This window comes from Strigops habroptila, chromosome 1 (assembly GCF_004027225.2).
Source record: "Strigops habroptila isolate Jane chromosome 1, bStrHab1.2.pri, whole genome shotgun sequence".
NCBI lineage: Eukaryota > Metazoa > Chordata > Aves > Psittaciformes > Psittacidae > Strigops > Strigops habroptila.
Window position 1 is genome coordinate 83,495,664 of NC_044277.2, and position 72,089 is coordinate 83,567,752.

General features: G+C 44.0%; 1 protein-coding gene across 7 annotated transcripts; it reads right to left on the reverse strand.

Annotated features, from left to right (window-relative positions):
• Nucleotides 1-3,993: 3,993 nt before the first annotated feature.
• Nucleotides 3,994-50,463, reverse strand: RNF152 (ring finger protein 152). Of its 7 annotated transcripts, none has more exons than XM_030500204.1 (3): nucleotides 50,117-50,463; nucleotides 37,504-37,584; nucleotides 3,994-9,638 (listed from the first exon to the last, which is right to left on the reverse strand). In XM_030500204.1, the coding sequence occupies exon 3, from the start codon at nucleotides 9,438-9,440 to the stop codon at nucleotides 8,829-8,831; it is 612 nt and encodes a 203-aa protein (XP_030356064.1). In that variant the 5' UTR covers nucleotides 9,441-9,638; nucleotides 37,504-37,584; nucleotides 50,117-50,463; the 3' UTR covers nucleotides 3,994-8,828. The 7 variants fall into 7 exon arrangements, with proteins under 7 accessions (XP_030356064.1, XP_030356057.1, XP_030356074.1 ...); XM_030500197.1 differs by lacking the exon at nucleotides 50,117-50,463 and adding an exon at nucleotides 49,623-49,986; XM_030500214.1 differs by lacking the exon at nucleotides 50,117-50,463 and adding an exon at nucleotides 49,759-49,880.
• Nucleotides 50,464-72,089: the final 21,626 nt, after the last annotated feature.

A 72,089-nucleotide genomic window follows, 5' to 3' on the forward strand; every position in this document is an offset into this window, starting at 1 on the left:
ATAATGGGTAGCCAGGAAAGGTCTACATTTGTGATGACTTAGAAAACTGACGGAATCTTACAGAAAGGTTCTTATGTTTCTTTTAAATCTTTAAAGTCATATCTACAGCAGAGAAACTGTAGGACCCCACTCTCTAACCAGTGATGTTAGTTGAACCATTCCAGCAAGGAGAGTACTCTCATTGAGTCCCTGTGGAGCCATTGTTTCAACAGAGATCTGTGGTGGGTCACATTCATGCTTCACCTGGTTCAATATCTGCCTCAGGACATCTCCTCTTTGGTCACCAAGCAAGCAAAGCAAGGGTGGACTGTGCCGGGGATGATTTAACCAAACTCCCATCTTCCTTTGGCAAAAGTCAGGCCACTGACCCAATCAAGGATTTAACAATCTCTTAAGGAGATGGATAATTTGCTCACAAAATCGCTAAGTAACTCCTTATCAAAGGCTGCTTGCTTTAGATCCATAAAATGAGGGCTGCCACTGCATATAGGAAATATGACAGAGATCCTCAGAGGCCGGGCCAGCTAACGGCTTTAAATGAGGCATAAGACTCAGGTTTGATCTTGGAGAACTGACAGTCTCAACTAATTCCACATATAGTGCTCTGTGTGCTCGACATCCAGGAAGTCCAGGCTCTGCATATTTCAGCAGGCATTTTAAACTCAGTAAGCAGCACGTGACATTTCATTAAGATTTTGGTGCTATTGCAGTTTTCAGCTGTTAGGAGGTTTATGAGGTATTACGAAACAGAAGCACTTACACACATTTTGAAACTCAGCAGACCTAATCCAAGGCATGAATATGGATTTTCTTCTGCCTTATCTCCCTGCCTCACTAAAAGCAGTAGAATCACAAAATTAATGTTACTGATACACAAAAAAAGAAGAAAAAAAGAAAAAAAAAAAAGCTGTTAATGAATTATCTTATCTTAAAAGTCAAATTGTGCAAATAATTTCTAGGCTCCAAGTTGTTTTGTCTTGCGTTGCTGTTACTTTTTTTAAAAAAAAAAAATTAGGCCTATAGTAAAGAAACAATAATCCAATATACTCATTTAGAGAGAACCTATGGTAATAACAGCAGGCAGAGAGATATTGCAAATAAGACTCTGCATGGAGTCCTGGAGATGTTCCTGTTTCTGAGGTGACTTGTTACCCTTTCCATCACTGGAAATGCAGTAGAAATTTGCAGTCACTTATATATACAAAGGTAAGTTTCTCCTTGCAAATTTGCAGGGCAACAGGATGGCCAAACAATGGAGGAAACAGCAGATAGCACGCTCGTAAGGAAGCGGTACAAACTGCTTTTTAGACTTCTTCTTGTAAAGGACGAAAGAAAGAACCCAAACCCAAAGATGTCAGGCATCAGCAATAATATCAGAGTATCTAGGGTATTAAAAAATATCCCCATTTATCCACTACTCCTGACAACATTTCTCTCTATCCCAGGGGTTTGCTGGAGCACGCTTGTTCTGCCTGGATGGCTGCCAGAAGACATTCAGTGTTGCAGTTCTTTGTTTATCACAAAACCACGCTCCTTGCTGGTAACATTTTACAGCTCTTATCACACTGTTCAATCCAGCTACAACTGTCCAAATCTTGTCTTCTCTAAACCAGAGGAGGTCAGAAAGGAAAAGAAAGAGCACTCTATGTATCCATTGCAGCTAGCCAGTTTAGCAAATATAATTATTAAGCAGGGATTCAGTTTTATCAACCTGTAGGTTTAGCAAATCCCCCAGCATTTCAGCACAGCAGGAAAGAAACCATTAGAATTCAACTTATTTCTCCTGAGTTTTTTAAATCATCTTTGCTCTGGATTCCTAAAGTGGGTTTTGGTGTGGGTTTGAACTGCAAGCTTTTTTGGGTTTTATTTTTCCCTACCAAGATTTAAGAATTTTTAGCTATGTACGATGAGCAATTAAAAACAGGAGTTATAGAAATACAGGTTTCTACACTCCAGTGCTTGAAAACAGCTGCCTTGGGGTATAACAGAGCCTGTCTTAGTCAATATGCTTTCAAATTTCAAAATAAAACCTTCTCAAAAGCAAAGCTTATTTCTTTAAATGTTCTTTAAGAATTGTGCAGACTAGCCAGCTCTCAAAAAAACCCACCTAAGTGTGAAGTCCACCTCTATTCAAGAAGGTATTTAATCTTGTCCGACCGAATCCCTTCAGCTTCCTTAGATTTAATGCTTTAGTGCTTTCTCCGCATATTTTCGTGAATTATGTCCCAAATATTGCGAGACATCCCTTAAGCAAATCTTTGAAAACATCTGTGACCATTATTCCAAATAATTTAAGTAAGAAATTATTCATTTGCAGTTCGATCAGCAAAGTGGCTACACTTGGGAACTGAGCTCCCTTTTACCCTCAGAGTCAGCCACACACCTCTACTACATGACACCCTGCTTTGAAAGTACTGTAAAACCCCAGTGATTCAGACCTCATCAGTGCACACAGGCACTACAGGGCAATGCTTCCAAAACTGATCAGGGCAGTGACAACACAAACGTATTTTGTAATTCTCAAGATGGTAGGCAGGTAAATAACCTTCACATGAAACTCAGGCTTCTTTTTTATTTGCTCCATCTGAAAACCAAGCCAGAAAGCTATAGACTCCTAATCTAATCCTATATCTTTTGAGTGCAATAGCAGTGTCAAATAGTCACTTCTTTATTCAGCTTTTCAGATCTAATAGGTTCAATACATCCTGTCTTTAGTTGTTTGGCATTCATTAAATGTCGTCAGCTTCATTATTTGACTTGGGACGTAGCCACCTGCTTTTTGTACATTCAGTCAACACACATGCAGATAAAACAAGTTTTTACTTTAAACAATGTGATGCATCTGCACATACCGAGAATTCAAGGCTTTGCTTTTTTATCCCAACTTCTTCCCACTGAATTCCTGTTCAGCTTGTGTGTCAGAGTCCTGAGCTTGTGATGATTCAGCACCCTAAAAAATTTCTGCACACCCATCAAATTTTTCTGTTAGCTAGAAAGAAGCACTTCTGAAACAGGCTGCTTCCCAGCTCAAAGGTGTTGAAGGAAAAGCAAGATCTGGAGTTTCACTGCCATCCTTGAGATCCAATTTGACAGAAATGACATATGCAGGCCACTGCAAAACATGCCCAGTAGATGTTTTTGCACACACAGATCTCAATTTCCAGGCTGCTGCCTAATTGTTTGCTCATTTCGAGGTGTCCTTCTCCTTCTGCACCCTTTGTTCACTCTTTCAAACCAGATCAGGCCAAGTCTGTATGTTGTTGCCTTTAAGATTTCAGGAATGCTTTATGCAGCTCTGTTTTGAAAGACCTCCGCTTGAACTTACAGACCTCTGATAAACTAAAAGACATCTGTCTGCTCCCCTTTGGGTGGATATCCCAGCCTGGAGGCATAGAGAAATGATGTGGCTCCTCATTTGAACCCCAGACAAGATGTCGTGAGTTCCGTCCAACAGCAGTACGAGTCAGTTTGCAGCAGACAGCACAGAGGGGGCTACAGCTCATCCCACATGAAATCCAAATAGCGATACCTAGGCTTCACGCTACTAAGCTATCTCAGCACCTCATCATCCCAGGGCCATACAGTACATGACCATACTGAGGTGTAAGAGCCTAAGGCCCTTTTACTAATCCTCTTGGCCTCTCCCTACTATTTGTGAGTATGTGCTATGTGCATGCCCTCCCCAAGCATGGAAACATGTTCCTGTGCTCATAACTGTAGGCATTCCATGCATGCCCATGAGTCCCCTTTCATCCCCATGCTAAGGTGCTTCAGTGTGACATAGATGAGGAGAGTGAAAAGAGATTCGTGTAGATATATAGGAGTCTGTGGGATGGATAGGGGGAATATGAAATATTTTCTTCTGGCTATGGATCTTACCTAATCCCTATGAATTGCCTTTGCATGTTCAAGAACATGCTTAGCACAAACATTACAGGAATTATTAAGAACTAAAATTAAAATGTAATGAAGCATAAGGAAATACTTGAAAAATGCATTTTCTGAACATTTATTAAGCATTAAATTTCACTGAACTTGGAAGGTAATTTTTTCATAAGAGATGCTTGGGGCAACTTAAGAAACGACTGTGAAATCATTCAACTTGAGGATGAAGCAAGCAGCTTCGCTTGTTGACACGAGCACACAAGAGGTAAAGTGACAAAGAGAAAGAACACAACAGCCCAAGCTGTCAGGCCTACAGACAGTGTACAGCACCAGAAAGGTCACCAACATGCCGTAAATCCATTGCAGCATTTCCAGACAATGCTGTCCTACCAAAGCTCTTGCACGAAAATCTTTACCTTCAGGGCAGGCAGATTCTTCAGCAGCCTCCCAGATGATGCTGGGACTCATTTGCTGTAATGTACCTTCTTCCCTCCCTCCCCCTCTGCCTATAGAAAAAGCCTGGAAAAAACAAATCTCAAGCCAAGCTTTCTGTGCAACTTGAATAAGGAAGCATTTCAATTCTAATATTTACTTCAGATGCGTTCACTTGACAAGTGAATGTCTCCTGCAGTACTCACACAAGTGACTCATGCCAGCAGGGCACATTGCCTGGGGGCAATTTAGCTGTGGATGATGGGTACAGTCCCTCTCTATGATTGGGAAAAGGCAACATCCTCTGTGACATGGCATTTCTGTGAAAAGATCCAGGGAACATAGAGGCTTGGACACAGCAGACTAATGCCTGAAGCTTTTGATACAAGGACACCCACAGAAGAGCTCAAACCATGTATGAATTATTTGGGTTTGGTTTAGCCCTGTTGTAAATGTAAAAAAACCAGTGCAACATCAGCCACCTCTACTCCAGAAAAGCATCTGCGGTATTGCAAAAGGGTTGGCTGCCCAGGGCTCCAGCAATAACAACATGACTGGGAAGGTGGGCTCAAGGGGAAAAGGAAGCTGGTGTGCCAGTCTGTACAATACATACTTAAGGCCAAGAATCCCTCACCTCCATAAGTGAAAAGTTTACTTATAACTTCTAAGTCACCTGTTTAAAACAGAAAAAAAAGAGAAAAGAAGTTTTGTGGCTCAGTTGTCATCAGCTATAACTGTATTCTAAAGTAACTGAAAGAGGAACAACCTTTTACTATTTACCACAACCCACACTTAATACTTTGCCTTACAAGTGTTCTTTTGAAGATGTTTCCATTTTTAGTTGATGGCAAAGTAACAGAGGTACCATAATTCACTTCATATCATTCTTTTCCTGCTAATGTTTTATTCAGACTGAGCTTCATTAATAAAGATGAAACTTTGAACTCATGATTGCTCCATGTTTACAAAACATCCAATCTCCTTTACATCTTGGTTAAGCATGAACAATCACGGAACACAAGATTTCCTAAAAAAATCCCACATACCAAAATTGCATATTTTGAATTTTTAAAATTCACTAAACAAAATTTCACAGAGTGAACCCTAAAGTCTGTTTGCCAGCAAAGCACAAGCCAAAAATGGAAGTTGGGGCCCTCTAGAAAATAAAATGAAGCTGGACCCCAACACACACATTCTTCCCATTAAACAAGCAAATAAATACACATTCATACAGAGTAATTTGCTCTAAAAATGCAGGTGCTTAAGTAATTACCCACAAGTTTTAGCATAAATTTTGGTTGCTTGAATAGCACTGTGTCATAGTAAGTTTCTTTCTTTTTTTTTTATTGTGGAATTGGGCAGTGATTTCTTACTGGACACCACAGAACAAAAACTAGCCCAGAACGTGGTGATTTTGATACAAATCCAAATGCATTTTTCCATGGAGAAAAATTACAAAGATGAGGCTGTTTTTAAAAAAAAAAAAGTTAGAGGCGTATATAGCAGTATCACTTTTTTAAATGTCAGGTATTGGACCAAGGAATGGGACAGACTGCACTGCATTTTTAAAGTAGTATGACTATCGACATACTTGAGAAACATTTTAACACTGTACATTACAACAAACTATTTAGTTCACTTCTACACAAGTCAGCAATAAAGCTAGGTGATCCAACATGATATGGCAGCTGCAAATTTAAAATGATAGTCACAGTCTAATGCCAGAGCAAAAACATCTCTGGAACTCCTATTTATAAAAAGGGATGAACATACACACCATGCGTGCACACGCAGGCAAAAATCTTGAGGTTTTACTTATTGCTCTTACACAAGGCTGTGAGCAGGCAAATGTCTGGATCAGAAATTAGGTCAAACATGCATTTCAGCAGGCAAGAAAGTACAGGAAATTCATATTAATGAAACAATGTACTGTGTAAGTAATACAGGATGGTATTCTGTCCAATATAATACTTATTAATACCGGATAAACTCCAGGTCTGCCTGTTGCATAATGTGTTATGCAGAGTAGTATTTTAACCTAATTTCTGATTTTTCTTTCATACTGCACCCTCCATGTAGGAACAGAATGGGTGCTTTTCAAGACAGCTGTTCTTTGCAATGCCAGACAAACCTCAGCCTCAAGAGCTTCAGTTGGGCAGGTATGGCCAGAAGGAGGTTAACAATATCAGCACTGTATCTCCAGGACCTGCTCTTTGACTGCCTCATGGCCACAGACAACTTGGATAAGCAAACACAGAAGCCAGTGCGAAATGCATCAGTGCTGTTCTCAGAGCATTTTCCAGCTATGCTGTACGCCCTGGTACACCTGGCAATTGTTACAGGGGATAAGGCAGTAGAGGGTTGAGTCCCGTATCCGATCACTTCCTCAAGAGTCTTAGAAAGGCAAGATTTTTTTGTGAACTGGCTTTCCGTTACACAATAAGCAGCATAGTGTGGATGTCATAGAAATCTGGCTTCCTACTGGCAACATGAGACTAGCATGTTCACAATACACATTTTGGAATACCTGTTGTTCCCCACTGCAACCAAATCAACATGCTGTGGAGAGGTGTCCATGTAATTATAACTCTTGTAAGCCAAGTTCAAGGCATACTGCACATGGGCCTTGCACAGAAAAGGCATTGAATGTGTTATCTGAGGATTTTTTTTTGCTGTGCTATGCATGCCTATGACAGTAGATAAAAATCAGCACAATGGTTCCTCTCCATACACGACCCAACACACACCATAACAATTAAGCACCATATATGCTGTTTTTCAGTTGACTGAAATCAAGGAAGAAAATTGTAGTTTGGGAACAGGGAGGGGAAGAAATCCAGCGTGAAGATAGAGGTATGTTCCTGACAGGAGTCCTAGCTAGGAATGTTTATTGTGAACCAGCAACTGGATTTTGTGATATAAGCAGGAAACCACCAATGTCTACAGGGCCAACTTGAGCACTGCATGGTCAAAATTATGTTCTCTAGTGTTATAATATGGCACTGAGCAATCTCTAGTTAATTACTAGAAAGAGCAGTAGGCAAATGACAAGAGGTTACACTTCAGGGAGGTTACACTTTGTACCTGCAAAAAGCAGCAGTGCAAATCAATAGATTTTTCTGTCTTATTAAAGGTCTGTCATATGCCCCTTGATCCAACCCCTAAATCTCACACAAATTTCAGCTTTGCTAAATATCAAAATTCACACTGAGGTCTATTTTACTTATGAACTACTAAAGCTATTGGGACTGGTTAGAGCAAGGCGCTACTGCAGCAAAGGTTCAAGAATTTGGCTCTTTCCAGGAAGTGAACTGCAAATGACTGGGGTTTCATGACACTCATGAGTGGAGGAAGACAATTCCTGTGGGGTTTTTTTCAAATCTGTCCTTATGAACCCCAACATTTATAACACTGAAATGTGGGAAAAGGCTCCATTATGCTCATCTAGATATTTTGATATCAGGACAGCCACAGTGATGTAGGAGGAGAGCCCACCCAGTAGGGGGTTAGGTTGCCATGAGTTCTCCTCTCTACTATATCACAGCCTCTTACTACTTGATTGCGTATAAATGTCCTTGGTGTGTTGGGGTGGTGAGGCTCCCTTAGAGGAAATCCTCTGTCATACTGTCCATGGGTGCACAGTTGCATCTCCTAGGAAAGAGGGAGGCAAAATAGGTCTGAATGCTTTAAAAACAATTAGGAAAACCTAAGCTTTAGAAGAAGAAACAGAGCAATTTGCTATTACAACCTTTCAGGAGGAGTCCTAGGACTTCTCATGACCCATTTCTCCACTAATGGCTCCTTCAAATAAAAGATGCTGGAAGTGCCACTTCCCTGTAGTTGGAAAAAAAAAAGGGGGGGTGGAAAGAGGCAAAAAACACAAACCACAGAACAAAATGATTGCTTGCAAAACGTTTCCATTTAAAAACTATTGTACAACTCCCTAACTTGGTTTAATTAGTGTGCAGTTTAAAACATACAAAATGCCTTACCAGCTAAGTGATTTCTTGGTTTTACAAGTCTCATTCCCTCCCCCCATTAAAAAATAATGCATGTGTGGACTGGTATTGAACACCTTGTACAGAGTCACGCACCAATTCTCTTTTAATTCTACATGGAGCAGTTTTGATTTTAATCTACTGTGTTTAGAGTAGAGCTCATTCCATATACTTTACAGTATAACCAGCTACATAGATGTCTTTAATCTCATAACACGATAAAAAAAAAAAAAAAAATCACTGTAAGTTGCAGTCCCTTTGATAAATGATTATGGTGACGCATGCAGTCCTCCTCAGTACCGCTGCCGCCAGACACGGGACGTGATTTTCTCCGCACGCTGCCAAGAAGCCTGACGCCACACTAACGGGGGCTGTGGCCAGGCCGGCACACCACTGCCCCGGTGCACAGCGTTCTGCAGTCATTGGGCAAAGCTGCACTGAATTGTCTCACTCCATACCACCACCACCACCACCACCAACCCAACCCCCAAGGAACACACACTCCTCCCCGCCTCAGCCACAGGAGATCACTGTGAAGCGCTTGGAAATGCACGACATGTTGTGGAGGACGATGCCCAGCAGAAAGACTAGGACACAGGCCACCAGGATCACAGTGCAAACCCCTGACCAGGTGGAGCTTTTCACAACACCTCTCCGGTCCGGCTCCTCTGTTCCCCCCTCAGTGGGAAGGCTGCCCTGAAGTGGCTGCTGCTCTGCCGGGATGGTCACCACCGCCAGGGACTTCTGCTGGCTGCCAGGCAGGAGGCGGCAGCCAATGTCTCCAGGCAGTAGTGCCCTCTCCTTGGAGAGGGGCAATGGCAGCATGTAGCACCCATTGCTGGGGAGTTTGATGAAGACAGGGGTGTGCTCAGAGGTGTGGGGGATTGCAATGACAGCGATCACCTCGGGATCATCGGGCAGCTGCGACACAGAATACCCTGGCGGCAGCTTGGTGATCCCACGGCACCAAGGGCAACGCAGGTCCTTCTGGCTGGTCCTCATCTGCTGCAGGCACACGGAGCAGCATGTGTGCTTGCAGTCCAGCAGCTTGGGCCGCCGGCGCGGGCTGTAGTAGTTGAAGCAAATCTGGCACTCCAGCAGAGAGTCCTGGGACAGGGTCTCCATGGTGGCTGGCACAGGGCAGCACAGCGCGCCTCACGACAAGTCTCACCCTGGCGCCCTACAGCCAAGGAGAGGCTCCTGCCTTCCCACTGCTTCTCCTCAGGGCAGCGCCTGCGTTCCTGCTGCTGCTTCTTCTCAGGGCAGTGCCAGGCAGTGGCTATGGAGAGGGCAGGAAAACCTCCAGCCTGAACCTTTCAGTACCTGAGACAAACAGAAAAACATGAAGGAACAGGTTACTTACAGGAATCAGCAGGAGTAAGAGTACAGTTAAGGGGGAATGAAAACTAGCGCTAACCTTGTAATCTAGAAACAAATTTGTCACCCTGAGCAAGGTAGCACCTTCCCACTGGCTTCACCTAACTGCCCAGCGGCAAACCTTCAGGTCAGCCATCACTAGGTCTCCCTTTGCATCTATAAAATCCTTACCAGTCCACCACTCACAGTTACATTTACACCCATAACAGTTCACTAAGCAGGTCCTTCAGCATCTACCTCCTGTTATATTTTCAGGACCTGCACCTTAACTATTGTTCTCATTTAATCCTTTAAACCTCTGAGGATTTTTAGCTATTTGGCTCAACCACTAAGTCTGCATGAAAGATTGGGAATGAAAAAAATGTGTTGAAATGGATGCATTCCCAGAGGGTCCTGAGCTTATTCCTGTGCATGAATGAGGAACCAAGTAACTATACTGAAACACCCACATTTGCACATAGTGAAAAGGAAGGGCATAATTTCAGTCAAAGTAATTGCTCGCCTGGTTACACAAGCAGCTTGTTCAACATGGCCCTTCTCACTGATGAAAGCTTCATCCAAGACCAAAGGCTCTCTTTAGACCCAGAACCACCAAATGTCATGGACAACAATCTGTTAATGCACTGAATTAAAGGCAAATTGTTACTAACCTTGTTCTAAACTATTCACTATAAAAGAATTCTTTGCATTTTCCCACTTAACGCTTACAGCTATGCAAAAAATGGCAGCTGTGTTTATTTTCACAGCGAGTTGTTTAGCTTTGTTTGATTTTGGTCACTCCAACATGTGATAAAGATGAATGGGTAACATTTTTACAACTTTTTACATTGCCTGCCTTGCTGTGTTTGAAGAAATATCAGCCTGACTTTGCATCCAGACAATACAATAAACACAAAATATTTGCATGGTGACCTTTGATCTTCTCTTATTGCAACGTTATTCCCAAAGTAGAGTTAACACCTGAGGACCGTAGCTGTCAGAACCCTCCTTCCTTTCTATACAATTATTTTTTGCTCTTCCCTCTGATTCATAGCAACTAGGTTGCGACATGCTAACTGATGGGTGACATCAGTACAACAGAAATAACATAGTTCAGGAAGAAAATGCAGGCATAAATGTGCAGTTTTTAATGCAGGACAGCCCTCTGGACCACACTGTCCCACACATCCTGCTTCTGGCAGTTACTGGTATTTGAGTAAGGAAAACAAAATACACGTCATCTCTTCAGATGATAACGACTGATATCACCAACATTGGCAGAACTAGCCCTGCTGTGGATTTTGTAACAGCAGCAGATTTTGGCTCACAAGGCACTTCAACAAACACTCAGTGACAATCCTGACTCATGAGGGAGCAGGGGCTGCAGTTATGAAGGCAGGAGCTCATGAAACATGGGCAATGGCTGTAGGGGAAAACGGCACATGCCAGACACCCAAACAGCGCTTTTGGGATGCTTTGTCTGAACGCAGCACAGAGGCTACCACTGAGAGAGAGACTGACGCCAGCATGAAGCCAGCACGGGTCCATGCGGTGCCTGCTCTGCACCAGCGCAATATTACACATGGTGTTAACAGATACTCCATGTGCAGAGGGAGCCTAACACTGCCACAGAAGGCACTATGCATTCACTGCCTGCATGCAGGCCATGCTGAGGGAAAGTGGAAGAAAATGAGTAAAGTTTTATCTTCTTTATCATCTCCTTCCCATTACTATCTTCACATCCCTAAGGTACAGGAAGGCATAAATGAAGACTGGCTGAAAGGGTCATAAAATGGCTAGAGCGCAGCTGAAAGAAAAATGAGAAGTCCACAATGCTAGGCAATTCCTGGCTGAAAAACATTAAGAGACAAAGGCCAGATTAGGAATTAGGTATAGGAACTCGGGAATGAATCACTGAAGCCAACAGATCCAGGTCTCAGACACAAGCAACCCAGCAGTTCTATATTTTGTGCAGAAGTATCCACACAAAATCCTCAGTTATGCACTGCCCAAGCCAAACTTGAGACATTACAAGACACGACTTTGATCTGGTCTATCTGCAAATCTATTAAAAAAAAAAAAAAAAAAAAAGCTCCAATGCCTGCAAATTCAAAAGGAAAGGCTTACATCTAAAGACAAAGTTGAAGGACTCCTGCAGATGTAAATCAGTATGTCTGCATTGAAGTTCTGCCCTCCACATTTTGAATGTCAGTGCACTGAAGTGGTGAAGTTCTCTGTCCTCATTTAACTGTCACCTACAACCAGCTCTCTCCACTTACAATGTCAAAGGTAAACCAGTTTCTATTGATATGAACGTGATTGGAATAAAAATCATTTTTCTGACCGCCTATCCTTGTTCAAGAGTCATATACTCATGCACTATCAAGCCCCTCATCCCTGTCCCAGTGACATCCTTACAGCAGAAGATCAGTGCCTCCTCTCTGGAGACATTCAAAACCCATCTGGTTCCTGTGTAACGTGCTCTAGGTGGCCCTGCCTTGGCAGGGGGGTTGGACTAGATGATCTCCAGAGGTCCCTTACAACCCTAATGATTCTGTGATTCTGTGAGATGAGCTGAAGAATAAAACAAAAGTCATCGCCAGGCAAACAGTGGCCTAAGAGGAAAAAGCAGCAAATCCATCCTAACAAGATCTCAGCTGGCTGGAACACTAACTTATGCTGTGAAGAATTTCTCTAGGAGGTTAAAGTTTTAAAGTATTAGTGCAATCCATAGGAAGAAAAGGAAAAGAATGGAGCCAAACTAAAAAGTTAATATAGGGCTTACCACCCACATAACATACATACATTGTTCAGATACGTGGGGATACATTTGTAGAAGCTGTAAATATAGTGACAACCCCATTTTGACCTGGTGCTGAATCAAGGAAATGGTCACTTCCAACTGTGTGTCTTGAAGTTATACTTTTTTCCTTTCCTCTTCCTCCCTTCCTGCCCTCCCCAACCTGGAAAGAACAACTATAAACATCATTTCAAGTAACAAAGTTGCATTCTGCACATACCTATAGAGAATTAGGACATTTCTCACTTTCCCAAAACATCTCAAATAATGATCAGAGGTGTATTTTGACATATCAGTGGCAACAACCAGTAAGCTGAGAGGTTACTATGATTCTTTCCGAATATGTCTAAAGACAAATTAAAGGGTAGCCACAGCCATCTAACCCCTTGGCCTTTGATGACATTGCCTTGTTCAAAGGTTGGACATGTAGCTTCATGGGTGCAGTGTAACTTTATTACCAACCACACTGGAAGCCCCAGAACTCTCCTGCACTCTGCCACAGCTCAGTTTGGGGATAAAAGAAAGTCAAGCCATTATCTACGGTCCGAATTATACTGCATAATGTCTATTTGATTCATTTTGCAGTACATAGGTAGGAAGGAAAAAGCCATGGGAGCTCTCTCCGTACTCTTCTACCACTTCAATAACTATGCCAAGAAGGGCAGACCTCCTCTTGCATAGGGGACTGAATTCTCTAGTTTGTGCTCAACACTCACCCATGCAGTTGGACGTACTGAGTTATTACAGGTGAACACCTCACTTGAAGCTTACTCAGACTGGACTCTTCTCAGCACTTTTAGCATGAAGGCCAAGAAGCAGCCAGGGTGCACATGAGGGCAAGGCTCATGTCAAGCGCTAGCCAAAAATACTGTCTTATCATGTTTTGCTGTTGTCATCCATTGATGCCCAAGGGGGGCGAGGAGACTGTTGACAGGAAAAGGGGGGAAAAAAATAAGAAAAGATTGTCAGGGATATCTGTAGGACCCCACAAGAGAGACAGCATGTATGTATGTGTGGATAGGGGCATGCATGTGGAAGGGAGGGCTTGGGGACTATGACAGGGAAACTATACACACAGACAGAGGAAACTGCAATTGCAAGTAGTGACTCTGCCTGGCACAAACCTGACAGCGACTGGAAGCTCTTCAGGGCTGAGATCAAAGTGACTCAAGTGAAAATTAGCTGGGTATAAAAATCCACAAGCTCCAAACCTCAAGTGTCAGAAAGGTGCAGCAGGAGCAAAAGAAGCAAGAGACAGGCCTTGCAAAGAAGCATCAGGAGACCTCTTTGCTTCCCCCCACACCCTCTTCCCCACAATCCACAGGGTTGATGCTGGCCAGTGAGATGAGAGATTTGCAAGTGGTTACAGAGACCCAGGGAGGAACCTGCAAAGCTGATGACCCCTGCGGCAGAAGATCAAAGTACAGCCAGGTGGCTGAGAGCACAGCACAAAGGTCCTTCTTGCAGATTTGGGCTCCCCTCTGTGTGAGCCAGGAGTTTCTAACATTTGAGAAATGATCATATGACTCAAGAGTAATAAAGGTCAGGAGAACAAACCAGGTATTTCAGCTCTTTGTCAGTCACACTATCTGTTCTGCTGACACCTTGTTGAAGGCCACAATAGAGCCCCAAGCTCTCTTTTTTTGGGGTGAGCAGGAGACCAGGAATGCCAAGGCATCAGATTCCTACTCCCCAAGAAGGTGAAGGCAGAAGGGACATTTGTTGCTCTCTTGCAATTTATAGCTTCCCAGCACAACACAGGGAGGTGCTGCAAGAGATGAACGTATGAAGATTGCTGCAGGTAGTATCACACAGCTACAGACGAGAGGAAGAAGAAAGCACAAATTTGCTGCAGAGAAACGTCTGCATAGACCCTAACAGTAAAGTGGTCCCAAATGGACCAGGTCAGAAAAAAAGGCTATTTTTGGAACCCAGTGCAAAGACAGACATTTTACATCCATGACGGGAGTTGGACAACAAGTCAGAGAACAATAGTAGCAAATCCTTGCCTATTGACATAATATTTTTTTCTGTGTAAGGACAGCCCCAGTGATACCAAGCAATGGAAACCACAGCCTTGAAGGGGTGCCACCTCCACAGGAGAACTTATAACTCTCTTCACACATGCTTCCCAGCTTACTAAGGCCCAAAATTATACTAACTTGGAAGCCTCAAAAATATACTTTAATGATGCCTGTGGAATTTAATACAATTCATGGAAAATTAAACATCATATCATACTTTTAAAGACTGGCTTCAGGGCATACTGATGTAGTTAGCTGATCACTGAAACACCACCTCAAAAACTTTGCACAGACTTATGCATGTACTTAGGCATGCTCTACTTGCTGTACAGCAAGGTTAATAACAGGCTTTCAGCAAGGCAGTGTATCGATGATACTTCACCTTTCTCAAGGAAGGTTCATTACGTAAACTCCCCAAACGCATTAAGAATTCTCTGACAATATTACTGAGTATGTACGATTTATGATGAAGGAATATCCATTCATTTCAGGTGCCCTTAGGCTGGAAAGGAGATGGGGGTGACAGGGGAGTACTGCTCTCAATAGGGGAACTAGTTGCAAGAATCATCTACCCACAGATATGGAAGGAAATATGTGCTAGAGTTGTTTCAAACTGATAGTGAGGAGGAAGGAACATATTTAATATTTGGGAGCATTTCTGCTACAATATTCAGCATTTGTGTATATTTTCAACAAATCCACGTTTGGACAAAACACACTGGGGCTGCTGTAAATGTCCAGGACATACTACCTGATTTCCCCTGAATATCCTTCACTATATGATCCTATTTATTTTTAGGCTGTTCTGTAGCACTAATTACCATAGTAACTGAGAATATCACAAAGATTAATTAATTTATTCATCACAACACCCTTGTTAAGAGAGAAGTATTATCATTATATCCTTTCATCATGTAAGAAAAGAAGTGCTGAGAGACAAAGCAGTTGGTCCAAGGTCATGCAAGCACCACCCAGATTGCCTCAAAGCTCCTAGACAACTTCATCGCAGCTTCACTTTTCACCTCTTGAGCCATCGGGCAAAGGTGACAGATTCTAGGCAGATTCTTTTTTGCAAGAGAGAATCAACAAAGCTCACAAAACTATCCATTTCTCCCCATGTCTTCCAGCTGGCAGCATCTCCATGGTATGCCTGAGATCTTTTGTGGCTTTCATTGAACATATGAGCTTTTCCACAGACCATGAAAATTACGAGAGCCTGTGATCCAGAAACTGATGTCTCTCTATAGACACAGTTCATCCACCATGTAGATTACAACCAAGAGACTACATGCATTTTGAACAACATAAAGCTAACAGTAAGACAACAAAGTTAATCCATTCTTCTCTCCAGAATTACCCATTTTCCAGGCACCTGCTTTTACACCAGGCAGCCTACATCCTTTCTATTTAGTTATTCACAATTGCACAGAAATATTGCAGAACAAAAGTGTTTTAATTTGGCTAAATCCTTAGCCAGTGCAAGCTGGCGCTGTTCCTTTAGCTTTAGGCCAGCCCTTGCCAAGATGTGAATCAGGTGTACACATTCGTGGATGCATAAAGCCATAGAAAAATAAAGCTGAGTGAAACTGTGATATATGAGCCTACAACGTTCTATGAACCAGTGCCAGGGGGTACGTGCTGATGGAGAGAGAACCTGCTCTGGATGATCCCAATGGCGCAGATCAAACAGGACAGCAGTTGTCCTGCCTCTCTGGTGGCTGATCTGAATGAACAGAGGTGGATCATGAGAAAGACGCCTAGCTGCAAGATATCATCCCAGAGCATTTTCCTTAGAAATTGTCACCAGACAACCCTAGCAAAAAGAGACAGAGGCAGAAAGGTCACCCACAGGAATGTAACTAGATGTAGAAGTTTATGGGTTTGAAGTAAAAACATATCAGGTAAAAACACCAACCTTTGGTGTTTATAGAAAACAGAGAGAAACTCACATGCTGCTCACTGTTCCATCTCATGTTACCAGCTGTGCTGCTCCCTCCTTTTATCTGCAAACTTTGACACGTCCACATTCCCTCACTCCAAAGACCTTATTTTGGTCAAATATGACCAAGGTAAGTCATCAAACCTGCACTTTGTTCCAACAGCAAACACTACTAATCACCTGCAACATGCCAGGTCAGCAAATGACGGGTACAATTTCTTACTGCTGAGTCAAAACAGGATATCTACGCTCACCAGACAGTTTCACAGGAGGTGCTTTACCAGAGAGAAATACTATTTGAAATCAAAATATTCCACAGAAATATGTCCATTTCAGACAGGCAGAGACAGAAAGCAGACAGTTTTCCTGCCCACCCAGCCTCTCGGCAGCACTCCATGCAGGTGGAACTGGAGCCAAGGCAGAGGGAGCCTGACCTGTTCCTCACCAGCCCAACTCTGACATGCCTGCAGGTTTTTGACAAGGTTACTTGTCGAGCTGCCCCAAAACTATGGCTCCCTAAATCTCCCAGGTTTCCTGCAGCCTGGCAGAGCACAGGGTACCCCCGGGTGCAGCTCTGTGCTGCTGGAAGGAGTGTGAAGGTAGTCATCACCACTTCTGCTGTCCCCAAGTCCCAGTGTTTCTCTTCCTGCATGAGGGGTGCACTGACACAATGAAAGACATGACCGCAGTCCTAAGACATCCCAAATCTGAAAATTTCCCAGCAGAGGACAAATTCCTCACAATTTACAAATAAAAAATACCTCCAGCACTCAAAGCATCCCAAGGGATGGTGCTCATTTCTACAGCACACTCCAAGCACTGCACTTGCAGGGCCATTAGTACTTCTTCAGTTTTGCTGGCTGCTCTTAATTATGCCTGACTTTTTCCTAAATCCCAGGGTAAGAGGAATTAAAAGACAATTTTTTTCCACTAGCAAGTGAGACCCATTTGCTATTCAAACTGGCATCAAGAGGAGTGGAGGTGGGAACGGTGGTGTGAAAAGATATCTACCCCTCACACCCTGAATAAAAGCAGCACCTGTAGTTATTTACGACCACAACATAAGGAGCAGCTGTTTAGGTGGTTGGCAAAGACAGGTTTAGAAGTTGCTTCCCTATCTTAAAATGAAGCTGAGTCACTAAGGCCAAAATCCTACGACCTTACAGGAGGAGCTATGGGTATTAAACTCACTCTCAGTAACAGCTTTTAAATGCAATGCAATACAATGCAACATCCTCTTTCTAAGAGATTTTCATTCATGGCAACATGACAGAATTCCATGGCATTCAAAATGCTGAGGGAGAGAGGCATGAAACAACTGATCACTTAAACAACAAATTCTGCTCTCCAAGAGCTTTGTGTTTCATCTGCCATTGAAGAATATGCCTGATAACTGAAGAATTAACTGAAACTTAATTAAAAGAGTCTTCCCTCCCTCCTCTAAGGATTTAGTATTTTACTTACAAAATGCACCATCAAAAAAAAAAAAAGGTAATTTTAAATAAAGCTCAAATGCAGACGTTTCTCACAGATACAGGTCAGTGGCTGATTGAGTGGGTATCACCTTGAATTAATGTATTAAGACACCAGTCTATAATTACAGGAGAGAGTGCTACAGATTTTCAAGGCCATTAAGTGGGTTTTGATAAATCTAGGTCAAAATCTACCTGCCTATGGGCCCAAACAGAGGAGGAAAGGAATCAATACTCACACGTTAATACACTGCCTATACAACGCAAAAACTGAAAACTCAATTTCAGACTTACCTCAGGAAACAGAAGTCCTTCAAATGAGAGTTTTAATTGTTGCAACTCTAGTCTGCACTCCCACCTCATACACCCCACCTGCCTAACATGCTCTGCGTTCTCTACACTCATCCAGCCTGGCTTCCTCAGGACATGATTTTGCAATCCACACCACTGAAGAGCTACCTCGACACAGCTGCCCTCAAGGGCTGTGATGGTTTGGGGTTTGTTTTGTTTGGGTGTGAAAAGGGGTTGGGTTTTTTTTTTGCTTTGGAATAAGGGTGACAAAAAAGTGCAACAGGCCTAAGGGAGGCAAAGTAATACATCCTTTTACACTGAAATAGATGGGATTAAGAAACTGAAAAATATTTTCTTAGAAGCCACACAACATTAAGTAAGGAAACTCTCTTCCTTCATAGACCATAAAGAAGTAAGGTTTGAAGGAGATTAGATGGGGCAGGGGAACCTTCTGCATTTTTTTATCTTTCTCCTGAAATCGGCTAAGTGGACAGCGCAAGGGAGTAAAGCCCCCTTTTTGTGAAGAGAAAAGGTATAACAGATGTCCTAATGCAGGAGAACAACTTCCAAGAGCTTATCTTCACAAGAGAGTGAAAGATAGCCAACTAATATACCGCCTGCTACTGAGAAGTCATCTCCTAATGCAGGCAAATCGTGATCTTCATGCACTTTTAGTCTCTGCTGAGCACAACAGATACTCCAGGTCACAGCACTGGTCGTTCTGGTTTGCAGACTACACCAAAAGGAACTGATCCAAAAGCTCCTTTCTTATTGGAAACTAATCATTCACCCTTTAACACTCCGCCAGCTAGTAATATTAATACTACCCTCACTTCCTGAATTTTGGGAACAGTCCAACTCTTACTGCAAATATGGATCACAAGCAGCTAGACCAAGCCTGAACTGCATACATATTGATGTTTTCCTATTTCATGATTTATCTCTCTGTCTTTACACCAGTAAAATCCTCCAAGAGAGATTTAGAAGGCTTTACTGGATAAATAATTTCTTCCAACGCTTTTCCAAACCACATATTTCTACCCGTGACTATGAACACTCCACAAGCTCCAGTTCAGACAAGTTATGAAGCACATGGCCTGCCATAAGCCATGGAAGTTAATGCGATGACACATGTTCTTGAGGTCAGTTATACATTTACATACTTAACATACTATCCATCAACACAAACAATACAGAATCCAGTGTCAGCAGCCGCAGGCAGATCAAGGTAATCTCTAAGTGCAGATGCCTTCACTTCTCCTGTGCCACCCTGAAAAACACAACACAACGTTCCCAAAACAGCTGCAATTAAACCAACTGGTTGCACATCAACTTATCCTACCAGCTCCACGTCATGACTTGATGTCCCAGTACCACCAGGCAAAATTTCAGACTAGTGTTGAGACACCAGGAAAGACTCTCAGCTCTCTCCTTCATACCCATGGGCATGCTCATGAGAAAAACAAGACGACTTCCATGGATGGACTTACAGAATGAAGCCTAGAACAGAGTGAGAGGCTCTGCATCAAGTCTCTCCCTCATATGAACCAGCACCATTCGCCAACAAAAGTAGCTGCACAGCTAAGCAATGCAGTGTTCTCAAGGGCAACAACCATAATTTAGGTTAGCACCATCACAACCCTCTCCAGTCAGCTTAGATAAATTACAAGTCTGGGAGACTGAGCTCAAAGCTGCAGAGCTGCTAGCATCTCTGCTCTGGCAGCCATGCTGTGATGGGGACTGCAACTGGCTGCTCAAATGCTCAGGCACAGGAAGATAAACTATTCTGGTCCATATTATGTGAAACCTACTGTTGCTTTCCTTCACAGAGATGGTATTCAATTCCAAGGGCCACTCACATTCTGTAGCTGCAAGAAGTTTATCAGACCCGCCAAGGTCTGTCTGGTTGTATTTCATTCTTTACAGTGAGTCCCAAAGTTCAGGCCAGTCATCACCCATCATACTTCAGCCAGCCAAAGTCTGGCTGCTTTCAGAACATCCTTGTGTGAAAATACCCTCCATTTGGCAGCACCCATCTAAGAGTATACAGAACTTTTGCTGTATGAAGGAGTGCAAATGCTCAGGAAGGAGTGTTACGCTATATAGAGCAAAACAATCAAAATAAAGCAAACTGCCTCACCTCCTAATTTTGCGCCTAGTTTCATAGTCCTTGTAAAGGTAGAACAAACTTAGAAAAGATAACTAGCATAATACTGCTAATGCACAAGACTTCATCACAGTCCTGATAGTATATGGCCATGGCGAGCCCTAGGTTCATGGGATTATGGACAATCAATTCAGTACTCAGTAAAAAGAAAGCTGCTAGTCCCATTTTTTCTGAAAAAAGGCCTGAAAGCATGGACTTCAGAAGCCCCAAATCGCACCCAGTTAGGTAGAACCCTAAATTTCAGTGCCTGTCTTGCAAGCCAGTCTCATGATTCCTGCATGTGATTTAGGGCTAACTGAAGAGAAGTAGTTTCGAGGTAAACAAATTCATTGGCAGTTGCAGATTAAATTAAGCAAATACTTTCTCCTTAGGCAAAAATGGTCATTTCCATTAAAATGTCAGCTCATTTCAACTTTCATTTCAATCTATTTTCTTCCAGAATAAATTTATAAAAAGGTAACACAAAGGACAAACAAAGCTTTTTGTACTGGAACAATTTTTCTTCTGATGTGGTCAGTCACTGAGTGAGCCAGAAGTATCTCTAGCTCACATCGCTCTATTGATGAATGTGGAACGCTTAAGCCTAGCAACACACCATGATATTTTTCCCCAGCAAAAATCACAACACGGGCATTTTGAACAGACAAGTCATATTTCATTATGTGACCGAAGCCTGAAGAAGACTATGTGGTTGATAGGATTGCTGGTTTTTACAGGCATTTCTTGCAAAGGAGCTAAAGGATCTTCCTTTGAAGATCCCAATGGTCTCCAGAGTATTTCATCTCCAGTACTGTGTTCAGTTTTGGGCCCCTCACTACCAAGACCCTGAGGTGCTGCAGTGTGTCCAAAGGAGAGCAATGGAGCTGGTGAAGGGTCTAGAGCACACATCCTATGAGGAGTGGCTGAGGGAACTGGGGTTTTGCCTGGAGAAAAGGAGGCTCGGAAGAGACCTTATCACTCTCTACAACTACCTGAAAGGAGGCAGTAGCGAGGTGGGGGTCGGTCTCTTCTCCCAAGTAACAAGTGATAGGACAAGAAAAAATGGCCTCAAGCTGCACCAAGGGAGGTTTAGATTGGATATTAGGAAAAATATCTTCACCGGAAGGGTTGCCAAGCACTGGAACAGGCTGCGCAGGGAAGTAGTTGAGTTGCCACCCCTGGAGGTGTTTAAAAGATGTATAGATGTGGCACTTAGGGACATGGTTTAGTGGTGGACTTGGTAGTGCTAGGTTAACAGATGGACACAATGATATTAAAGGTCTTTTCCAACCTAAATGATTCTATGATTCTATTCCATGTACCATCACACAGAATAGCAGCCAGGAACCAAAGAGGTGCCTTAGGGACAGCTAAAAGAAAGGGAGAAAGGCCCAAAGTGTATTTGTCTACTCCAGAAAGCGTTGCATTGGAAGAGATGATCTAAGAAGACATGGTGTGCATGCACACAGCTTTATGCATCTATGCAGGATTTGACCAGATTCCACTCAGTTGAGGTCTTTTTTCCAGTATTTTAGTATTATATCTGTGTGCCTTACAGTGGTGCACTGAACACAGGAAACATCAATGCACACAACCAAACAGATGCCAAAGGAACCACACTGACTTATGCCCATTGAGGATTTGGCCCACAGACAGAAAATGTTACAAAACAAATTCAAAAAAAAATACCTCTTTCGTACTGCCAAAACAAGTTTTTGACTAGCATGAAAAAAAAAAAAAAATCAGCTCTAGACTCAGATTTGCATTGTGCCACAAACTACAACATCCCTTGTTTTCCAGCCAGAAGGTTTTCAGAATTCTTTCGTTTACTTACATTATTGTTACCTTTTAGAGTTGAGGCACTGTCATCCTTACTTTGCTTAAGTGACTTCACTGTCAGGTGTCTTTCACCTTCCTGATTACTGCTTTGGTTTTTTGCTAACAACAGAAATGATCAAAATGTTTTACTAAATCAAGACATACAGAAAATAATTATTCATACTTTGCTGAATAACAGCATAGGTTGGAAAAATCATTTTCTATTCTTTAAAGCACTCCTTCATACTGTACCCTGTATATTTTAAGCAGTGAAGGCTCTGCCAGTTTCTTTCACACTCAGTTTGCAGCACACCTGCCAGAGTGAGGTCTTTGCCAATAAACAGGGTCCTTAAATGCTGTGACAATTTAAAAAATAATGTAATGATCAATATAAATAATTAGTGCTATTATTATTACTGACATCCATGCTCTTTGGTCTGAGCTCTCATCTTCTAGAGCAGCTGCCTCTAGAAAAGAGCAAGCGAAGAGAACAAGTGCCAGCAGGTGGCACTCCAAAATGTAAAGCATTAGGCACCAGGGCTTGCAGGACAAAGAAAGCCAGTTCTGCTTGGCTGTCCCACTAGCTTGCTTTAGCACCCTTCAGGAGGTTTAGTTTGGTTTAGGTAGAATGACCATCTCCACTTTCCTACTCCCAAACAGCAGGGACAAATGCCACCAATATCAACTTGTAGCACCATAAGATTATCCTGGTGCTGGATGGGATGCATCAGCAGAGTGAGCTGCACCTCGCATGGTCATTTCTAAAGGAGAGTAGAGTACCAGCACACCCAAAACGCTGAGCTCATTACTTGCTCCCTGACTGAGGGGAAAGCTCCCACAGGACAGCTGTTTTCCCATGTTGTGCATGGAGAGGTGGCAGTGTCTTGCTGCCTCCCACCACTTTCCTGCACTCCGCCAAACAAGCAGCAATACCTAATACCCAAAATAATGCTAGCCTTTATTGCTTAAAGACAGCACCAATGACTACAAACATACCCTAACTATTAGGAAACCAGTTTCCCTTCTGGTTATTTTCAGATATGCTCTACACATACATAACAGCTACAGTGTTCACCTGCAAGGTTAGGAAGCATCATTACAGACAGTTCCTTGAGGCATGTTGCATCCTCCACTGAGCCTTCTGCCTTGCCCCAACACTCATGCTCCTCCCACAGCCAAGTCAGTCAAACCAGCACTTCTTCCAGTCAAACACTGATTGTCAGGAAAGCCTCTATCTTATAGTCTTGTCAGCCAGAAGAAAGAAATACACCTCAAAGGGCTGTAGTTCACCTCGTCTTTGCAACTCTCATCCAACTGTAAGAGCAATTGCTTGCTTTGTTCTTGCTGGAAACCCTCCAATCCTTCAGTCTTCAAAATAAGGCTCTTTAAAACACTGCAACTTGTGGGGGAGATAGGAGAATCTTCCTTAAACCTAGGAAGAATGTGCTATTATCTTGGAAAATGACACTTTAAAGAAAAACTGTGGAAGCCAGTTGCTTTGTCCAGCTCCAGGCATCAAGCATAGCAGTCAACATTTCGAGAGGTAATGAATTGGCTCAGTTGACAAAGATGCAATTCCCACATCACTCTCCCCTGGAAAAGGTCAGAGTTTAAAACACTGAAGGTCATGTAACTAGGTGGAAAAAAAGCCTGCATTTTTACCAGAAGTCTTTATGAATTACCTAAAAGCTGTACAAATACAGAAAATAACCAGTCCTCTTGTAAAAACCATAAGTATTTCCTGTTTAAACTCTCCTTAAAGGCAAACCTGTACCATGGGATCCATCTGCTCAAGTGGAAATAGCAGAAATGATCTGTCAGAAAATAATTTCCTTTCCTCTCCTGTATATGTCAGTGGATCACTGGCATTTCCCCTGCCCCCGCCCCTGAATTGACCCCAAATATAAATAGACACAAAACTGGAAAAGTTTAAGGTCATCTCTGTGGACATGAGCAACACAAAAACCAAATAAAGTCAGGCAAAATAATGTGCCCTTCTTGCAGAAGGGGGTCCACAATCAATGCCACATTCCAAACTCATTTCCTCACAAGCAATAAACATATATCTTTTTATCTTGATGGTTCACTGACATCACCTACTGAAAAAGCACAATTCAGCTCAAGGTTTAGGTACTATATGCACTGCACAAATTTGCCCAATACATGTTTTTAGAGCAAGTTATCATTTAATACGCAAAGATGAGAGATGGCACGTAAAGAAGAATGGGGCAAAGAATGTTCTTGCTTATTCTGCCTTCCTAGCTGCTATCCCAATGTGGATTTGGTTCATAAAGTATTCACCTGTGGAAAAGCAAGTCATGAACTTAATTGTAACCCATACCAGTCTTAATACTGAGCAGCAATGAAGCGTGTAACTGTCTGGTGATTATCATGAGACATCAGAAGTATTTCCAAGTCAGCAAGTTGCACAGTTGTTGCTGTAAGAATTTATTTGGATCTCCTGTTACCATGTATCTCCCTGAAAAGATGTATGGGCACATTCCTGATATTCCACACACCTGATAGGGAAGCTGAACTAAGGGGTGCCCCGGCTCTAGTATTCTCCTCACTGTTAGGTACAACAAGCCACCTTCTCTAATAAGCAACCTCTCTTGATAGAAGAGACTGCACCTACTGTGGCCTGTCGGGAGCTTTAATGTTCCCCAAGCAACAAAACGTGTGCAAGTGCATTGTAAGTGGGTTCAGAAAGGCACACTAAGTTCTCCACCACTGACTAGTCAACAGATATGAAAAGGATCATTCCCTTTCAGTTCTGAATTTAAATTTAGAAGAAAACATCATATATTTAATGGAGGTGAGGGACCAAAGAGGGAAGGAACATTAAAACAAAAGCTTCTTGCTTTAAAGATGATCATTCTATCCACCTATATTCTTTTTTTAGCTCAAATTTTTGCAAACAAACTCAGATTTTGGAAGCAGACTTTCAGGCTCCTCAAAGTAAGTATGCAGGTGCAAAACACAGCTACTTAAATGTGAGTACTATAACCATAAGAACAGAGGCATAAGACCTTTTAAGAAAAAAAAAAAAAAATCATTAAATATTTTCATTCCCTTATGTCTGATTGTATAACCCCTCTAAAGAAAGCAGTAAAGGTCACTGAAATGCACAGGCCTTTGTTGATGGAAAAATGCTATTGTATATTGCTTAAAAATACACAAAAGAAATAAGTGCTAGAAAATGAGACCTTTGAAGGAGTGAACTGAAAAATCAAACTCAGCGTGATATCGTGATTTAAAATTGCACATGTACGGCTTACAGCCACCTCTGTGTCTGTCTTCATTGAAAAGGCAACAGGTTTATAACCTTATTAAAGGACAGAGTTGTAGATTGTTATCACTTCATTAAATTGCCAGTGCATGATCTCTTTTTTTTTTTTGTTCTTGTTTCATAACCACCCATTAACATAAAAAGTTTTTCCAATGGACCACATAGAGGAGTTTCAGCCAGCAGATGAAGGAGTAGCACAGGAATGTAACCCTGTAACACTGCAAAAAATTAGGTTCCTCAAAATACGAAGGGTTTTTTGCTGTAGTTACTCCAAGGACTACAACTGTAAAGGTCCTGTAGCTGTGGGGTCATGTTTCCATTGCCCTTCACCAAACACCACCACTCGTTTTTGGGTCATGCTCACTCCAAACAAGTGGACATAAGGAAGAAAGCAAACACGTCACAAAGTTGTAGCCTTTCTTTAGGTAATTCCTCATTACCAAAGTAAGACCATAAGCAGCACTTAGCTCTCGCCTTCTTGTGTCGGGGATGTGGCTGCATCAGAAGAGAGAAGACCTGGACTGTAAATCAGGCCTCTAAGAGGAAAGTCAGTGTAAGTTTTTCCCCTAAACTATTTTCAAACATGGGCAAAATATCCTCTTAAAATGCACATTTCCTTACCAAAATCCTTCTCAGTGACTTACCTTGCCCTTTTGCAAGGATGTTCAGGAGCACGCGTATGATAAAATGAATTAGTTTATGTATGAAAATAATTATAAATTTATACATGGGTTAAAAAAGTATGTATATCACAAGGACTTTTCAGGTGAATAAACAATTTCTTTAAAGCCTTATTTCTTCAAAGCTGTGAAAACCAGCATTTCTTTGTGCCAGTGACCCCTCCATGTGAAGCAGTTCTACTGAGCTGTGTGAAGCCTCTTTCACAATAACTGTTCTCAAGAGCTGATTTAGGCCAGACTTGCGCAGAAATCCCTCCAGTGGAGAACTGGTCATCTCACAAGCAGTTTTCCTTTCCCCCAAATGCCAGTGTATGTGCCATGCTGTGTTTAAGAGGAAAGCCTTGCTCTTCCAAACCTTTAGATAAAGAAGAGGAAGGCTAAATCTCAAAACATCCTGAAAAAAAACCTTCAAAACAGGCAACCGGTAGATTTTTAAGACCACCTCACAATCACCCTGACATGCCCTAGATATCCTCGTCTATTTTAAAATTCCCTTTCAACTGCTATTACTTGTGTTTTCTGTGGAAATCATACAAACAAAGTGGCAGCTCACAAGAAGTTGCAAGATGAAAGGCAGAAGACACTGTGAAACTGAGAGAATAAAAAGAACAAGTTTCTGTACACTTCAAGACTTTCAGGAGAGTCAGGGGTTTTTTCTGAAGGGGAGATGCTAATTAGTCAATCATAACAGTAGCAGGAATGTCCTTGTACATAGCTCACTGCTTATTAAAAGTAAATTTGGAAGCAATGCAACTTCACTGAATTCTCACCAATTTGCTATTACTGGCCAAATTCTGTCTTCTAGACATGCTTAAACTTCATACACTGACATTTCCTACTCCATAGATACACTATACATCGGTCTGTTCAATTAACACAGCTCCAGCATTTCTGTTGATTGCCATTTTAGAAAGGGAAGCTACTTCAGAAAGTAAAATCTGAAGTTTGAAGAGTACTTTATTCCCACCCCCAGTCTAGTTCCATCCACACTTCAGAAATATTTATGCCAGACCAGCAAGAGAAGTCTCCTCAGGCAAATCAAATCACCATCTCCTACTTGCTGTGCTTTGAACTTACAGCAAATTCCAGTATCCTAGTGTCACACTTATTACTGCAGGGCAAAACCCTGAAAAATAAAAAATGGTATTTTGTACTTGGAAATTAAGCCAAGATGCTGATTTAAAATAAAATAAAATGAGTTTTGGTGGAAATCTGGGGTTTCAAACGGACATCTTCTGAATAAAGTGAAACGAACAGCTATGTCACCTGTACTAAGGGAAGTGTTGCCTTTCCACTAAATACTGAAAGTTGGCAACTCATTTTCAGGACCGTGAAATGCTGCTTATACCAGCTCAAGGTACTTGCATACAGGATGACCCATGTTCCCATTCTCCAACAGGGATTGGGTTTCCTAGCTAGATTACATCTCCCATAACCACAATGGCAACTCAACATGAAAAGAGGAGATGGAAGCCAGCCATAAAGCCAAGCCCCGAGGGAAGAATGGGAGAACAAAGTATGCTAATAACAGTTCCCATGGGAGATGGTGTTGGCATTCCTAAACCTAACCCTTCAGTCCATTTTTTCAGTGAAAAGAGATTTGGGGTTTTTTTCCCCCTCCATAAAATAAACCAATGAACTATTATAAAATTAGGATGTAGAAAAAGCTTCCAGAAGGCAATGCAGGACAAGTCTTCAAACCAGCTGTAAAACCAACTGAAGAGGTAAACATTCACCATTTTACTGCTTAGAAGCTAAAGAAGAATGATCTTTCTGCTCCAGGAACCTTCTTGAGGCTTCATACCAGTATATACCCAACTTTATCCTGCACCACACAATTCTTCTCATTTTTAGTTTAAAAGAAAACTAGTACACAGGACTGATCTTTAAACCCTTTTTTGGCAAAACTCCTTTAGGCTTTAGCTAGGTTACACCAGTGTGACAGAAAAAAACTTGATCTACAGTCTTCACAGCAGCGCCCCAGTGCTTGACACTGAAGTGAAATAGAATTAGAGAGGCACACAGTTTCTGGATGCTGCAAGCACCCCATTTCCTCAAACTGCAAATATCTCATCCTCAAATTAAAATATAAATGGGCCTGGGCTTAGCAATGGCACAAGACAGCCATAACACAGTACCCCATTAAACGTGAAGGGAAGCAATCTCCAGATCCCTGTGCAAGTTACTGCAATGAAAAAAGATTCACAGAATTAGGTACAAACAATGTAGCCTGATGAAAAAAACTCATTATTTCAACACAATTCAATAATCTGAAACATCAGTAGTGCTGATTACCTGATCTCTTCAATGGCCCCTTGTTCTTCTCCTCACTCTGATAAAAATCTGTTCTGTGCTGCAATATAACTGAAGGAGCAATGAATGTGCCGAGCATGGGTCTTTCACAGGGCTGGCTCACCTACCTAAGAGGCTGGCTTATGAACTGCAGTGATCTCTCCCAAGAAGAGGCTAGTACTTACTTTCTTCAAGGCAGAACCTCAGGCATAAGAAAACGTTTGAATTAACACTTTTGCAGATTGTCCCCCAACAGGAACAACAGTGGCTGCCTCAAAGGGACCTGGGGAAGGTAACTGAGAAAGTAAGTCTGTTGACTGCAAGCTTAAATTCTGAGCAAAGATTACACCACCATCAGTAAAAAAAATTAGGGGGTACTATTTGGAAAAAAAAGTTTTAAAATGCATAGTTGCAATACTGGGTCTGTGATCTGCAATTTAGAAAGCATCTCTATTAAAAGTTATGCACTGGGGACAAGCATCTGAAGTATTAACATTGCCATTATTGTACATCTTAACTTTACCTGTACTACGAAGATCTAAAATGGCCTAAATTTAGCTTCAAACAAGCCTTCCATTCAAATTAATCTGCATACAATAGGGTCAAACTTCCCCAAGCCACATGCCAATGGCAGACTCAATGAACCTACACAAGAACCTGGGTATGCTCATGGCAGAAGGAAACTTTCATTCACTAAGGGTGAATTTGACAAAATGATATTTTTTTCCCTTCTCCCAGATGAAAGTTTTAAGTACCAGCAATTTCAATAGCTCAGCAGAGCTCTTCCAATGCCTCCTGCTGACCCCATTCCACTTTGAAGTGTGCAATTCAATATTCAGGTCAGAAAGGAAAAGCAAGTATGAAGGAAAGGCAGAGACCTGGGTTCCCGTCCCTGCTCCAATGAATGTTTAATTATTTTGTATTAAAAATTCATTTGGAGAAGGGCTAGAATCCAGGCAAACTAATGGGTTTACCTGAAGAGAAAAAGATCCATGATCAAATGCTGCCAAACAAAGGTGGGATCTCCACTTCCTTCAGGCTGAGTATCAGACCTAACTCAGAGAGAGCAGCCACTAGCTCCTCCAATGCTTACATTTCAGCAGAAAGTACCTAACTCCAGAAAAGAATAAAAAGGAGCAGTTTATTACATTTTGCTGGAAAAGGGCTGCCAGCTTAAAAGACCTCCTCTTGATTCTCCCTTGTGTAGACAGCCCATCATTTGGGATGCCGGCTTTTGGAAATCTCACACTTAGGTCAATTTTTCTCCTGGCATCACAGAAGAAGCCTCATTATCTGAATAGAATTTCCCATAAAATACAGCACCTGGAAGTTTCGTAGGTCTTTTGTGGATCTACTCAGTTGAAAATGTTCTTGAGTTGCTTCGGTGTTTTTAAAACTTTGAGCTGTGTAATTGCAAATGACAGCCAACCCAACTGAGCTAAAGGCTGAACATCAAGAGCTGCATGCTGCTATCCACTGTTTCCCCTCAACTGATGGAAGTCCAGGAGGGTGCAAGGGTTCAAGTACTCAGTCACACCTGAAGAGTCAGTCGGTACCAAGAAAGAACAGAGCTATGCAGAGGCATTTCAGAAGCAGAAGAAAAAAGTCAGCAAGTAAATTATCTGTACAATCAGCTCATACGCAGGTACTTCTCAATTTAATACTTCTCAAAAACAGGGCAACCCAGCAGACTTCCTTGGCAGTGAAGGTAAGCCTCTGAATAATCACACCAACATATAAAGGTTAAAAATGTGGGTTCTCTTTGCAGAAATCTGGAACTGCCTCTCCTTGCAAAGGGGAAGCCATAACCCAGGCTGTTCCTCCAGACATCTGTCAAGTGGGAGCCAGGATGGGGACTCACTGGGCCGCCTGTCCAGCCAGGCACCACCAAGACGACCAGTGTCACATCAGCCAGCAGGCAGGATGCTGGAAAGCTCTGGGAAAAAAACCACCCTAAGGATGGCCACCTTCCACCGTCACCGAGGTGTGGCTTTTAAAATCAAAGCACGTGTGACCATACCACCACCTCAACCACAGACATGTGTCCATCCACAGCAGACTTAACAAAAACTGATTTCCAAATCAAGCTGCTTATTTTAATTTGTTTGTGTTTTTTATGATTCCTCATTCAGCAACTGGCACCAGCATTGCCTTCAGGAAAAGCCACTAGTAAAAGATGACATCCCAGGCAGCTTTCACCATGTGACATGAGGGTAGACAGGAGAGGCATTTCCTTTACTTCCTAGAAGCAGATGAACTCCCATTGAACATTTAATTCAAACTTCAAGCTATCTTCACCAATCACTTGAAAGTTAAATAATTACCCCATTTAAAGAAACCTAGCAATTATATTTTACATTCCCCCCCCCAAGCAGCTACTGCTGTTGTGACAATATTCATCTTGTCCATGATGACTATTATCTGCTGTATAAATATTGATGATCTGAGTAATTGCTGCTCTGTACATATGCTTCTCATAGATATAAATTTCTCTGCCTGAAGTAGGCTGCTGACAAAGTGCTTTCCTCCTTTTGCATGGCAATGAAACATTACGGGAGGTGCCACTGAGAGTTGTTAATCCTAGGGGAAAAAAAGAAACAAGCAGCAAGTAACAGCCATCTTTGGAGAGGGGGAATGAAGTGATGTTTGCCTTGACTGGGAAGACTGAATAGTCCCAGAGAACAAGTTCGCTAAGCCAGTATTCAGGAGGCTTGAGTTTAGCTTAGGCTGCAGCAACATGAGGCACAGCTCAAAGGGAAAAAACTGCTCCAGACTCAACACTGGCCACCGCTGCTAGGCTGGGCATGCCATGCTCCTAGGACATGTCATGTATGACACACACCCAACCAGTGGTTCACTGATGACAGGGGTTACTTTTTCTGGATCAAAACCCAACTAGAAAAACAAGCCAGTCTTGTTCTGGAGGAAGAACACCAAGCTGAATATTATGCTGGCATAAATAGACCCCCAATGCCACCCTGTAACCTTTGCCAGTACACGGCCAACGTGTCACACAAAAGCAAAGCTGGTCTTGAGGCACCCGACACCCATTCATAGATTGCACTGGCATACAACACAGCCTCACTTCAAACTCCTTTTGCTGGTTAAATGTGTTTGCCCAGATTTTGTGACCAGTCAGGTAGGTCTCGTGTCTTTCTGCTATTAGCAAAAAATCACAAAAAACATCCCACTGCATGTCCTGGCCAACCTGATCATATTGCCCCAGGTCTACCACTACAAAGGCACAGTTGTAATAGACAGAGCCCTCCCACAGGCACACAGCTTCACACTTCTAGACTTGATTTTTGCCTCTGGACTTTAAACAGTCAAAAGTATGAGAGATAAAGACTTTTCCTTAGCGGACACAAACTTTCTATGATATAAAACCTGAGAGTCTGAACCTCAGTAAAACCTTCATCTCTTCATCTACTTGCAGAGATGAAGATTTTTTCTGCCATGTAAAGTTTGGCAAGATTTATACCAAGAGAGTTTCCCTGTAGAAATACTCTTTTCCTAAGGTCTCCACCCATCCTCTACAGTATCTGGAAACAAACACTGAACTAAGACCTTCTTATAATTATTAAATTTAAAAAAAAAAAAAATTCTATCAAACATATGCTACAGAAATTCAGGAGAAATTAAAAATCTGCCTTACATGTGCATTACTGAAGATTAAGAAGGGTATGTAGAGCATGCAGAAAGCAGGACAAAAGACACCTGGCTGCCTACCAGAGCTGGAGGCCAGGGCAGGAACAAGAGGTGGGGGTAGGGACAGAGAGCGAGCAGGAAGCAAGGGCAATACAGATAACATGCAAGCAACTTTTGGAATGCCCGGAGGTGGTGAGGGAGGAACTGAGTATTTGTAATGAGCAACCGAAATACGAGTCTGGAAGTCTTACTTTCTCTGTTGCCTTGTTCAAACAACTACGTTATAAACCATTATACATAATCACAGCATATGTATACTATATACACATAAACAGAGATGGTGAAAGTAGTTACTAAATACCAACACATCCAATCTTCTCTCTGTGGCACTGAGTGTTAAGCCATCCGCTTGTTCAGTATGGCTCTCGTCAAATAATTAATTCCCCTCCTACGTTCTGCAGCGTCTTTCCTGCCCCCATAATTTCTACAGCGCTTTGGGGTTTAATATGTAACAATCTCTAATGACAACTGCTGTACATCTCTGAATCTTGAAGGGAAGTTGCTTCCAGCAGAAAATTAAAGGTTGAACTCTTAGCAGTAACTCTGGGCATGCTTAACTAATACTAGGCCACATAACATAGCCAAATTAGTCAAACAGGTCTACTTAAAAAAAAAAAGACCCATATGACCTCACTGTCAGTTCTTACAATGAGTCATTTAGGAGGCCAGTTGAAACAGAGCTCTGCATTAATTGAAGTGGACTGGATCCTAACTACAATAACCAGGTCACCCCCACCCTCTCCATTCAGTCTTTTTTTTAACCCTTCTATTTTTAAGACAAGACGCAATCTAGCAGCCTCCAGCAAGCATCCAGTCTTACCTACATGGCCTCCTATATTTCCCAGACCTAATCTGTTTGCATGAAGATTACTTATAACATACGCTATATGCGCACGGAATGCTTTACTGCTAATGCAAATTATTTTGCATGCAAACATAAAATGCAGATAGCCAAGCAACTAACTGCCCAATTCACAAGCACAAATAGCCTTAGCGCTCTCAAGCTTTTACATGCATATTAATTTGAATGCAGTGAAATGCACCCCTAATTTTCAAAGACATGTTAAAACACGTTTAAAAAACATGACTCAAATCTAAAGTGTTCACATTTCTGAGTCAGTAAAAAGTGAAATCAAATTGCCATAAAATAATACTCTATTATCTAGGTAGATATTAATCCCATGGTTTACTCCAAAATCATGGTCACGGAACTTTGCTAAAGCTATGCCTATCTAACATATCTTTTCCTGCACTGCAATGTCAATCTGGAGCGTAAAGAAATACAATGTCCATCCACCACAGCTTCACTGACAAATTTCCTTAGAGAGGATGCAAAAGTGCGGTATTATTAGCTCAGGCTGTTTTCATCAAGAGAGTAGCTAGTTTTATCACATCTGTGCCAAAGTCACTATGTCCACAAAAATAAATGCTTTGCTGGGTTTGTATCCTGCTAAAGTATCTCTATTGGAGATGTAAAAATGCAATTTCACTATAAAAAGAAATACAGTGAAGTTAATAATTTCTTGCACTGGGCACATGGCCATCTATTTTCATTGCTTCCAAACATCCACTGCACTATTAAGACCTAGGAAGCTGGCAATGTATAGACTTCAGGCCACTGCTTCTCTAGCTTTCCTGGGGTTGCAAGATGGTGTTTGTACCTCTCAGATGCCAAGCACCCTTTCTTAACAGGTAAGGACAGGTGGATGCTACATTTTGCCTTCCTCTACTGATGTGAGATCTTAAAGCAGGCTGTGCAGTTGCAACTAAGGCACAGTGAAAGAGAAAAGAGAGACTTTTGAACTGTGATGAAGGAATGGCTCATTCATGTGTATGCATCCTCAAAGTGGCATAGAGACCTGTACGGATCTGGGAGGTGCAGCACACCTACTAGTCTTTCCCTTTGCTAGAATAGAACTATTTTGCACCAGTGTTTCATAGGAAAGACATTCATAGGAAGAAATTTTGACAATACGTGGAGTTTTGTGCTTTAAGAAGCTAGAAAATCCAGCCAAAAGACTGATAGAAAGTGTATGAGCACTATTCTAATCAAATTTATATATTATGTACTTCTGAAACAAAATACCAGGAAACAAATACATCACCTGATCATTCAAACAAACCTAATAAGCAGTTTGAGATTCCAACCAATCTGCTGAAATTGGTACTCCTACAAGCCTCTTTCTTCTAGCTTTTTGGTTGCAGAAGTTAAGGTGCCAGCAATCAATCTTAGAACAGGAGCTGATGAATTGGAGACATTCACAAAAAAAGTAACGAAATACAGTTCACAAAGTGGTTTGCTTACCAAGGAAACATGTTTAGCAGTTTCCTTTTATGCAGCACTAAAGAATTACAAAACTTGTATTCCTTCTGTTTATGATTTTTGCAGTGGCCTAAGACCACTTCAGCTAATGTGTGACTCTCAGTTTTCACTTCAAGCATGTTCCAAGAATATTCAAGCTTCAGAGTCTAAACACATGATACATCAGAATAACACACTATAACCAAACCACAGCTTTCAAAAACTTTTAAAATGTACTAAAATAAGGCAGCAGTGAATGCGGGAGTGTCCTAAGGAGGAGTAGTAGTGGTCAGTCCTCCTTGTAATCATCTCCAAACATTGAAGGTTTTGAGTTTAATTTTTTTTAATTTTGCAGTAAAGTTCAAATGGTTTAAACAATTCCCCACAATGCTCACCAACATGGGAGAAAAGAGGAAGAGCTGCTGCAAGATGCTATTCCTTTTGGGCAGTTCAGTGCTTTCAGTACTCTGGCTTGTAGCTTTCTACCTGCTCTGGGGGGCTCCAAGTCGAGAACACTCATGGAATCCAGTGGAGGTCACAAAACACCGCCAGGAACCAGATGCAGACAAGAAAGATGCACTAAAGGAGTAAAACAAACAAAAACCCAAACACACTAACTGCTCCCTTATCTTACTTTTTTGTTTTTCTTTTGCTTCTTGCCTACATATCTTGTCTGCAATCAGAAACGTGGCAAGAAAAAAAAATAAAAAGGTAATATGGTCAGAGGTATTTATTTAACCCACAATGTCCCAATAGCTTTCAGAAGTACTGTCAAGGATATTCTTCTGTTGGAAGAGACACAATTATTTCACACAGAAGGTTAGAATTTTTGCCATGCATGACATTACTGAAACACTCAAAGATGTTTTCATCCTCCTAGATGACTGCATGTGTTTCTCGCATCCTCTACTGAATAAGCTAGCCATGCTGAAATAAAACAGGATCTGCACCTTACCCTCTTTAATCTGATTTGGAAAAGAGGAAAGCTGATATATCTTCAGAGTATGCAGCATATCATACCAATGATTCTCAGAATGCAGTTGCTGGCTTTTCCTCAGACCCATGTATTATGAACAAAATGAAGAAGAGAGGCTCCTGAACTGGGATGCAGGGACAGCTAAGTAGCAGACAGGTCAGGCCACTCAAAGAAGTGCACAGCACACTTCAGAGGTGGGAGTTGCCATCGCTTGTGGTACTAACCAATATTAAATAAAAGCTAGTGAGCTAACAGAAAAATAATTGGACATGGCTGTCCAATACCCTAAACTAGTTTTAAATCAACGCAACTGTGCTGTAGTTAGAAAAGGATAAGCAAGGTCAAAAAAGTGGAGAATCAAAGCTATGTTTATGTACCACCAGAATATAAAGTGGAATAACTTGCAAAGTCACTGCGAGTTACTAAATGCATGTTATTCATAAAAGTAAATTTACATAAATCACTCATTTTCACCAGCCTTTTTGTAGTAAGTCAACAATATCCATATATTTTGGGGTTTCCGCCATATATGCATGTGTGAGAGTCTGTACGCAACTTTTTTTTTCCCTGCAACCTTTTATCACTAAGAGAAGCATAGAAGAAAGAGGGTGAGAGAAGGAAGTAGAGAAGAGGGACCTTTTCATATTTTGCTTTTAAATGTAAAAAAATAGGTGGAATACATTTTTTCTTAGAAGTTTTATGGCTTGGGAAAAAGCATTTTCCATTTGAACTAATTCAGTCAGCTGAGCATGCAGCAAACACCGAAAACAGATTTGGACCGAAGAACCTAGCCCTTTGATTTATTTCACCTATAAAGATATTTCTATATAAAGGAAGCCAATTATCAATTCTAAACTGACATCCGAGGGTATGAAAATCAGATCCCCGTGCTCTCTTTCTGCACTGGCCCTGCAGTACACTGATGATCCATGGTGACACCAGCACCCAGGAGCATCGAGCCTCTGTGGAAAGCATGATACAGCCACCTTTGTTTCTGTTTGAGAGCACACAACACAGTTAGCATTTTCCAGCTTCCTTTTCCCACTTCCCCATGTGAAAGGCAACAAATAAGAGTATTAAGAGGTTTGAGCAGCAGACGTTGTAAATTACACACACACACATATATGTATCCTTTCTGTTTGATCCCAATCTTCCACAGATCTCTAATGAGAACCATGAATACAGTCTATTAATCATCTCATCAGTAATGCAGATAACCATCTTGGCCTCTCATCAAGCATCTTCTCTGGCTTAAATGTGCCCTTAGGTTGCACAGCCCTGGGTGCAAAAGCTGCCAGGTCGCTCTGAAATTACATCAGTGTGACGACACTAGACACGTCACGCTTTGCAGCAGCGGGCAGCAGCCAGCTGAGCACAGCCATGTATTGGGAGCCTACGTGGTCCCTCAGCTACCATAAAGGCTAACAAGCACTTCTGTCCCCAGCTCTGCACACACAGAGCAGCCAGATACTGCAAATACAGTTATCTCAAGGAGGAGGCATTGTTCAGCTACAGCAACATACCTTCAGGCCTCCTAAAATGAAACACTGAGCAACCAACACAGCAGAATGGCTACAGCACTGGCCTGGCACTCAAAAAATAGAAACAGGATCTTGTTTTAGTCCTTGCAGAACGATCACTCCCTGATCCAAGGATGCCACAGCAGTGCTGTTCTCCAGCCCTGTCCCTGGGTGGACCTCAGGCTCATGTCTGCAGTCATGTCCCTAGCCCTGTCTCTGTCCTCGTCTCCTGCTGCTGGATGGACCCTGGCTCTGGTGTGTTGCTTGCTATGCCTGGAGCTGAGGATGGACCCTGTTAGAGCACTTTGAAATCAAATGATGAAAAAAGCATTCTTCTGTGAAATTTCAGTACCACCCTGCCAGACAAGCGCAGATCACAAGAGCTCCAAAATAAAAAGAAATGTATATGTATTAGCCCCTTACCCTTGGCATCAGGCCCATACTGCCCATTCTCATAACATTTACAGGGAAACTGGCATATAGAACAGTGCAGTAAACAAAAGGATATTCTGTGACAATCAGGTCAAAGAGTACCAGACAAGCCTTGATTCCACAAAAGTGAAGACAAGTTATACCTGGACAAGCAACTTGAAGCTGTAGTCACCGATGTTAACAGATCTACCGTGGTGGAAGGAAGAAAACAGGCTCCCAAGCATCTGCAAAATAGCATAATTAAGGTTTATACTTTTAAATAATTTTATTTGAAAAGTATCGCTAAGAAAAAAATAAGCTTAAGGAATTTCAATATTCCAAATAACAACACCAGCACTTCAGCACCCCCGGTCCTGCTGTGACCACACACACGCATTGCCGAGCACAGCTCAGCTGCTGGCAGTTACCTTCCTTGCTGAAGGGAGAATTGTTTGGCTTCCAGTGCCACTCTCAACAAATTTCTACCTTCTAAGCAGCAAGTGTTTGTACAATAGAAATACTCCTATCAGCATTACCAGCTGTGTTCAAAGCACAAAAAACGTAAGCACATACACTGCAAAACCCCAAAGTTTGTGCGTATGTAAACAATGTGCTTCTGGAAAGGCAGAGAGAATATTTTCAGAGTAAACACCACAAAGATTTCAGGTCCTTTAGGATGTCAGAAGGTTGTGATCTGTTGCTCACCTTCATTACTTGCTGCCTGCTCAGCCAAGGCACCTCTGTAACTCGCAGGGATTGCAACCACATCTCATGGACCCATTTTACCACCTTGCAAGAACACCAGGTTTGAGAACAGAAGAAACTTTTTCTCTCACAGCAGTCCAGCTTTTAGGTGCACTACCCTCCCTCATGTTAGCTTGAGGCCATTAAAATACCAACCAACACCAGAACAGGAAATGCAGCAGAAAGAACTATTTTTTGAACCTCACCACTCGGATTGCAGCCGCTGTCCCAGGGAGATAAGCAAGCAGCTCCTCCAGCTCCACAGCCCCATCGGACCCCAGAAAATCTTCCAGAGGTATGAGAGAGGTGGAGAGAACAAACACACTAAAAGCACTCAGGCAGAAGAGCGCCTCCACCCCAAACTACTCACTTTTAGAAACAGAGCTCCTCTCCAAGCCCCTGAGCATACCTCCTCTTCTGCAACTTCACCTGCAACTAATGGGAGCATAAGGCTGAAGATACCAGGACTTGTAAGACTTGGACATTGATGAAGAGCCCACTCCTGAGCAGGAACATCTCGAAAGGTGTCTCCTTCTCAGCTTTTGGCTTGGAAGAAAGCAGGACGAGGCAAGAGAAAAGGCTAATGCTTTCTCCTCTTAACTAAATCACCTACACATGTACTTTTTTCAAAATAAGCACAATTAGGGTGAGTTATGGTTGGGGTAAGGAGACTGTGGAGGGAAGTTTTAGTCCCAGAGCAGAGAAAGGCCAAGGAAAAATACTACAAAGAATACCAGTTTTCTTAACACCTGAAGAAAAACGTAACTGGGTGGAGAATGTTTTGGTCCACTCCGGGATGAAGCATACTCAAAAAAAACACCTGTCCAGGAGGAAACCTCATGCAGCACACAAACATCTGGGCCATATTTTCAAGACAACATTCATTAGAAGTTAGCTATCCACTGCTTCTAGCTCACCAACATCCATTATGCTTAAAATCATTATTTTCCTGCTGTTATAGCCTTCCCCTTTGCTTTGCAGGCCACCTAAATATACTGCTTCTGCTTAGAGGAAAGTGTTTGACCACAGTGGTCACCAGGACTGCACAACATATGGCACAAAGACACTCTAGTCATGCAAGCCAACCTACTAAAATTATTGAATGACATTTGGCAAAGGCATCAAATTAAAAATGAACTGCTGTCTCATGAAGACCCTAAAAGCACACTTCACCGTATGCTTGCTGGACTTTCTCTGCATACTGCAAGGTTCAAAAGCCAGACCCATGAAGCAAAGGGAGCTGTACCAGAGACAGCAGCCCAGCCATGGACCCAACCAAGGCAGAAGCAGCCCTGATGGGTGCAGCATACATGCAGCACCTATCCCTGCTCATGAATGATGTGTCTGCACCTGACATGCCGTGCAGACAGTCTGGGGACCTAGGAAGGTGTTCCTCCTAGCAGAGACAAGAGTAATAACAGGGAAAAAGAGAAGGAAGTGTGTAAACTGAACTGCAAGAACCCTTCCACTGTAAGGCAGGCCATCCATTTCGGAATGCTAGCAGACGGAGCAGGGGGCTTCATCAGCTGAAAAGGGATCTTTTCCAGGTTAGAGGCAAGCAGGCATCAGTTTCCAGAAGGCTGGCATGCAGCATGGAGGAAACATGGACCCACAGTGCAGGTCACCACAAGCCAAATGGCTCCAGCATCCTCACTCCTCTCTGTGTGGATAAAGGGCACCCAGGGGAAACTAAAATTCCAGCACCTAAATACCCCTCGCAGGCTTGGGCACCTCAACACCACGGGTGCTTGCAACAGGCTCTTTTTTCCTCTAGCTGCATCAAGACAGTATTTCAGGTCTGATTCACTGTCTAGACACAGCATGATACCATGCGGTACAACTGAGGAAGACTGAGAGCACCAGAGTGTGAAAAACAGACTGGCCCCAGCTTTTTCTTTTTCTTTTTAAGAAAAATACACTGTGCAGTTTGTATCAACATCCTCACGAAATGGCTTGATCTGTCCTGCACCTTAGAAACTGGCTGCTGAAAAAAATCCAGAATGCAATTAAAACATGGCTTCCGTTAAGTTCCACTTCCCTCTGCAATTTTATAATCGTCTCATCCATCAATTTTGAAAGAATATTAATACTGGCATCAGCTGGCTCTCCACCTCCTTTGCTGAGCCAGCTTTTTTGAAGCCCTGTCCCTGCCTCTCAGCATCCAACCACAGATGCTGTGAGGAAGAGGAGAGAGGGAGGCAAACCAAGGGTGAAGAGAGGCCAGTGGGGCCCACCCAGCGTGGGGGCTACCCCACAGAGGAGCTGCTTCTTTCCCAGGGGAGGTATGGCAACTTATGGTACTGAAAATCTGCCCAAACATGCTTGCCTCAATAGAAAAAAATCATACACACAAAATACAGAGAACAAGGTTGTGTCATGGATTAACTGATGCCTACACAAACACCAGACCAGATCCTTGGTATGCAGGCTCATCACCACCTTCCAAGCTGGAGATGGCTAGGCCAGTGATGTACGATCTTTTTTCCCCAACTCCGAAAGATGTGTAGATCTCTCCATTGACACAAGCCACGTCTCCAAGTTATCTTTCACAGACTAACATCCTTGACTCCCAAGTACCTTCAGACTGCAGCTGAAAACCAGTCCATGATTTTAGTAGTCTCTCCTTTTCGAATAGGTGAAGCTCAGCACTCAGATACTAGTTCTTGGGCTTACACACAGTGGTAAAGGCAGGGAGAATTGGCTTGTGCCAGTTTTTGGCATCTGCCTTATTATTTTATAAAGGTGCACAATTCATTGAGTCACTCGAAAATTTTTAAGACACTGTTCTGTCATTATTTTATGAATCTAGTTTGACATGGTTTATATGTATCATAGCCATGATTTATATCACAAACTCCCAAGAACACAAATCTGACTTCAAAATCATTCTCATCCCAATTGTTTCATCGCAGGTCAGCCTGGTCTGTTGCAAGACCAGATTTTGTTGGCAAATGTATTCTCTTTGCTAGTATCATCCACCTTTCCTCATCTAGTTTAATGAAACAAAAAAACCCAAAGGACATAAAAAAGGCAAATCATTATACTCATTTGAACATAATCAGAAATCTCTGCTTCATCTTCTCTTACTGCAGCGTGAGGTTTATAACAACAGCCTTCCCCTCCTATGAACAAAGCTGTAGGAAGAAATTCACTGTAAATTGGTCAGGAGACTGACATGCAGGCCAAAAGCATCTAATGGCTTGCTGGGATTACAGACATCACTTCTCCGGGAAGCGGCGGAGTTGCACCAACTTGCATTTCAGCTAGAAGCCCAGCCTCTCAACCTGCACACTCTTGCTTGCACTATCATGTTGCTATTCATTCCCAGAAAACAGAAAATCACAGGCAGCCAGTCTTCCTCACTCTATAAACTGATGTAATTTCTATCCCATCTTCAAGCCCATAAAATGACACATCCTCCTAGGCTTAATCGCAGAAGGTAGGTGGGATCAAACAAGACTGCATACAACAGCACACTGAGAAATGGGGCAGAAAGCAGCATATTCTTTAGGTGTAAACTGTTTTTATAGAGTTGGTCTTAAGCAGCTGTTTATCCATTTTCTGATCTCAGAGAATGCCCACAGTAGTGGCACTGGACTAAAAGTGAGGAAGATGAATCCCCTAAAATGTTTCCTTCAAAGGTAGTGGGCTGGGCTTTACCTGCAGTTTTGAGTAAGAAAAAATTACAGATCTAAATTGGAATCAAGATTGCACAGAACCCTACCAGGGTACCTAGATCTGAGACCTCTGGAAAATTATAGGTGGCACCAGTAGTACCAAAAGATGTGCATAGGCTAGAGCGATGGTACAAGAAAGCAAGGGGAGAAGCAGGTGGCATTTGTCAGGGATGCACAGGAACTGAGGGGAAGGAGGGGGAACTGGGAAGGGTGAGTTCAAGGGGATAAGAAACTAGGCTGCCACAGAGGGAAGAGCAGGACAGACACAGGCAAATCAGAGAGGACTCAGGAAGCACCAGAGCTCTGCAAGCTCCATCCTTAAATGGGATCTGAGGGTATCCTGGTCTAGGCTGCAAAACCCCCAACACAGCAGCAGATGACTTGCTGAACGTGTCACCCCACTCTGGCAGCTACCACCATCCACAGCCAAACAGTGCTCTTCTGCAGGCCGTTATCTTATGGGTTAGAAATTAATGCTACAGCCCAAAGGTCTGCACTCTCTGGATGACCTAGGTCACTGCAGATTCATGTGACAGGACTAATTTTTATCTCTACCTTTTCCCTTTGTACAGTTGTAAAATTATGTTTAAACCCAGCTATGTTAAATTTTTAATACAAAGACTGCAAACTTGAGCACTCGATTAAGAGGTGTCATAATGAAGACTGCCCATACAACCTTCACCCAGATCCTGTACACGTCTGCACTGATTCTGTCTCCAATTCGATGTTTGCAAATCATTTGAGCTGTGGAAATTAATCACTTTTGGAAAAAGATATGGTTGTGTGGTAAAAGTGGCTGCTGTCTCAGACCCTGCCTCACCCAGGTCAGCAAACAAGGCAATGCAGGAAGAGAAAGACAACTCCCTTGCTTGAGGATGTTGGATGTACCACTGCAGGAGAAAGAGGAATTACCTCTTTCTCCACTCCACAGTCTGTAAGATGCTCAGCAAATCCCCAAAACTAGTTTTTCTTCAGGTGACCCCTACCAGGGCAGTACCCACCCTGTGCAAAGCGAAGACAACTAGGGATAACTTCAAGAGGGCTAAGAGTTACAGCTGAGGTCAATTGTCCTTGTGCTTCCAGCAGATGAATTGCCACATCATGCCAGGCATTCTGGGGTGAGTGAGAAAAAAACTCCTCCCTAAGTATCATTTTGAGTAGCCATAAATGAAGGTATTTCAATCAGTTGAGCTTTATTTGCTCTTTGCCTCCATTCCTCAGCTATGAAAATGAAGATAGTACCTGTACCTGGGATACTGCAAGAATAAGAACTTCCCCACCTGCAAAGCCCCCAGGAAGAAATTGGCAGCACTGCTCAGTTCAAGGTTTGGGTGGAGTGTAAAATAAGTAGATGTGGGGACACATGCAGAAAGTATACATGGAGAAAAGAAAATGAATTATGCTGTAATTACCCATCCACTGAAAGAGAGACTCTGTGAAAGGGAAAAAATGATGCAATTACAGAATTAAAGATTGTATCATAATGCAGATGCAAAGGGGAGCTATGCAACATTAGTCCTGGCACATCCTTGCTTCTGTCCGCCTGATTTCTTAACCCCATTGTTCTCCTAATGTCATTATTTTGTAAGTAATTTTAATGCAACATAATTATGAGCTCATATGTTTATATCTTTTCATCATTAATAACATGTGGAACAACTGGCAGACTCTGCTCCCAGCATAATTGATGCTTCCAGCAGATGGCTGTGAACGGCTCACTTTCTTCCACGTTTATCTGAGGTAAAGAGCAGGGAGGAGAGAGGGAGACTACATTTGAACTTCGGTTCCATGCACAAACATTTGGGGATTTCTTTCAGAGGATGAAACCAGGTCTAATATTAATCAATTGCTCTGAAACCAATCAGAACAGATCAGATTTAAAGACCAGAGGCATTGAGCAGCTGATGTGCTTTGCCCAAGGTCAAAAGGAAAGCTCCCAAAGCCTGGACCTCAAATGACCCCACTGACTGCCTTCTGCCCAAGCTGTTGAATCGCTACCTCCCACATTAAAACTTGTTGAAGTATAATTATTCCTGTTAACTGCAGGTCAGGGAAGAAGCTGATCACCTCCAGGCTGTGTTTGCTGGTGAATGCAGCCAGTGAGCAACTCCTGAGAGCGTGTCATAGAAAAAATACAACTGCAAGCAAACATTATGGTTGTATGTGTTCATCCTGGATGATAATTGTTATGTCAGAGTTTTTAAGTAAATTACCCTGCCCACCTTGGAATTCAGGCAAATTGCCAACATATTTCTCAGAGTCAGATGAGTCTGGCTCACCATGCTACCTTCATGAGGAAAAGCAGCTGCAATGCCAAAAACCTAACTTGTTTTATTTGCAGATGATATGGCAAGAGGCAGTGCGTCTAACAGCATGCTTGCTTCGTGCTCTATAAAAAGTCTTATTTGTCTTTGTATGTCCCCATTTGTTCACACACACACCCCTCCTTTCTTCTAGAGTAGTAATTTTACCTTGTCTAAGGGTTGCTGGCAGCTTTGCAGTGCAAGCTTTACATACTCTTGTTGCTAACAAAGCCAGCTTCACTTCCATCTTTCCCCACCCTCACAGGGAGCAGAGCCTGCAAAGCCCCTGAGGCACAGCCAGTCAGAGCCTGCAGTGTCCCAGGCTCTCGGGCCACACCAGCTCTCTCCAGTGCACATCTTCTGGAAAAGCTCCACCGTGGAAAAATCTGTCATGGTGGTAGAAGCATTGCAATCCTTCCCTTTTGGCATGCAACCCACTCGATTTGGTTTAAAACCTAACAGAGAAAGCACTACACCAGCACTAAATGTACACAGCACTATACAGTTAACAAGAACAGGCAGAAATGTTATAGCAGCAGCCTTTCACCCCACAACTGCCTGTTTCAGGATTTCTCACATTGAAGCTTGGGTGGCCAGCACTGTCAGAGGAGGGACCTGCACAGGGCTTATAGTCTGAGCCCCAGAGCCCATTCTTAGCTACCGCAGACATCAACAGTGCCGTGCTGCCAGTGGTATGAGTTGGTGCCCAGAGGGAAAAGTAGGGGAAGCCAGACACGTTCTCCTTCACTAAGTACCACATCTCTGTAGTGCAGAGACTTACATTCAGATGCCAAAGATGTCCAGCACTGCCTCTGGCAGGCAATTTGTGTGGGGGAAGAGGGAGTAGTGTCCCCCTTTGCCCTGCTGGCATGGCTTAGTGCTCCACATCCTCCATAACCCATGATGGGTTACACAGCTACACAGTTCCTCCCTTCGTCTCACCTTGACAGATGCATCTGACCTCAGCTGCACCACAGGCTGCCTGAAGAGGAGTGGCATATGGGTGCTTGAGATTCAGCTCAGCCCTCTAGGGTGACACTTAATATTTTGACATTACAGAGCAACACTGGCGATCTCTGAAGAGCCACACTCTATGCCCCAGGACAAACAGGCATCTATTGCCTGAAACTCAGCAGCAACAGAGAAGGTAACAAAATATGCACTGGCTGAGGAACCACACTGTGCATCCCACATATGCTCCTCAACACCCTGACTCTATTTCTTATGCCGCTGCCTGAACAGATGCTGGTCTTTTTCTTCAGTCCAGGTCTGAAAGAAATGTGCCCATCGCACGAGCACAGCTATACTGAAAAGCTGTCAGCACAGGCACAGCCTGGGTGAGGGCAATGCTGCTTTTCCTAGTATAGTTCTGCCCAGATTCCTGAGGCAGACCACCTAAGTCACCCATGCCAGACCAGCTGCATCTACACTGGAGTGCTTAGCAACACAGAAGCATGTCCATGACGTGTCACAGCACTGCATCAGCCCAAGTACACACCTGCCTAAAGCACCTGTGGGGAGGGGGCTGTGTGGGGCTTGGAGACTGTTTTCACTCAGAAACTATTTTGAGAGAAACATACAGCGCTGAATGTCATCTTTTCATCAGTGTCAAATTAGCATTTAAGTCAACAGGATGATGCTGGTGAACACCCAGATAACCACACTGCCATTGCACACGTTCAAGTTTGCACATACACACCCCTCTGCATAAGTCCTGCCCAGGCTGCACGTTCCCATCTGCTCCAATCTCACCTCCATTCAGCCCAAGGTGTCCTGGAGGTCAAGGAAAGAAGGCTCCAAGCCACGGCTGTCAGCCTGCCAGCCTTCCTAAATCTCAAGTGGCTTGACAAATAAAAGGGTAACAGCACTGCAAGGAGGTATAACGAACAGGCCTCGCTTGCTGGAGATCTGTGTCCTCTGCCCCCCTACCCCTCCCTTGCAGCTCCCTCCAATATTACCCACACCTTCTCCCCTGGAGACTGTGCATACCTTGCGAGGTGGCCAGGGCTACAAAGGAGCTGCCTGTTTGATCACCACCACACATGCAATGCCTGGCTGGGCAGCTGCTACCAAGCAGAATGGAGACGAGCTGAAAGCAGTCTCCTTTCTCTTCAGAGAGAGCACTGCCTCAAATATTGCCCAGCCAGCCACTAATCTTTACAAAAGCAAGCGGGAAATTAATGATCTTCAAGACTGTCAACCATTGGTGCAATCTGGTTGGAACTGGCCAAACGTAAGGGGCAGGAGACAGACAGCACTCGTTTCCTGGGGAAATGAAGTTAAAATGAAATAAAATAAAACCAGATGAAAACTATGGTGCATTTGATTAGTGGCATCTCAGCATTCTTACGTCCCAGGAAACGCCGCCTTACTCAATCAAGCCTGCGAGCCGCACAGCACACACTGCAGTTAAGCTCTGTGACTGCCCAGCTTCTGTGCATCAGGAGCAGGAAGGGGCAAATTACAAACTCATTTACAGCTGAAGGTTATTCTGAAGGGGTAATTTCTGAAGTAGGAAGACGGGGAGGGCAAGGTCATTTGCATCTGAAAGAGGTGAAATACCTCGTCAGGGCTGAAGGACTATTATTCAGCTCTAAGCATGGAAGCTGCTGGGGCTCCTCTCTCCTTCACAAGCCCCAGCCCTGGAGGTGATCTCATCCCAGAGATTTCAGCATCTTTCCTCACCATCCACAGCGTCCCTCAGCCCACACTGCTGGCACTTGGCCACCAGCACCAAGAGGTGCCTTTGAGGCAGGAGTCAACTCTGCTGTGGTTGGACCAACAAATGCCAAGCCCTTGGCAGCCAGGATCAGGATGTGGAGAGATGCTCCACAATTACCTGGTGCTGACAAGGGCTGCAAGGGTTTTCTCTAATGCCACCCGGTTTGACAGACCATACTACAGAGTTACACTGGTTCCAAGGGCTTCTCTGCTTTCTTCACAGAGCCCAGCACAGCAGCAGCAAACATATTTGTGCAGAAAATAGCATCAGGAAAGCAAGCAGGCAACTCTAGACAGACTCTGAAACAGCTGTGGAATTTCTCTGGAAGAGCTGCTTACTGTAAAGGGGGGAAAGTCCAGCCTCCCATCTCACTTCTAGTCCACCCACCGGATAGAGGCAAAGCGTAAGAACAGGAGAGAATTTAAGGCATGCCAGCATCCCAGGCTCTGGGAATTAGTTTCCCACATTCTCCACAAAAAGACAGCACTCACGCCCAAAATCCACTGCCTTGAACTCAGATCGCACACCATCTACTCAGCTGAATAACCACGCTCAAGCCCGTGGAATTACTTGCCTGAATTGCTGCTACGTGATGTACAGAAAGGCTGCAGAACTTTGGCTGACAAACACAAGTAGGCAGAAGGCAATGTAAGACCACCCTAGGCCAGGTCCCAGAGTCAACAGCCATGCGGTCAAAACCACACATCACCTGGTCTTTGGTAGTTATGCCAACTGATCAGGGCATCAGCTAGATCACATGCCTCCCTCTAGACCTGTATCCTTCAGGCATCATCAACTGATTGGGGCCACAGTCTGAAAAATATTTCACTGACTTAGAAAGCTAAACTCTGCTGGATAGCATGGCTTGAGCATTTGAGAGTCTAAGCTTGATTAGCTTCCAGCAAGACTTCAGGTCCCAAGTGCAAACTAATGCTCCAGAAAACTCCAGCAGAGAAGCACCAGTGCTCCTGCTCTATTAGTGTTGGTCCTAAGTAAGGTCAGCTCTTCCATACTGAACCCAAACATGATACGGCATTTGTTCTCAGCACCATGCAAGTAAAAAGCTGTGCACTGCACACCCTGGAAAGCTTAAGAGAGGCAGCCCTGAGTTTAAAACTTTTGCATGCAAGCTTGCTTATGAGCATCCCTCTTTAATTTCACTAGGACAACACACGTGACTAAAGTTAAAACTGTGCTGAAGCCTCCATCTGTCAGACTGTGGCTGATGGAACTCCTGCTCCAGTTCATCGAGGGGTCAAGGTGAGAACCCTGAACTGGAGCCAGGAACAGGTACTGCAAAAACATACCCACAGCTTCTGGCAAAGCTGGAGGCTCAAGTGAGTCACCTGAGGAAGGGTGACCAGTGCCCAGAAGCATCTACCTGCTGTTCCCTGTGCACTCTGCTAAGCCATAGTGTATCTTGGATGAGCAGCTCATTCTGAGTTATTGCATTTGCATGCTTAACTAAAACACACCATATTTATTGTCCTGCTGGCATTTCTAATCTGGATATTCCACTGCCCAGTACTTCCAAAGAGACTTCATAACATGCATATAGAACTTCCATCAGGTGTGGCCCAACCAACTTTCCTCCCCCAGGACAAGCAGCAGAAAACAAATATCTTCATCTTCACATACCTGGCAAGCTGTCCAAACTCTCCGACAGACCTTAGAGGTTTGGGCTTTTCAACTATACTGCCAACAAAAGCATGTGCATGGGGAGAATTTTCCACAGATTCCTGTCCCAACAGTCATGGACACACCAGTGCCACAGCCAGCAACAGCACCAGGCTGTCCCAGCTCCATACTCCTCGGCCAGGGCTACTTTACCTTTCGCCTTTCATGCATTTAACAAGAAGCTGAAATCCAGGTGCGCACCATTACATAGCCAAGAACAGCGTTTCCAGCAGAAGGCTTTTTCCTAAATTGCTGTTATTATCATCCCATGAGCTCTGCATTAGTTCAGACTCAGTGGGTATTTCAAAAAGGCCTATGACCCCAGACTGGGTACAGAAGGCTGAAAACAGGACCTTCGTCTACATCACAATTTGGAAGGCTACAAATATTTTCCAGTGGCCTCAACCAGACCTACACCATAAGCAACTCTGTATCAAAAAAGATCTCTGAAACATACTATAAAAACAAACAAACCAATCATGGATCATATCGGTGAGAAAAAGAGCTTCAGCAAGGAAACAAGAACTGTGTTTGTAGTTCAACAGAATTACTGTGTTTATAGTTCAATTAATGGAATCTTATCAAAAGCCTGTTTGCTTTCCTCTTTTTTTTTTTCCTCTAAGACACCTATTACACAAACACACCCCTTCATGCCTCCCCACCTAACAGCAACACATCTTAGGCGTATCCACAGCTCAGAGGAGGCAGAGAGCCGCTTCCAAGAAGTCCCTCCGCCGGACAGCGTGTCGGAACCCAGCGCCCGGGTGATGGATGGCGGCGGGGTTCCGAAATCACATTTTTGCAGCTCGACCTCAGCCGGGAGGCAGCACCTAACCAACGCCGCAGCGAACTCTGAACGCTGCCACTCCGTAGAGCGGGGCTGCTAATGGGGCAGGGGCTTCGCGACTCTCCTCTTCTCTGGTTAAAAGAAAAAATTAAAGCCGTTTCCTAAAAACCCAGCGAGATGCCTAGCACTTAGTGACAGCGCCCGAGTTACCGCGGATCTTCTCCGCTAACTGCCAGCATAAGGGAGGGAAGGGGAATCAAACAAAAAAAGGAGAAAACGCCAACCCAGAACCGACACCGAACCTCCAACAGAACCAAAGGACGCACCACAAACCCCCCCAAAAACACCCCGTCTGTAAGTTATCTGGGTTTACTTGCTCGCGAAGCCCAAGGAGAACCCTTCTCCGCCCCGAATCACGTCGATGCGATCGGTGCAGGCGCCGGGTTTCAAAGTAACCTCCCGGGAGGCAGCGGGCACCGAGCAGCCCCGCGCACGTTTCAGTGGATCACCTGGACCTCGCACCGCGCCTTGGCTTCGCCCTCCCCGCGGGGGGACCGAGCAGCAGCGGAGCCGGGGAGCGGCGGCTGCTCTGCCCGGAGGAGGCTGCTCGCTCTGCCCGCACCAGCCGTGCGCGGCGGGGCCAGGCCGGGCGGGCGGTTACGAAACCCGCGGCTCCCCCTCGCCCGGGCGGGAGGCGTGGCGGGGGGCATCCGCGCCCGCTGGCCCCGCTCCCCGCCACCGCGCCGCGAATGGGAGGAGGGAAAGGCGGCCCCGCCGCTGCATCTACCGCACACGAGCATCGCCCGCTGCCCGCCTCGGGGGCAGCCGAGAGGGAGCCCCGCCAGCGAGGAGCGGGCGACCACTGACCTTGCCGCCATCCGCCGCCGTGCCTGCCCGCGGGGCGGTAGCCCCGCGCCCGCCGCCGCAACCGGCGCCCTAGCCCCGGCAGCCGGCGCCGCCCCCCGCCCGCCGGGGTGCGGGGCCGAGGCGGAGCCGAGGCGGCGGGAGCGCCGGAGCCGCCCCGGACCCGGGTGCGCCCCAGCCCAGCCCAGTCCAGTCCGGGCCCGCCGCGGCTCCGTCGTGAGAGCGGCGGTGAGGGAAACTCCCCGCCGCGCCGGGCCGGGAGCGGGGCGGCTCCGCAGCAGGAAGGGCACCCGCTGACCTGCTCAGCCAGCGTGGAGAGGGCAAATGCAGCTCTCGGGAAGGACTCTGCGGTTTCAAGATGCAGCTCGTCCTGCCTCTCGGCACAGGGCAGGGATGATCGCACCTGAATGAGTCCTCCTCGGTGCGGCTGGCGGAGCAGCGTGTCCTGCGCACCCACCCGAGCTGCCTCCCCGAGGTGCGGGGCTGAGAAAGAGCCAGGACAAGGCAGTGCTCAGGCTCGAGTAACTGGTGCCCTGAGCCTTGAAGACAGGGCTTCAGACCCAGCTGGAGGCTTAGAACTCCGTTATTTTCTGCACGTTAAAGTAATTAATAGGTACATGTGGCATGTTGTCTTACCATAGCGGACCCAGGGCTGGGCAATAAGATCTCCCTTTTATTCATTGCACCAAGGCCTGTGCCTGCTACTGAGCACAGGACCACAGACTCGTTTGTGCACTGCCTACAGAGAAAACAATCCTACTTACATCAACAGCAAAATTAAAAATGCATCTATACCTCCTAGTGTCTCACACGGGATCGGTAAAGGCAAGCAGCAAGAGCTACAAATGGCAAGGGCAGACAAGCGTCTTTCATTCCTCATTGGCTCCTCCTTCTGCAGAGCCAGTGTTGTTTCGGGGCAAACAACTGCAAGTGGTGTGAAAGCAGACCTGCAGGTTATCCAGGTGCTGGTTTTGGTTAGAAGAGCCCTCTCCTCCCCAGCCTGTGCAGCTCTGCACTGAAAGCATTGCCTGGGTAGGAGTAAAAACTCTATAATCAGCAAAACAAATAAATAATTTTCACAAAAGCCTGCTTGGTTTCCTCCCCTTCCTTCCCCTTCTCCTCTACAATGGGGCTGTTTGCAGAGCAGGGTCTCAATCATGCCAGGCTTACCACTAGGAAGAGTCTATAGCGCATTCACTAGTACAACTCCAGGTTCTGCCATAAACATTTAAAACTCAGTTACCACTCTCAGAATGAATGCTTAAAGCAGATTTTTGCTTCCCACAGTGTTTCTTGGTTCAAATCTTCCGAATCAAATAACTGAGGTAAACCAGAAGTCAAATAGGCTAAATTTCAGCCACCACTTTGAGTCTGGTTCCCCCCTCATGTCTGCCTCCAAAGTATTAGTCACTACCACCCCTGACCTCTCACCATGTATTTCACACCACAGGTATCATTTTAGCACGCGCAGCTGACTTTCATTTCTCAGCTAGAAGGACCATGCAAAAGATATTGTGTCTCCTCCCATGCCACCCACTGACTAATCCAAGGAGCAAATGCCCAAGTTGCTTCTCCCCAGGCTTCCCTTAGCTGGACAGGATAACAGGGTCCACCTGCCACCACCCCTCTCCTCTCCAGGACAGGGCACAAGCCATAGAACCTGCTGTGACCCACATCTTCCCACCCCAGCCACTCAAGGTTCTCCAGAAAAAGCGTTTGGGATGCCGGGGATGGGGAGTGCATGGTTGTTTTCACAATTCAAGGTAATCCTTATGCCAAATTCACATTGGGTATTTGTAACAGTAAAAGCCTGTTTTTGAAGAGACACACCAAACTTGGGAAGCACAATTCCTTATATGCCTCCGTGTGCCAAAGCCCTACCATTCCCTAGATCAGTTCCCCCTCTCCTCCTTAGAAAACAAGTGACAGCTAATGCCCACAAGCAGTGCTACAGGACGAGATCTCCATGGACACCAGAGAGGAAAATTCATTAGAAAATGGAAAAAAACGAGTCTCCCCCCACCTAAGCACTGGCCAGCACTGCCGCAAATGCTGTCCAGCAGTGAGGCCAGGGACTACACAGATGTAGGGAGAGATAACCTGCTAGCTGAGACAAGGATCCCACAAGACAGTGTTGAAGAGCCTTGGCACGATGACTTCGTTAATTATATTGCTATTGTTGCTGCTGTGGTTTTATCGTTACAGCAGTTTAGACAGCTCTGGTGCAACTAAAGCACCCCCCCAAATCCCCAGCTGGGTTAAGTGGACAGCAAAGAATCAAGTACTTCTGCTCCTGCATGCAAATATAAGGTCCTGATCCTGGAGAGGTTATCGCACACACAGTTGAATTTTAGCATCTGATTTTAGCATCTAACTCCCTCTACAGAATGGATTAAAGTTAACTTATGCACACAGCTCCTGGCAGAAGTGCTACCAGATAGATGCAGCAGACAAGGGGAAGGGGAAAGTAATTACTCCCAGGAGGAATTGTGCATTGCTGCTGTCATCCCCCAGGCTGTACCTCTTATGAGAAGAAGAGTCTTTAAACCTCTAGGGAAGAAATCTCGAAAAGTTCCTGGCAATAGGCTTGAAATAAAGAAAGAGAAATAGATATCAGCTCCAGATTGCTCCACACAGTTCATTCTAATAAAGTCCTCTTTTTACCAGGATGCCGATTTGTAAAAGACAGCAAGTTCTTTGGCACTGCCCTTTTTCCCTCATAAAAATGGTGTAAAAGGGCTCATCCAGTGCCAGGGGTGTGGAAGGACAGACTGAAGGACAGCCCCATGCTCTGCCCTGCAAAGGCAACCGTGTTCCTCTGCCCTTTGCTACTTTCTCACCAGTTTAGTTGGAACAAGGGAGGATGTTTTTTTCCATCTTGGTTTTGCTAACAGTTTTGCTAAGCACATCGCACCCAACAGCCAATTAGAGCAAATTGCTCTCGGACATGTTCAGTCAGGCACAGCTCCATACTGGGGAGGAGGGGTCCCCCATCATGGCTGGGGAAAATAGGAGCAATCCCTACAAGTTCTGGGATAGCACTGGGATACCATTACAAAAGTAACTAACTCCTGGTTTCTCCATTGTAATCACCTAAGGGAACTCTAATAGGCCATATATTTATAAGCCTTCAGTGTTAAACTTCAGCTCCAGGAGCGAGTCACCAAATAATCATAAAAACGAATTGGAGCTTGCGACCATTTTAAAAATAATCAGCACATGCGGGATCCATTCCTTTCCTTTCCTGAGCCCACAGTGGAGACTTAAATCATATTCCTAAGATTTATTCTGTTACTAGGAGGCCTAGGAAATTTTTCTAGCCTAGTTTTCTAGAGAAACAAAGTTTGTATCATCATGCTGTCTGTGTATCTTCCTGTCTTCCTGTTTTCCTTCAGCTGCTTTTGAAACTGCTGGCCAAGCTGTCAGAGGAAGAGAAATCAGAGATGTCCCTACTTTTTTTCTTTTTTAAACTGTTAATGGGACAAAGGAAAGAAACTTCTTTCACACACACCCCCCAAGCAAGGGGCAGGGAGAGCTCAGTACTTCTCCATTGTGTCCAGCAGCCAGCAAGCACACATGTGAGACAACAGGACCTAACCAAACTTTGCAATATCCTCTGCTCAAATAATATCTTTCAGTGGCCAAAAAAGTAAGACTTCTGTGGTCTCAGACCTCAGGGACTAATGGGAAAAAATTACATTAACCATTAAAATTGCTACCAAATCAGGTCCTGTCAAACCTCACACCTTGCACAAAAGTTTCACAGAAAGCAGTTGCTTAAAACCAAGAGGCAGAAGTACAGCCCTTAGAGACTAAAAAGGCATCTATTGATGGGAACGGGGTTAAGTTCCACTGATCACAGGTAATTATCACTCCTCATATTGATACCCTGTGATAAAATCATGATGAATATTTTAGCTTGTTGAAATCTCGTGTACAGAGATGACAGGTTCATACACATTCATTGTTCTCTTCCATAAAACACTGTTTTATTGTGCACTTTAAAGTATTCAGCAGTGAGTATTTTTATAGATTGCTAACCTGAAAAAGAGCATGTAAAAAGACCACACATTTGTGCTAACTCAGTTTAATAAACTACTTTGAATCCCCAGTCTCTCTCTCTCAAAAAACTCCAAAACTGTAGTCAGGACAGCCTTCACCCCTCTGCTAGTATTAGAGGCTTCAAGCAGGAGAAGATGGTCAGTGTGCTTACCATAGAAGAGCAACAAGTCCTGTATTCACCTGTATGCCATTCAGCCCACTTTTTGTTCTTAGGTTGGGTACGGAAAATTGACCAATAATTTTCTGCCGTGACAGTTTGTAAATGCTCATCTATTAACTATAACTTGAAAAATGAAGGTGAATTGACATCTTTAGGTACAAAATGTAGAAAAGTTGCTCTTTTAGTATGGGCTGTGTGCCTTTGCAATCAAAGGGAAGATGTTCCAGGAGGTGATTCAGAGCAGCTTGGATACTGTGAGTCACCTTCTGCCTGGGCTGATCTCCGTCCACAGACAAGATAGGGGAAAAAGCTTCCTGTACTGAAGTTTAGTGCCCAAAGATAAGCAGCACAAATAGCCCCCTGAGGCTCCCAATCCAGGCTGGGCCTGCTAATGCATCTCTTCACCTCCCTCAAAGTGTGGCCCAGCCTACACCATTCTCAGGGTGCTGCCTTAGAGTAGCCCCAAACCTTGTGTCTCACGAGCTGCGGTCCCACCTGCAGCACTGCCTCACCACTGGCCCCCGGGCAGGCGGTGTGGATGTGGTGAGGTGTGCCAGCCTGGCATCCCAGCCACATGCCCCTCCCGGCACAGTGTGGCTGAGGTGGGAAGGGACCTCTGGAGATCCTCCTGTCCAAGCCACTGCTCAAAGCAGGGGCAGTGAAAGCAGGGTGCTCAGGCCTGTCTCCTGCTGGGTTTTGAACGTTTATGGCCAGTGCAGAGCGCTGAATAAACACGCCAGGGGTGCTACTGCAGCAGTTACTCTCTGTACAGTCCTGGATATTGTCTCTGCTGCTGCAGCTGTCAAGAAATGAAAGAGGGAAAAGAAGTGTTTATGAGCTCTGGTAATTATCTGCAGAGATGCACTTTTATCTCCCCTTACCCCATCACGAGGTGATGTTTAGAAAAATACACTGATATGAATCAAATCCTGATCCTGTTTTTTACTGTACATCAGGGCAAAGCCATACCTGTATCTTCTCAATAATTAATAGTTCACTGTATATTAAACAAAAGGATAAAGATCCATGTGAAAAATATTCTCACAACATTGGAGTTCATTTACCAAAACTTTATTATTTAAAAAAAAAAATAAAAGAAACTCTTCTGTTATCCAAAGCAACATTGAATTTGCTTCTGGGTATTAAATATATTGAAAATCCATTAGCTAGACAGCCCCTCATTCATCCATGTTAATTTACTCTCCTCCTCTGAAGTAGCCGAGGTTTAAGAAAATTACAGTCCTCATATACAAACACAACACAAATAAATGACATGGAGATATTTCACCATAATTTACGAAGTGCAACAACTACTTCACTGTTCAGGACTTGCATACTAGAGCAACATGATGGCCCTTTGGCACCCGCCCACTGCAGAATAACTACTGATAGTCCTATCACTGACAAAAAGCTCCATTAAAAAGAAAGCTGAGGTTGCAAATGCAAGCATTTGACTAGAAAAAGACTAGAAAACGCCCAAATTAAGGCTGCCTGTGCAAGTCCCTCCTGACATTATCATACTCTTCAATTACATGAATGCATGCTGCTTTTCACAGCACCCTGGGCTCATTCCTCTTCAGTTGCATGGGATCTTGGCAGCACAATCCCATCATCCTGCTCCCCACTGCTGACCACCATCTCTTCCCCCTCTGCCACCACCCCAGATCCATGTCCCAGGCTCCCTGTGCCCTCACCCCTGGTCTCCAGCCCGGGTTGGCCACTTTCCACTCTGCAGCACAATCATCTCCCCAGGTTTCCTTGACAGGCTGTTGCCCACACTTCACCCCAGGATTTTCCAGCCCCTTTCCCACCCCAGTTCCCAGACCAAATTTCTTACAGTGGGGCTCAAGTATCTTCTCCACTCCAAGTCCCCAGCCTCAATCTTTCTGTCTAGGCTGCTTTAGTTGACCTATTTATACCACCTCCACAAATAAAGCCCAGGACCCTTCCTCCTTACTGTTTGGGGTCCAGGAGGTGAATGACACAGAGCACAAGTCTCTGTGGCTGTGCCTGGAGGCACCAGGAGCATTGCCAGAAACCTCCCGCTCAGTCCCTGCAGCCATAGAGGAGAGCACCATCTCCACAGACAGAAACATCAAAGAGATCAGCAGCCAAACTTACAAGCCTCTACCAGGTGTGTGCAAACTGCAATTTTCCAAGGGCTTATAACTTGGCTGAATCTGGGTATTACAGATTCAGTATATACTACACAAAAGACACATGCATGAAACTAGATTTTCCACATAATGTTGTCACTGCCTGATGGTGGTTTCCCTTTCCAAATCAGAATGGTTTCTACAAGAAGCTGTTCTGGAAAAGAAATTTCCTAGAAAGAGCTGAACAGCCAGAAACATCTATACAGAATCAGACTGAGGTAGTCATCTGACACAGAAAACAGCCCAAAAAGTTAAGGTTTCAGCAAGTTAGAGAATATGTAAAAGAAAAGTGGTACAAGTCAACTCTAACGTTAATTAAAGTGAACTGAATAGGAGGAAGAGTATTTTCTCTAGTTTAGCAGAAGTACCACATGTATTACCTTTAGGGTAGTATGAGTCCACAGTTCACTTTACAGGCCTTCAGAAGATGAAATCGTGCTGTGTAAACACTCTAAACACAGTTCATTAGGACCAAACAACCCAGCAGGTTCAAGGTGTTTTACGACCCTTTCACTGGTGTTATAAAACCTGTGGTGGCAGAACTCCCAGCCTGTGCCCAACAGTGAAAATCCAGTGATCACCAACACAGGTCCTGCTACGTACTTTAGCAGAGAAAATAAAGCAAGGTGTAGAATTCTCCATGTTTATACAGACTTATTTTCTTGGCTTGTTTATACTACACATTTGCAAACCACTGGCTGATCTTGCCAGCCCTTACTTGCATGAAAAGCTACATGAAGCATCCTCAGCTGAGTAACTTTACTCACATAGTTAAAGTATTACAGCACTAGGACTGACAGCTGGAATTTTGGTGTCAAATCTGAAGCACACATGGGAAAACTAGCATGCCGGCATGTTTATGTGCTCAACATTAGCATGGCAGTGAACATGCTTCATCCTGGCACTTCCCGAAAATTATGTAATTTAGAATTAACACTACCTCTGCAGATTCACCACCATTTAAAATTAATTAAGTAACAAAGCTATTGAGGAAATCCCATGGATTTCCTGGGATAGACAGTATGGCTACTTAAGTACATGAATATGAAGTAAATATGTTTTTTTTACTGGGGCATCTGAAAATGAGAGCACCCCATCTATGCCTCAGCAACAGGGATGGCATTGCTGGTGGCTGGGAAGTAATCAAAAACAGTGCTGTCCCTACAAGGAGATGCCTGATCGGATTGCCCGGGTTAAGGCTATCCTCACATGGCAGTCTTTCATTCAGGTCCTCATCCTGCAGTTCTTGCACCCCTGGAAGAAGCTCAGGGATTTCAGTGGTGCCTACTTTGGAGACTATTCATGCAAGCAAAGGTCTTCAGGCCAGATCCACCAAGACAGCGGCATTCAAAACTATGTCAGCAAGTACAGAGTCCAGCGGACTGCAATTGCTGCTGTATGTCCTTCTGGGCTTTCCACCTCCTGCCCTGCTGGAAACAAGATGGTGCTGAGAGCATTTTAGACCTACCAGCTAAAAAGCTGCAGGTCCTTGCAGATCCAAGTTAAAAAGCTTGTGGCTGCAGCAGTGCAGACACTCCTTGCTAGGAAGGGTCCTACCACTAATGTGGCAGAGCTCTATCTATTCTACCACAGGGGTGATAGAGCTCTTTAAAACACTCTATCTTTTCCCAGCCTCACTCGGTTAGTATGTGTTTTTCCAAATGACCTGCTTATGGTCCAAGAGCAAATAAGCTTCTTATTAAACTCATAGATCCATCTCATTAACACTCACTCTCCTAGAGCTCCAGTCAAGTGTGTTCATGTTTTCCAGTGCAACCCCACTTATATCACATTTAAGGTTGCTGCCAGAAAATATGTATGCAGAATCCCAGTGCAGACGTGTGGGCTGTGAGACTTGCCCGATCCATGTGTCTGCCAGTCCTGTGACATATCTTCTATACATGCCTCTGATTTAAAGAGTTGTTTGAAACCCCATATTCACATCTCCGTTAAAGGAGCACAGACCTCCTTAGAGATCTGGCTGAAGAGCAGGAAGATGAGGGTGAAGGGCAAAAAATTGCCCCAGCCTCATTTCTGAAGTCAGATGGGGCTTACACCCTTAAATCACTAGGAAGCTTTTGGAAAAGTTACCATGTCACTGTCTGGAGTGATAAAAATTACCTGTGAGAAGAAAGGGTGTCAGAGGTGCAAGCTTGCAGGGCCGCACCAAGTCCCATTAAAATGAGGAGTTTGCATTGGCTACAACAGGATTTGGAGGATCCCATAAAGACATTGATTCCTGTTACAGCTGACATCCCAAGCCCACCTGTCTGCAAGGAGAGACGTGGAGGAGAGAGTAGATTATATCTCTAAGGAAGGTTAGCTTGATTCTCACTTATTTCATCCCAATATCCATATTTCAGCATTAATAATGGACCAACCTGTGAAAGGAGCTCATGGGAGCCTACATGCAGGCTATAACAAAGCTGCAAGGTTTCCACCAGGGAGGCTGGGGAGAAGCTGCCCAAATCAGAAGGGGGCTTTGGAGAGCTCTTTGTTTAAAGTTGAAGCGTTCAAGACTGCTTTGTGCATTCATCATCCTCAAAGAGAAGTGCTTGGCTGCCCTCCACAGAGGGAGGGCAGGTCACAGCAATTGGACCCTCAGCAGCTGGCAGGGAAAAAATAATCCAGAAGGAACATGAATAAATAAAACACATTTTGCTAGTCCTAATATTACACGGCTTTCTTCATGCTCTCCCTCTAACATTCAAATTCCCTTCCAACCATTTTCTGTTTCTTTTCCAGTCTCCACTTACCATTTTCCATGTTGCTTTTATTATTTTTTCTTCTTTATATTTCTTTTCTCATTTTTTCTTTGAAAAGCAGCATCCTCTGCCCTCTCATTCTCTCTTTGCTATAATGTCTTGACATGTTGTTCCCGTATAATCTATCGCTTTGTCCAGCTTTTAGTTTTTCTCATGGGTTGTTCTCTCTTTGTTCTTCTCCCTTTAAATCCTATTCAGCTATTTTTACCTTACCTGCATGTCTTTCGCCTCTATTTCTTAAATTTCTACTCATTTCTCTCTTTCAGTCTTTTTTAAAACCATTCTGACATAGCTCTACAATCCTTTGCAGACCTCCAAGCCTCTTTCGTCTTATTCTTTTCTCTGCAAATGTTTTCTTTCATCGACATCTTCCTAACCTTTGTCTCCAAACCATTGCTTATGTTCAAATGGCACGGATGCAACTACCCTCTTCTGGAAGTCCCTACCGCGCTGCTTGCCACTGACCCCAGGGCAGGAACCCAGCTAAGGAGACATGGATCTACACAGGGAAAAGTCCTCTATGGGAGAAGTGACAGCAGCATATATCCATGCTTAGATAACATGTGCCTAAACCTGATAGTCAATAAGGATATTACTGGGTAAGTTACTGCTACTGCAGTCAACACACACTACGAAATTCATTGCTAAAGGACTATGAGTTTGGCTGAAAGCTGCAGGCTCTGGCTCTTTCAAATTACATGATGCTAGTGCCTAAAGAAAAACTGTGGCAAATGAACACAAAGAAAATATTTGTAGGCAGAGCTTTCCAAAGCAGGATTCACTTATGCATGGCAGAGTTCAATTGCATCTTAAGGTCAAAAGGGTTTTGCTTTCTCTGAATGTGTTTTTACACTGATTTTTGTGCTGCTAGTGACAGATGACAGAAGGCAGTTTTTCTACTCCATGTGACAAGACTATAGCAGGAGTGGAAAAATCCAGTGGCCTGCAGGCTCTGAACTCAGGATCGGCATCTTTTAGGCAAATGCCCAAACATAATCATGAGAGAGAGTCCAACTTGCCCTCCTTTGGATTTCACCTTTCCCACCCATTATAGCTGTCTTAAATTGGGCTGCTCTCTAAGGGGGACTTATTGACCCAGGTCGCTCCAATCTTGTTCACTGTGGTTTGATCAAAGTTAGAAAAATCAGCATCGTTCTCAGTGCTAGGATTTCATTTTTGTCTTTTCACCTCATGCCCCATAATTCCTTCCCTGCTGCTATGAAGTGTATTATTTGGCTTGAACTCTCGTAACCACCTCCCTCATCTTTGACATGTTATAAATACAGCACCCTACTCCAGCCAGATCCAGCCCCAACTGGGTTGCTGTACCTTTTATTTTACGAGGAAAACTTCTCTGACATGCGACAGTGGCTCCAGGAGACTGCCAGGTGGCTTTGGGCAAAACGCTCAAATGAACAAGGAGGACCAAGCTGTAAATCTGAGCTGAGGAGGGAGCTGGCCTCCGGTCCCTTGCTCCTGCTGCTCACAGTGCAGCCAGTCCTTGCCTTGCATTGGATTATTTTTGAGCTGTGAAAACAGCTGCAGTTGCAAGTTGCTGCTTGCCAGAGCCTAATATTTCTCCTACCTGTCCAGACATTCCATAAAACAAGAAAGTGCTGATGGCAGCATGACAAACCTCTCTCTGGATCTGATGCTATGTAGTCATGTCTGCAGCTGAAGCACCATCGCAGCCTCACCAGCGGGTTGGTTCTTGTTGACGCTATGTTTTAAGGCATAGAGGAGTACAATGGAGTTGCCACAGCATGAAAAATGGAAGTAAAAATAGTGAATATTTAAAGCACAAGGTTATTCTGACTGTCCATGAGGTATGGTCTTTTTCTGTTGAGTACATGTAGTTGTAGTGCACCACCACATTTCATTCAGTCACTTGTAGCTTATTAGGTAAGAAAAGTGTGCTATGGCATAGGGCTTTCCATAGGGACCCGCCACTATTGTCTCAGGTCTCACACTGCTAACCACTTCTGGGATGGAGGGTGAGGTTGTTGAGTGGTATCTCAGTTTATGGCCCTGCTGATAAGAGCCATGGCTCCTATTTACCCACAGAGGTTTTTGTATGGTTATCAAGATCCATAAACAATCAGTCACTCCCCAGTGATGCACCCATGCCTGCAGAGATTGCTCAGGATGTGGAAGCTGACAAATCTCCATTTATCTGCTGATGGCTTAACTACCCTTATCCCAAGTGTGCCTCTTTCAGAAAACATCCAGCAGTGTAATCACACTGTCCAGAGATTTAATTGTTTCTAAAGCTTCATCTTTAATGTTGCAATACTGTAGCAGCCATGGGTTATTTTATTTAAAAAATACAAAATCATTTGCTGTCATCATCACCATTGTCTTCTCCAGGTAGTATGACAGGTTTCCCTGTGACCAACATGTGAACATGATTCACTCATTACCCAGTCCTCAGCATCTCTGCTAGCCCCTTCCCTCGGGGCAACCATGTGATAGCCTGAGATGTGGCTGGGATGTTCGCTCTAGAAGCTGATAGCAATCATGGCCTTTGTCTCCCCATCCTCTCCCTCCTCTGTGAGTCATTAGGATTCGGTCCTGGTCTTTTGTCTCCTTACTTGGATGTCATTTGACTGTAACCCTGTTCCTTGTCTTTCCACTATCAACTTTTAATGGCCTAGGTCTTTGCCCAGTCCCTTGTTCCAGCTTGTGGTCCCTTGTTCCAGCCTGTCCTTTGTCTGCCCAGACTGAGTCCCTGAGGAGCTGCATGCAGATGCGCTGTGGCGGTGACGACCTGCTAAACTGAGGATTTTTCTCTGGCCTTAAAAGTGGGGAGCATTGCAGCAAAGACAGACACTCCCCACTGCCGTACTCTGCTGTGCCCCATTTCTCACTTGTGAGCTCCTAACCATGGTCATGGGCCAGGATGAGTGATTTTCTCCAAAACTGAAGCCAAGCCCACCTGTCTTGGAGGGCAACCATCATAATAGAAATATCAGTAGTTAACACTCCCACCTCCACCAAAATCGAAGAATTCAAATACAAGGAAAAAACCCAAACCAACCAACCAACCAACCAACCAACCAAAGTGTTCTGTTCTGTCTGTAAACAGAAGGCACACTGAACAATTGTCTCCCTATAAAGCAGGTTTCAACACCCATGTTTTTCAGGGAACAATTTGGTATTGGTTTGCACTAGTAGAACTGCAGGCCAGCACACATTCATCACTGATTTTATACAGCTGCATTATTTTCACAGTTTATGGTGGCACCATCTCATTTATGAAGTACACACAGCAGTTACACATATGGCTGTATTATTTTCAGCACTTCAAGTGCAATGAGTAATTTCACTGAGCTAAGACTGTCGAAGATACAGAAGCAGTACACATTGTATTACAACTGTCCAAAACTTAGAGAGTCCTACATATGTTTATGCATCAAGTATATAGCAGTTTGTGTGCTTGGATCTGGGTCAGTGGTTCTAAAATGTTACCAGATACATCAGGTGAAATTCCTTGTTACTGACTCCTTTTCAGTGACTGTGGCTCCAGCTCTTCACTTAAACCTGAGATGATTATAGCATGGTCATGGGTCAAAGAAATCACTGCTTCTTCCCTGCCCAAAGCTATCAAACCAATCTAAGCAACAAGGCCTTCTATTCACAGACCAGGGGATGAAACTGGTCTTTTGAGGCATCTCTGTCCAGAATGCTTCTTTTGAGACGTTTGCCGATACTGTAAATGACTATCCCAATTAAGGATCTGCTTCCAAGGGGAAGAGGAATACTGCTAAGGGGGCAGACTGGCAGAAGGAGGAAAATTATACAAATTTCATGCGTGATTGTGCTTGCCAAAAAGCGTGTCACCGATTTATTCCTGCTGCAGTTAGTCATTGGGGAGGGTAAAACCACAATGATAATGAGAGGCATTATCTAGCACTGAGAGAACAGATTCAAAACTCTACTGTGGTCAGCTTCAGTGCTGACTTTTGCCAGCATTTGCATGCTAGCAAATTTAGCAAAGAAGTGGCTGCTATTCAAAGTTATGAGAAAGAGCAGTTGTCCTTGCTTCCTCCTGAGCACTTGAAGTGCTTCTGAAACCCCGACCTTTCACGCAGGTGTCGAGCAGTAGGAAACTGTGAAAACCAACTTTTTGGTGCTCCAGTTTCACAGTATGCAAACCAGAGAGGATAAAAGCTACCTCCTGGTGCATTTGAAAACTTGTTTATAGTTTTCTAAGTTTTCTTTAACCCATGTGTGGAGGGTGCTGCTGGGCCGTGAAGCACAGCGAGTTTTCCCTCAGCTCCCATGGCTGGTTCTGGGACCATGAGAAGATAGAAGCAGCCTCCAGCCCCAAAATCTGAATTAGCAGATGTTTCTAGCAGTCCTGTCTTCCTCCTTGCTCCACAAAAGAATAGACCTATCCTTATCACCATCCCCCTCTGCTTCGCCAAATATAAACATGGTAAAATACTAAGAGCAGGAAATGAAGGCCTGCTGGGGGACTCTGCTGCCTCTGGGCACATTTCCCTTCACATCCTGACAAAGCCTGGCACAGAGTCAGCTTCTGACACATAGGGGGAAGTATACCTTTTTTTCTCTACTTTTTTGGCAGTTGTCATTAGCGTGGCTTGCTTTCCCCTGCAATAATGTTCACAAACACACTGCTCATGGTACTCAGGCAATTGATGTTTCAATATTTACAGGCAGCACTGCACCACTTGGGCAATGGGCTGGTCAGGAATTTGTATTTAAAACCTTCCAGGACACACTATCCCCGCTTTTGCAACTTCTGGTGGAAACTTCCAGCACAGGGCTAAACTCCTTCCACCTTTCCTGTGTTCCTCCAGCCACTCTGGAGGATCTCTGCGTGGGGTTGGCATTTTACTCTCTCAGTCCTGATTTCATCTTCCCTTCACCTGGCTTCTCTGGCCTTTCAGGACAGTTTTCACCAGTCCTCCTTTCTGTGGTGTTTTACCATTTGTCTTACCTCATCAAGAGCAATTGTCTTGTGCCAATTTAATTTTTTTGTAATTAATATGTTTTCACTTGAGACAGACTAGGAGCATTGCCCTCACAGACATTGTACCTGAAAGTTCATGTCCCCAGTTTCACAGTAAAAAGAAAGGTATTAAACCCCTGAACTACACTATGGTATGTGGCTTTCTAGGCTTAAATTGGTGTGTTTCTTTCCTGTTCTGCTTACTGACTTATTTCCTTAAACCTGATTTGAGCTTGTTATTGAGTTTAACCTCAGACAAAACATCAGTAGTGTCCGCAATACTCATCAATCCAGCAGGTAAAGAGATGGCAGCCAAAGAAGAAATAGTTGCATTAATTTCACAAGAGAGTACAGATTATTATTTTCCAAAGGGAGACAAGGAGGAACAACAGTGGATAGGACAGCCATGGAGCACACTGCATATTTCTTCCTGGGGGAACCTTACCTGTCACTCTAGTGTCCAAGCATGTCTTATAAACCCCATAGAAATAATGACCTGGATTAATGGTATTTTCATAAGTTCTCTCTTGTAATTGAACATGTTTAATGATCCATTATAAAAGAGGAACAGAAGCTGAGAGTGCTTTTTTCAGGAGTTGGGGAAATTAGAGAACAGCTACTTTTCTTCTCTACCTTAACAAACATTTGAGAAGGTCTCTGGTATTCATCCTGTCTGGATCCCACTGGACATGTTACTTAAATGGAGTTCCTCTATTTTATTTTTTATTTTTTTTAAAGAGTGAATTAAACATTTCTGTTTCTAATCCATCACAGCACAGATTTTAAAGGCAAATGTGATCTTGCTTTTCCATGCTCAGGCAGATATTAATTCCGAGAGAAGCCTTTGAGTGTAAATACCAAGGATACTGCAAATGTTCTCAATTCAAAACCACTTTAATCCAGCAGCTGTCGAGCTTTCTTATGCCTGGTCCACAATTGAAGACCCTTTATTTTGTTGAATACTTGCCCCTTTTTCCCTTTTAGCAAGTTAAGAGACTTTTGTCAAATGGAAAACATGGTTATAGGAGTGGCTGGCTATTCAGTGTTAGCTGAGCTTTACCCAAGCCTCCAATGACTTGAGCATAATTTTATGTCTGCAAGTGCACCCATTTAGATATCTAACTACATGATCTGCAAGAAGGTGCTGTGGCTCTAGTTTTATGCTCCCACTTGATCATAGATTTAATATTAAACTTCAGGCACTCACATTTAATTGCACCTGAACTGTCAAAATGCAGCCTTTGATCATAAGGGAGTTTCAAGCCCTTGCTTGCAATTAAGGAAGATGTTACAGGAAGCATCAGGCTGGATTTGGAGTGGGAGTAAAAGAAGTTAAAGAACACAGGTGCTCTAGCAGCAAAGAACATCCGGGCTACACCCTTCCAACTTCTTAAACCATGGATACACACTGCCATGAAATAGTGCTGCTTCACTGTAGCCTACGCTCAGATGAGGTGCATTATAGGATACCACCTTATTCAGTATCAGACTCATCCAAACACCGGTCAGATGAAGCCCCTCCCTGAGATGCAACTTATTAGAAGCATTTCGCAATTCAAATATCAATTTAGCACAGAGCAAGCTTTTCCTTTCCCTAGCTCTTGCAGCCTTTCACTACAATCAAAGTAACCTAGAAGTGGAGGAGGGACTTGGCAGTGTGTTGCTGATGGGTCCCTGCAGAGCCATGTGGCTGGCTGGTGCAGGGGCCACCTTCCCGTTACCCTGCTTGGCCCAGTGCCATCCTCCCCAGAACCAGAGAGACGATAGCCTCTAAGGTTAAGCCTCCTCACCCTGCTGATAGAGTGTCTCCCATATTTTTATCTCCCTTGTGGGGATGGCCCTGGCCGTCATGCCCTGCCTACCCGCACCTCAATTCATAAGGGTGGACTATTACCAGATGATTACTGCAGCAGCCTGCCCAGGTTGCCCCAGCCTCTCAGGGCTTCTCCAGGGCTTGTTTCTCCATGCTGGTGCTGGTTCATCCAAGGAGTTTGGGTTAGATGCAGATGACCCCAGCCACTTTTGCATCTCCTGCCCCATGGTGATGCCTTGGTGCACTGCAGAACCCGGGGAGTTGCCTTTGTCGGCAGATCACCCAGCCAAACCAAGCCAAATCCTGCTGGCTTCAGCAAGAGCAGTATCAGGTCCTTGGTAGCCAATGGAAAAAAGAAGCAGCAACAAAACAAAATAAGCATGGGGGTTCTGTGAAAGCAGAGGCCAGAGAGCTTTCTGGAGGAGCTGCCTCAAGGGAGCTCTGCACATACAGATCAGTCATGGTACTTTAAATGTGCAGCCAAGTCTTCCTCTGGGTTTCCCTGGCCCAGTCTCAATTCACTTTAATAGGAGCTGGGCTGGTATAAATGAGAAGAGAATCTGGCCTCTGCTGTCAGTTGCATTTTTCATCTACAAGATATTTTACACAAAGTAATGAGCTCACACTAAGGTCTCCGAGGGAAGTGAGGCATTATGCTATCTCTAGAGGAGCCAAAAGGGCCAAATGACTTGCCCAAGGACTCATATTTATGAGTCCTGGGCTCCTAACACTTTGTCTCAATGACAGGGTCTCATGTATTTACCCACAAATTCTGCATGAAGAGACAGCATTTCCACTGTTATTTGGCTCTTTTTCTGTTCATAGTTCCTTCTGGAATGCTCTGAACCCACGGTCCAAATAACTGGTAGAAGAAAGCTTTAAAAAAAGCTAAACCCCTATTATTGTGTCTTTAAAAGCCAGAGCTTGCTGAAGAGATTGATAAAATGCCCAGCAATAATAAAACTGTTATTATTCTTGCCAGAAGAGACAGCATTATCTCAGGGCCTTGGTAAAATCATCAGGAAAATATAAGTAGCAATTTTGTCTAGCTTAGACTGTACTACGAAAAGGTACAGCCTGCTGTCCCTTCTGCCTGTTTGGTGAGAAAGGAATGTCCTGCTTTGTTCTTCAGAGGGAATACAAAAATCATTCTGGATACTTTTTGTTATTACTGTTTGGCCTGGCTTGCTCATACCTCACGAGATCAAGGGAGGCACCACTAAAGCTTGCTGCATACCCAACCATGAATTTACTAGTAGGGTGAAGGGCTGTTTCCCACCTCTCTCCAAACCCCACATAGCACCCATCTGTGTGATCCCTGCCTTAGGCTGGCAACAAACATGTTCCCAGACCTGATGGACACCATAGGGTTTATCAGCTTCCCCTAAACAGGTGTGATGGCTCAGCTGATTGGCTTTTGCTGCAGGACCCCCAGAGCACAAAACGCATATACAAGGAAAGGCATGGTATGTATCATACTGAAACACATCCAAACTCGGATGTCTCCCTGAGTCAGGTGGATGCACATGACTTTTGGAGACATTGGCCCCACCCTTGGCATGTGCTTCCCGGGCCATGCAAGTGGACTTGCTGTTATGCAAGTCACGCAGTAGACAAGGAACAGAGCACCAGCAGCAGCCAACAGCAGCATCATTAGCTTCTAAACCTTGATAAACGTAGATGAACAGCTTTTTTTTATGGCAGGTAAAGTATGTAATAATAGCCATCTCTCATTCTGTGGTGATAAATGGTATCTCTGATACCAACAATACGGCTTTCCAGGGGTAAGCTGCGTCAATTGAGAATAAATGTGCCTTTCCGCTGCAGCAGGGTCAGTCCTCTGGGAAAGGAGCCCGCTCAGCTGTGCCAGCAGGACTGCCCCCAGTGCACCCTCACCTCCTGCCAGCCCTTCGCATGCTGGCTATCAGGATGATAGCAGTAATTCACCTCTAGCCTGAGATCCAAGAGCACGAAAGTCACGAGTAACGTTGTCATCTCCTAACATGCCTCACTAACAGCAGTAATGCCTCAGAGGAGGGGAGGAGCGGTGAAGTACCACAGAGCAGAGCAAGGAGGGATGTCTGGGGAGAGCAGTGGTTGCAGGATGGTATCCATACAAGGTAGCATTCAGCCAAGCTCAGCACCATGAGCCAGCCAGCTCCGGGAGAATCAGCATCCCAAATGTATGCTTTCTGGGAAGCCGGTGCATGGGAAAAAATGCCCTGGGTGGGGCAGTGGGACAAGGTTTGCTTTTATTAGTGATCCCACAAACTATTCTCCTTCGGTGAGGCTGGGGTAAGGTGCTCTCTGGAGCCACTGTGTGCTAGCAGAACACCTTGGTGAAGCAGGGTTTCCTACAGAGGAGTTCTCTAAAGGCCCTTGCACTTTTCTGTTGCTCTAAGAGAGAAACATTACCTAAAAGTCTGATGCTTTACACATCAAAGGATGTCAGGGGATATTTTTTCTTAAATGCTCTGAGCAAAATTAAGCTAGAAATTTTTATAAAAGAGTATCAATTTAAAATCCACTTTGGAGTTGTTGAGTGAAGAAGCTATGATCCAAAGCGAGGCTTAAATAAAAGCTTCACTGAAAAAAAAGAAAAGTAAAAGAAAGAAGATACATACAGAATATTTGTTCCTCTGGGCATTTACTTTCCCTTTTGAGATCCTCCATGAGCTACTCTGATGTTCAGCTTCCAAGTCATGTGGTTGTTCTCAGGGAATTAAACACCATACCCCCAAATCTTTCTTTACATGAATATAAAGCATGCCTGTAAATCTAAGTTGTCTTCGCATTTCTTAGTGAGCATATTGCATCTCCTACAATTATCTAAATAAAGTGTGCATATCTGCAAGCTATGTTGTCTCTTACACCATTAGCTCGTGGTTTATCTGCCTGTTGTTAGTGACAACCACATGTCAAGTATGGAAAGCCAGGGATTTTGAGATGTGCAGCACAAGGGATTAATTAGTTCCCAAGCATCTGGTCTGACCCATCTTTAAATAAAGGGATGGCTTTTTAAAGGGAGAATCCTCAGCACTTCCTAAAATTGCTCAAGCCTCTTTTACAGTGTCTTAGACCTAGTCCACCAACGCAGAACTACCAATGGCTCTGTAAAATCACAGTATACATGTCCAGCTAAAGGAATCATTTTTTTCAAATACCAGACCACACACATCTGTACAACCACAAGAAGAATCTAGAAAAAAACAGTGTTGATTGAATAGGATGCAAGAGACACTAAAAAGACAAACTTGGTTGAAAATACAAATATTATACAAACTACAAATGCAAACACAAATATGCATAAAAGCAAAAATACCCCTAATGTTTGTGGTTCTTTTTTCAAACCCAAGAAATACTATAAAAGAAAGTATTTTAAAATTTGCCTTTTGTCCTAGGCCCTGAAAGTAAAACGAGTGGGTAGAAAAGAAGCCAAATTTCGCTGAATTGAACTGAATGAAGTGAAAGCAAACATGCGAAAAGACCAGCAAATGCATACATATCAAATTCAATTCTTATATATTCTTCATTCGCAATGTCATGTTGTTACTATCAACACCAGGAAAATATTTCTAAAAAGTCTTTTCAGCCAGTGACACCTGCTCAGAAATGCTGTTCATTGTGTTGTTTACATCATGGCCGCACAAGGCTATTTCCTGAGAGAACTGCTTTGAGCTCTCTCCTGTCCCCAGCAGGACACGATATAGCGTGTTATAGTCAGGATGCACTAGGTTATGGACAACTGGTTGAAATTCTTCCCAATTCTCTGGGTCAGCTCAGGCAGAAAACAAAAGCTAACTTAAAGTGGCTTTAAACTAGTTGCTCTCAGGTCCCACCCCAGTAGTCATCAGTCTGCTGGGTCCTCCTCAATCCCATAAGCAAGCAGGTCGCCCACCCCTGATTAGCAACCACAGAGGGTCACCTTGTTCCAATAACCTGGGAGGGAAATCTGCAGAGCAGAACTTTGAAAGGTATATAGGTTTGCACACAGCAAAAGTGCTCATCAGACTTTATGAAAAGGCATTATGTACATGTGCGTCATACATGCTAAATTACTGCAGGTTTAAGTCCTAAATTTGTATCCATGCAAGGGAACCAGTGTGGACTGAAAAGATCAATGCAGAAGCATGTGATAAAGTGCATCTGCATCCATGCAGTTTTTCACACTTCTTTCTGTACAGCCTTTACTTTCATCTCTGCCCTGAGAAACCTCTCCTTCTAACACACCCAAAACTCCAGCAGTTTTAAAGAAGCAGGTTCAGCTCAGTGGAGAAATGTGAGGGCGAGAATCAAGATCTAAGCCTGAAGCTCCCTGACCACAAGCTGTAGCAGGGTTTTGATCCAGAAACGCCTCTGGTAAATACCTGAGTAGCAATTCTTTCAGTTCCCATATTTTTTTGAGGCCAAGGGGGTGCACTGTTTTCTGTCAGGAAACCAATCCATGAAGCCCTGTTTTGGGATAGGATTTCTTCTATCCTGCAACAGGGATAAATAGCCAGTCCTTCTCTTGTACAGTTGCCCTACCTCTTTCTCTGCCTAGGCTTTCTGAAAGAGAAATTCTTAGTTTAGGATGACACTGAGGCTGGTTCTACAAAAAGGTCAAACCAAGGAACGAGCTCCTTCCGCATGGAGGGTACTTGGTACTTGGATGTTATTTAGTTCAGCTCACAGTTAGTGATGAGCATGTTCTTGAAAACAATTCACTTCTTCAAAGCATGGTTGAATAATGCAGCATGTACTCCCTGAGGGTTCTAGATACTTCTGGAAGTCCTTTGTAGCCTGGAATTGGCTTGAGAGAGACATTAAACTTAATTTGGAAAGCCAAGTTTAGTCCAGCATCCTAAATACAACTGCTTCGTCCTAAGCTGTAGCTTTAGTTGGCTTGAAACACGTTATTACAGAAGACAGCAGTGACAAACTAAACGGCCATTTCCTCCCTGCCAAAGCAGAAATCAGCCTCAAGCTGAACCTTGCCAATCAATGCACACTATTAACACAGGCAATTATAGATAATCACAGCAATTACTAATAAACCATTATCAAGGGTGTTGGAAGGGGTAATTGCTACCTTTTATTTAAAAGGTCCAAGATCACTACAAGATACGATCAAGAAGGACAGCACTGTAATGATTCCCAGCTTCCCTGCTTACGTGTTGATGTCCCTTAGGAGACCTCACCACTACAGCTTAGGAAGAGAAGCAACAGAGGTGTGCCAACCCACTTCTCTGCAAGCGGCTTTCAGGGCAAGACTGGGAACACAGCTGCACTAAAAGGTACCAGCAAATTTGCTACTTCTTAAGCACTGTGAACCCGAGTGGGACTGAGGTGCCCAAGGACACCCTAAAAACATTCCATCCTGGTGCTCTCAAGAGAAAGCTGGTGCACCAAGAGAGTGCTGTACCCCTGTGCCTGAACAGACACCAAAGCTTTCTGTGGACCCGACTTAGGGCCCATGGGGCAGAGCTGCAGCTGGGGATCATGCCTGCGGGCTCTCAATAAGCCCCTGGCTCAGGATGGGGACTTGGCAGCTTTGTGGCCAGCCTTAGCGCTGGCCTTTGATCTCTGTTAAGAAGGCGATCACACAGCCCCATCGGTCCCCCAAAACTGCCAGGCTGTTCTGCCACAGGGGCTGGATACAGAAAACTGCAGGAATCAAGTGGGTGCTCACCTCCAACCTAATGCACATTTGCAAAAGGAAAAGGTTACTGTAGTGAAGTTGTTAGGCCATCTGTCTTCCTGGCTATGGGTCACCTTTTTACATGCCACTGGGGAATGTAGGATAAAGGTATTATTCCAGCTGCCCTGCTGCCTTCAGAGGTTTGCATTTTACCTCAGTCTCAGACTCATTTCCCACATTCCGCATTAAAATATATATGAACAAGCAGTGGCTTGTGTGTGGGGTAACACAGATCAGCAGAAGCAGTTTTCATGCTGAGGAACAGCTCATATGTACACTTGCTTCTTCTGTCAGAGGAGCTGTATTGAGACAGATGTTTCTCTCCTGTGCAAAGAAAACAACACTTCTGCAACCTGGTGTACAGC

Bases quoted from the DNA above. Each gene is read 5' to 3' on its own strand.
- RNF152 (XM_030500204.1), bottom strand. From the start codon at position 9,440: ATGGAGACCCTGTCCCAGGACTCTCTGCTGGAGTGCCAGATTTGCTTC.